At 42.6% G+C, this 72,089-nt stretch overlaps 1 protein-coding gene and 2 pseudogenes across 1 annotated transcript; all 3 read right to left on the bottom strand.

The window, feature by feature from the left end:
• Positions 1-11,011: 11,011 nt before the first annotated feature.
• On the bottom strand, positions 11,012-11,506 carry LOC143387788 (centromere protein K pseudogene; annotated as a pseudogene).
• Positions 11,507-36,889: 25,383 nt separating this feature from the next.
• LOC143640299 (ras-related protein Rab-12-like) lies at positions 36,890-38,179 on the bottom strand. Its single transcript, XM_077108147.1, has 2 exons — positions 37,857-38,179; positions 36,890-37,661 (listed from the first exon to the last, which is right to left on the bottom strand). Exons 1-2 carry the CDS (start codon positions 38,162-38,164, stop codon positions 37,235-37,237), a joined length of 735 nt encoding a protein of 244 aa, XP_076964262.1. The 5' UTR covers positions 38,165-38,179; the 3' UTR covers positions 36,890-37,234.
• Positions 38,180-67,095: 28,916 nt separating this feature from the next.
• On the bottom strand, positions 67,096-71,467 carry LOC143640296 (melanoma inhibitory activity protein 2-like; annotated as a pseudogene).
• Positions 71,468-72,089: the final 622 nt, after the last annotated feature.

Below are 72,089 nucleotides of genomic sequence, written 5' to 3'. Positions count from 1 at the left end.
ACACACACATTTGTAGATAATATTCATGGTTTTTTTGTTGTTGTTTTGGGTTTTTTGTTTGTTTTTTGTACTAGGGATTGAACTCAGGGGCACTCGACCACTGAGCTACATCCCTAGCCATATTTTCTATTTCATTAGACACAGGGTCTTGCTGCATTGCTTAGGACCTCACTTTTGCTGAGGCTGGCTTTGAACTCATTATCCTCCTGCCCCAACTTCCCGAGCCAATGGGATTACAGATATATGCCACTGTGCCCAGACAATTTATGTTTTTTTTTCAAAACAGTTTCACTACTTTTTTAAAGAAGAACTCATTAACTTCTGAACCTCAGCATACTTTAAGCATTTCTCTGTCATTAAATGCATATTTTTAGAAAATCTGATATTTTCAAATGATCTCAATTACACAACTTGTTTGTCTTCTGCTTTTGGTATGTTTTAATTATTGCTGTCTGGCAGATCTGCCACTAACCCTGTACTCATTACACTAAGGACCAATGTGACATCTCGTGGGCCCCCGCATAGGGTAAGACCTCAGATGCGATTGTGTTTGATATCTGCTTAGCACCCAAGACAGAGGTGGGTTAAGAAACTTCACAATAGCAGAGACTAGCCTTTACTGTGAGCAAGCCCAGGTCTCAGTGCTGTCCTCATCACAGGCAGATCTATGAACTCTAAATATTGCCAGTACAAGTAATATTCAAATTATTCTAAAATTAATTGAACCTTAAGCAAATACCCACTGTTACAAAGCTAACTGAGACAAGAAGACAGGCAGGAAGCTGGCTATCCTGATTTCAGGAGTCACTGTCCTTAATACCCCTTAACTTGTGTGTAGTCTCTGGCAGGGAGTCACCATGGAGACATGGTTAACCATGCATAGGGGCCCTTGATTTTTTCAGGGAAGCACCTGTGTGGCCATAGGTGCATAGAGTCACATTGGGTTCTATCTGGAAAATATGGAGACATGCCTGTAAACCATGAGGAGCACCACCAGCACCAGGGCACTCAATTCCCATCCCGACTCCCAAACCCGGACTGGAGCTCATATGGTTAAAGGCCACATAATCTTTCCTATCTTCTTGCAGGAGCCTGGTGCACACACATGTTCACATTTACTCCACAGTTTTTACAAGCAACATGTGGGCCGGGGCAGGGGAGAGCCCTCACCATGGAGCCCCGAAGACCCCATGTGTCCACACAATCATGCAGACAGAGCATAGCCCACAACCAAGCTATCTTGGCAGAAATGCTTCTGACCCTCCTGTTCAGTCCATCTCCTGAGTAGCTCCCAACTGCCCTGAAGGGAGATGTGCCCATGCTCTCCTGGCTTCTGTCAGGGAAGAGCATTCCAGGCCTAACCAACTCAGGATGAATGGAGGGGACTATACACCATTCAGTGACATTCACATCTGGCTCCTGGGCACTGTTGCATGCTGAGATTGGCATTGCATGTGCAGTGACGTTCTTTTGGAGAGTGGAATGAGACCATGGAAAGCAGGCTCCTGGGGCTGCTTTTTGTGATGTGAGAAGTGCACTGTCCACACCTAACAGAGCTACTGTGCATATTTGCCAGCTGTTCCAATCACGCCTGTCTTGTGTGTGCCAATGCCTTTGCTTTGGCATGTGTAGAACCAACACACTGAGCATAGAAGACATGGTGGATCTTCTGCTCAGCTGTTATGGGTGTGTGCATGATGTGTGCATGGGTAATTACAAATCATACTATAACTAGATTCTGTGCAATAGAAAACTTGATATGAAGACTTCTGAGAGCTGTCTGGAGCTGAGAGGAGGTAGGAGGTGGGGCAGTCAGCTTTATTCTTGCCGGGTGCTTCTCATGTAAGCCCCTCTCACACCAAGTGTGGGGAACCCCAATGCCCTTCTTCCCAGGACTTGCAGTGTGCAGCCCTCACTTTGTGGCTGGAGTGCCCATCACAGGAGAAGCAAGGCTCCCTGGAGATGCCCAAGGTCTGGATTGAGCAGCCCAGCTCCTCCAGGAGGTAATTGTTTGGGTCTGGAAAAGATTGCACTCCCTCATAAACTACACCACTGATCTGTGCAGAGCAGAGTTCACCTTCCCTCTCCCACAGGATGGCAGAAGAACCCATAGGGTTGAGGAGAGCCCAAGGGCATGAGTGAGATACTAATTGTTGGATAAGACAGGACAAAGTAAGCTCAGGGTGGCCCATGACTCCATCAACTTTTCTCTAAATGTGTTTGGACACCCCAGAGCTTGGTCTTCAGTAGAACAGCTGCTACAGGCTTATTGAGAAGAGTTTCAGATGCTACAATGCTAATGTATCATGACCTCTGAAGCCTTTCTCTAACCTGGGCCTTCTTGCTTTTAATCTTGAGTAGAAAGATTTAAAAAGGCCTTCCCCAGACCTTATTCCTGTTCCCAGTGGCTGCTTGAATGCATTTGATAAGACCAAAAATATTGAGGGGTACACAGCACAGGGAATGGGTACTCTTCAAATGTCTCATGTCACTTTCTAAATTTCGTGGTTTTCTTTGCAGTTGTTAAAGGTCATATGATTAGTCCTGACCAGTGAACTATCAATGCAAGAGATGTGTGTCACTTCTAGATTGGGGTGGCTAAGAGCTGCTTGCCTCCTCCTGATGTCCCCTGTCCCCTTCAATGATCCTGGAGGCCATAGACTGCAAATGGTGCCTCTATAAGATCCAAGGGAACATCATGCTTACCTAAATTAAAAAAAAAAGTTGAGGCTTTTGTATTTGTCTCTGTTATAAGGTATCCTAAAAAATATAGACTGCCCATCCCCAAGCCTGTCTCCAAACCTTTTCCAACCAGTGCAAGCAAGACAGTGTATTGGGAGAAGCATTCTAGGACAGAAGTTTTGTGCTCAGTGACATGGTACTGTGCTACAGGAGGACTGTAAGTTTCCCAACTCAGAATGGTTTCTGCACCTTAAGTAGCATTAGCCTCAGCTACAGAGAAAGTGGAACTCCCTGGGTTAGTGGTGATGATGAGATATAGAGGAAGACTCTTCCAACAGGGGATGGGCTTTGAATTGAGCTGGTCCCAGAAGTCTGATATTTCATGCAAAATGAGATACTAAGTCTGTTCATTTATAGAGTAAGTTAAGTCATATATTAAAACTGAAGGAGATTTCAGAAACAATCTGTTGAAACTGTTAAATCTAGTTCACACATGGAATGAGATCCACTGGAATCTCAGCCTCTGCAGTTCCCTGGCAATATAGAGATAGATGTGCCCCACCCATTACCACTGTATCCTTCCTGAGAGTTCTGGGATGGGGATCAGAAGTGGATCTGATTGTCCTGGTGGCTTGCAGGAGTGCATCTGGATTGATGGAAACCATAGCAGCATCTACCTCCATGGCTGTGCCTGATGCTCAGAGCTTCTGAGGCCAAACCTGCCCTTGGGGAGGATGCAGGAATGGGAGAGGTTCATTTTGAGGCTTGTGATGCTTAGGCTGGGGGCAGTCTTAGAAAGGAGACATGTTTTTTGTCATATAACCAGGTCTGCCTACATTAAGGTGAGAAATGCTATCTGTCCTCCTGGTTGAGGGCAGCTTGTTCTCTTTCCTGCTGTTCTTTCTCTTTCCACCCTTAAGGGCCCCCATCTTTCTTCTTTGGCTTCATTATTTGTCTTTCCTATTGAATGTTAATGCTATGTTTCTCACTGAATACAGAAAATTATAAAAACAAAGAAGGGACTGAAAGGCAGGTTGACCATGAAGGGCTTTTGTGGACACAGAAGGCCAGGTGGTCTTTCCATGGTAACATCTTCTTTAGGGGAGAGAAAGTTTTTGGTGTGGCTGAGTGAGTTAAATAAAGGAGGATAGTGTGCATTCAAAATTCAGTTTAGATTAGATTTGTCTTTCTCAATATGTGTTCCAGACTAGAATTGTTATTAGATGAGCCTTTCCAAGAAATTACTAATGAAATACTTTAGTTACAGACAATCTTTTGTAAATTATTGATTGGTTATAAAGGAGATTGCAGCCAGACCTGAATGTCCACTCTGAAGTTCACAGCTAGGCTCTGCCTTCAGTTGAGATTTGTAGCAGCACAGCACAGAAAAAATATATCCCAAGGTATGTGAACTGTGCTCAAGGTTAGAAGCATGCTCAGTCAGAACTTCCTCACAAATCTGTGGGATAAAGGCAAGCCATGGGTCTTATGAGTCATATAGCTATGTACCTATATAATCTTTATAGTTATATGATACAGTGCTAAAGAGCTACCTAGCCTTTGGGATGAAACTTTAATTTTTGGTCTGGTTTTGCCAATTTGTATTTTGGTGATCTGGGGAATATCTTAATGCCTCTCAGCCTCAGTCGGATCTTTACAAAATGGGGATGAAAAATGGGCCCTTGCCTTTGAGTTCTATGGGGAGTTAAATATGAAGTTTAAAGAGAAGAAAATATGCCCTCTGAGCAAGATCTGAGATGCTCCATTCAAAGAGCACATCCCTGTGGCAGGGACTCCTTGGATAGTGGCTCCTGAACATGTACCCCCTTTTCCCTGGACACAGAGCTTGGTGACATTACTCAGCCTCTGTGACAGTTGGAGGTGGCTATGTGTCTGAGTATTAGCTAATGAGATAAGAGTAGAATCAAGGTGAGCCACATCTATCCCTGTCCCTCAAAATCCCACCCAAAATCTGTTGCTTCTCTGAACTGTGTTTCTCGGCTGAGCAAGCAGGCATGTAGCTGCTTGAAGGTGGTGAGGCTGTGACCTGAAAGAAGACTGCATAAGTGATATGGAAGAGAGACCCAGTAAGACTAAAGCATCAATTCTAACTCTGCAAGAATGAGAACTACATCTTATCTTGCTTTAGCCAGGACACCTGTCTCCATGCATTTGGAACAACACCTCACTTTATAATACAGCACCTCATTGCTCTGACAAGGAGGGCAGGTGAATGATCTTTTCACTGCCAGGTGGGGACTTCCCCACATGACCAGTTGTGCCTGTTGATGATGAGGCCTGTGTTCTGTAAGTTTGCTGGCTCCAACTCAAAATGCAATATCAACACCTCAGGGCAAGTCTAAGCCACATCCCCAGTAGATGTTTAGAAGGCAAAGCACCAGCCATATGACTGAACTTTGAACAGAGACAGCGATGTGATCTACCTTAGATACACCTCTTGTAAATAATCATCACTGTGGTGAGCCACTTCTGCAGATTATGGTTGCCATTACAAGATGGTGCTGGCTCCGCTGTGGTCTGTGACAAACAACTCCTTACTTGGGAGGGTTGGCACATGGTTTTTCAAAACCCTATGAGAAAGTTCCACGTGGCAGCTTCGCATTGGGGCTTGAGATGCTTTATTAAGGCTGGGAGGGGCATCCGAGAGGAGAAGAAGAAAATATCAAGGGCCTGAATAAACTGCTGAAAGAAGATTCCTGAGTTGCGTCTTCCTTGCGGGCAAGGGGTCGTGATACATCACCATCATCATCACCATCATGTCATTGTCATGTCACATTCATCTTCCTCATAATCACCACCACCACCACCATCATCATCACCATCATTACCAGCAGCAGCAGCAGCAGCAGCAGCAGCAGCAGCAGCAGCAGCAGCATGATTAAATCTATACACCTGTGTGCTCACTCACTAAACAGATTTTGAACAGCTACCAGGCACAAGGACATGGTTTATGCTCTGGGGGAACCTATATTAGGGAAGGCAAATATCGATAAACAGATAATCCAGGGAAAGTGGGATGGAGGTTTTTGTTGTAATAAGTGCTATAAATAAATAAAGCAGAATAAGGATACTATGGAGGATCCTGTTATTTTAAATAGGGTGGTAGAAAAATATCTCTGAGAACAGACCTGGAGTTGAGGTGAAGTGCAGCTCTAGCATGATGCACAAGTATTTTGACATCTGTACTGTCAAGATGTGGGCCATATTCATCCCCAATACTGGCAGTGATCCTGTTTTGGGTTTTTTAAATGTATTATTTCTTTTTTTGTGGTTCTGGGGACTGAACCTGGGGTACTCTACCACTGAGCTATATCCCTAGTTTCTTTTTATTTTTGTTTGGAGACAGGGTCTCGCTATGTTGCTGTGGTTACAGTGAGGCTCCAGTTCTGATTGACAACGTTCACTTAGTAATATGCATTGAAGTTTTCCACATGTCTGTTCATGACTTGGTGACCCATTAACTCATATCTATTTTATATTGAATAACATTCTATTTTCTGGATACAACACCACTTATTTATCATCTACTGGAGGACATTTGGTTGCTTCTAAACCTTGGTAACTATGGATGATGTTTCTGCAAACAACTGTGTGTAGGTTTTGTGAAAACACAAGTGTTCAACCAATGTGCATAAATACCAATGAGCAAAACAGCTAGCTTTTGTGGTTAGAGCATAGTTATTTGCATAAAAAGTCATCAAACTGTCTTCCAAAGTGATTGCACATTTGGCTCTCCCACCAGGATTGGCTGAGCGCTCCCACCACTCCACCTTCTCACCAGCTTCTGCTCTTACTGGTGCTGTGAATCTAGGCTGTTCCAATTGGTGTGCAGTGCTTCTTGATGGTGCTGTGCCTTGAGATTCCCTGTTGCCATGGGACATGGAATATCCATTTACATGCTCATTGGCTATCTGCTACACTCTTCATTTTTAAAACAGGCTGTTTCTTTTCTTATTGTTGATTTTAAGAGTTCTTCTCATATTTTGATAACAGGTCTCTATGAAGTATATCTTTTGCAATTACTTCCACCCAGTCCATGGCCTGTATTCATATTTTATTGGCAATGTTTTCCAAAAGGCAGGTTAATTTTAATGAAATCCAACTCACCAGTTGTGTATTTTATTGGTCATTCTTGGGTGTTAAATCCAAAACATTATCACCACATCCAAAAGCCATCTAGAATTTTCTCCTATGTTATCTTCTAGGAGTTTCAAGTTCACATTTAGGTCTACATTGTCTTGATTTAATGTGCTTGAAGAGTGCAAAGTGTGTGTTTAGATTCTTTTCTATTTTTTATTTGTATGTGGAAGTCTAGATGTGCCCACACTATTTGGTGAAAAGATGAATCTCTTCTCCCCATTGCATTGCCTTTGCTTCCTTATCAAAGATCAATTGATCATATTTAAATGAGCCCCCCAAACTTTTTTTTCTTCATATGTAGTTGGCTTCAGGCATAATGTTATAGTTATGAAAAATGGACTAATGTACCCAGTTAATGAGTGGTAGTGGTAGAAGAAACATCTGGATGCGTGTGATATTTTATTCTCCACAGAAGCATTGAGCTTTCCTTGAAACTCATTCACACACTATTCCCACTCATAACTTCTGCTTAATGTTAACAGTTACCAATCACATCTGCTCCACATAATGTAGAAAGCCTTCCCAGCTTTGCTCATCCCACCCCACCCCACCCCAAAGAAGGGTGAGTTCTGACCATGATTTGTTGGTGATTTTCTCATTCTCTTAGTTCCTTTAGGGAAGGATCTAGTTGATTTGCCCCAGAGGTCAGCACAAGGCTCCACCCAGAGATGATGATGAGGAGGTAGCAAGTACTACCTCCTGAACTACCTACTGGAACATATCACCCATGGAGGGTGTTTTCATGGTTCAAGGTGGGAGGGCTCTGAAAGGGCTGGTGCTTGGTGCTGAGTCATGCCTCAGGTGGTCTGCATGTATGACCTTCAAAGGGCTTCAGGGGTACTGTGGTCTCTTTCAAGGAAATCTCAAGCACACAGGCTCTTCCTGTACTACATTTTTCTTGAGGAAATGGAGATGGAGCCTGTGAAGGCAGGCAATGGGGTACCTGAGTGGTGAGTGTGTTTGCATGGACATGGGGGAGAGTGCCCAAGAGCTTCTTAGACTTAAATACACTGAACTATAAAAGATGGCTGAGCAGGGAGAATAGTTAGAAGGGACAAAGTCAGTAGAAATTCAACGATTTTTGATTTACTAACACTCCCTTTTTATTTAAATTAACATCCATTCTAAATCCCCTCTATTTTTCTACTAAATTAAATAAAACCCAATCTGGACTCTAATATAGAAAGCACACCCTAAAGTAAGATCAGGAACACAGTTATCTGCCTCTGAAACCTTGTCTGCTTTCCATCCTGATGGCTAAGCAAGAAGGCTTTTCAAAGCCATGGAGATGGTGAGTCAATGGAGATGTTAGAATTTTCAGTTTGATGGATGTTTTCTCCAACTTCTATCAGGAAGCAGTGAAATCATCACTGACCCTAACCACCATATAGGAGACATTCCCACAATCCATGAGGAATTGGGGGTAAGCAAGTTAGGTTCCTCCGGAAGGGCTTGAGCTGGGAGAGCCTCCAGGTGATGTGAGATCAGGCACAGGTGAGGGGGGCAGAGACAGGAGTTGTGAGTTGACAGGATAGCCCCCCAGCCCACCTCTCCAAAGCCAGCACTCTCTCCACAACCCTGATGGGTTTCCTGCTGGGGCAGCTCACAGTGAGACACCAGAACACAGTCTGCCTTTAAATATGGGAATTATTTCTAAAGTGCCTTTTTGGGCAGCTAGTGAGGCACAAAATAAAAACAGGTCTATCTGCAAGGAAGCAGGAATTAGCATAATTGGTAGCTACAGCATCACCCATGAACACAGAATGCCAGAGAACCTCCTTCCTTCTGCAACTGAATCAGGGCTGGGACCTGCATGGCATGATGAGTTACTTGCCCCCGCTAGTGTCCGGCAGACCCCCCTAGCTTCTGGCATGTGCATCCTCCAAGGCCTTCCAATTAAAACAGAAAATAGCTCAAAGACATAATGCAGCATGACAGTGGTTAAAAAAATTTCCCTTGTGCAGAATAAATTTTTTAAAGTGTTTTTACTTTCCACTGTCAAAATTGTAACAAGTAATTTTTAGTCATCTATGAAAAAGGTTTGTTAACAATCTCCTCTATTTTGTCAATCAGGAGAAAAATGTAAGTACAAACAAAGGGGCACCTGGGAAACAAGAACTTAATATTTTCCTCTGGGGGAAGACCAGCCAGTGGGCCACACAGACCACATTTTTCAAGTCCGGGAAAGGTAGTCTTGGTGCCCAATATTAGAACAGGACATCACACTGGGTGACCATGAGAGTTTTCTGTGCAGTCCTAGCTTCTACCTCTTGGTGCTGGAGTAGCTAAAAATGAGATTATTTGTACATTCAAGACAAATACATACTCACCTCAGCAGAGGTGAGAGCAATGCTTAAAGCAGTTTTTATTGATCAAAAATCTGTGATAGCAAATGGTATATGAACGGCAGACAGCACTGTAAACAATCAGTGAGCTGTTTCTCTCTCTCTCTCTCTCTCTCTCTCTCTCTCTCTCTCTCTCTCTCTCTCTCTCCCCTGAACCCCCACCTCCTTCCCAAACTCCATTTCTTAACCTACAGACTGGTAAATATTTTTTGGCTGCAAATTTCTGAGTTTGGAAGATTGTCATGAAGATGCTTTATTCACAACAAATTTTTTGCAAAAAAATCCAATTACTGTATCAGATTCCATCAAAATAAAGGAGGTTTTTCTAAAAGTCTCTCTCAGCTCATTTTCACTGGAACAGTGCTCTGATCTCCCTGGTCATGTCCCACAGGCTGCTGCTGGGCTTCACCTTGCTGCACTTCACCAGCTTTCAGAATCACCAGGTGCCATCAGGTCACTGACCTCTCCTTGTGTTCTCCCTGAGTCAGCAAAGGAAGCCTGCCTCCGTCCATTCTTGCCTGCTTTAGGTATGGAAAGTAGATCAAATTTAAAAATAAACACAAGCAAGTTTCCCCAGTCCCAGGAAATGCTAGCTTTCCAGAGAAGGCCTGGTTGCAGCTCTGGAACAAAGGGCAGGCAAAGCCAATAGATGGTAATGTCACCTATGTGTCCAAAAAATGTACATAAGCCCAAGGTACTTTGGAAGGATATTCTAACAGGACAATAGAAAGGCCCTGACCCAGTAATTGTCTGGAGTTGGGGGTCTGTTTGTGTGTTTCCACAGGGAGAACAGCAGCCGATTTGGATTCCAGAGAGATTAACTAAGGTCCTGACCCAGTGATTGCCTGGATTCAGGGGTCTGTTTGTGTGTTTCCACAGGGAGAACAGCAGCCAATTTGGATTCCAGAAAGATTAACTAAAGTGATTTCTACAGACCAAAAAGAAGATGATTTGGCTCAAATCCATAACAGCTGATATCCAGAACTCCAGTTTGGCTACCCTTACATCTGTGACAGAACAAGGATGCTTTTTTCAATATCTATTTTATTATTGCCCTTTCCCATATCATGAAGGTCTGTTTTGTTTTTTGAGCTCATACAGATCTAGGTTAATGTTTTGCTGATCAGTTCTATTTTTTTGACTATAGAGTTTTTAAACATTGCAATGGAGATTTCACCTGTAAAAAGTTATAAGGCCTTTACTATTATGTTATGTGTTGTATTATATTACGTGTGCACACTTCTGTTTTGTGCCATATGTTTGAATGTACGTATGTCCACATATCATATATGATGAGCACTCATGAAAAAATGGATCCAAATTATTTTTTTTTTAGATTTGCTAGGTATTTTTAATTATGTCACTTTCTCCTTGGGATATTACTTCAATTTTATAAACATCAGCAAATTAAATGACCTTTCCATTATAATTCCTAAATATAATTCTTAAATACAAATGAAACTTGAAATGCATAAAATATACTGCCATAAAATGGAAAAGAAAATTATTATTACTACATTAGGAATATCCTAAATTAACAAAGAATTTTTCAAAGAACATCAAATGAGGCAAAGTACATTAATGCTTTATAAATCTACAATATTTTTTACTTGCTTTCTTTGTACAGTTTAAAATACCATAGCACTGAATGAATAAGAAAGGGCCATTTTTAAAATGAAGAAATGGCGATACATGTCACTGAAGGATAAAATAAAGATGGATTATTATTTCAATTTGCAAATAATTTTTTTTATTCAAATAGTCCTGTTTCCATTATCCTTAGATGACAAGATTCTTTCCTGTTATGAAAAAAGAACATCCTCTTATTGATGGAAGGCTTCTAATCTCAATCTGGTTGGATCTTCTGGATGTCTCAAAGCAATTCCATTATACAGCAGCAGCTCAATATAAGGTGGCCAAAAGGAATCACTGATTTTGACATATGGATCATGTGGAACATCAAATAATCTATTTATAAGAATCTCTAGTATTTCATGCGGTGTTATCAGCTGTTTGGTTGATTCTTGAAAGTTTTTCTTTTTCTTTTTAACATTCCCATCAGGCAGAGGAAAATGGTCTTCTAAAAACCCACCCAAGGTACTCAAGAGTTTCTCCTTGAATGCTTTTATATTGAGCATTTTAGTTTTCAGCTCACTAATGATTCTTGTTTCAGAAAATGTCACAAGCTGATTTTTCAATACACTGTAAAGTGCATTAAGAGATTCCATTATTTGTTGCTGTTCATCCAACTATTGTTGCTCCCTTTCTAAGTCTTCCTTTAATTTTTCATTCTTTGACTGAATAGTAGATAGTACCATTTCTTGAAGCAAAGCAGGTCATTTTTTCAGCATGAATTGGTGATCTTCTTCAAGGGTCTCAGGAATTTTCATTCTAGCAAGATGAGACAGTAAAAGAACTCTGGCCTTCAGGCTATATGGGAAGGTAAGTGGAGGCTCATTCTTCTTTAAATTAATTCTGCCAATCTCTCTGATCAGCTGTGGTATTAGAATATTATCTGTTGGTCTGCTTGTAGCATCTTTATTATACTGGGGATCAAATTCAGAAGCTCCAGCCAACCCACTGGCTTGATTTCCAAGGTTATAGCTCTTTACATATGCAAGAGGAAAGAAAAAAGCTTTGAAATTTTTTATTATTCTGTTTTCCAAGGGAAAATTTATCAGACCTTGCGCACATTCAGGGTTTCAGCCTTCACTAGTTTTTGGAGCTCAAATTATATAAACAGGATTCTGTCACCTGCTGGGGTCTTTTCCCCCTCCTTATTACACAAGTTAATTTCCCATAAAATATTTGGAAAATACTGACGTCTACAAAGAAGAGAGAAAATGGATACATCATTTTGATAGCCAGAAGAAACTGTGGTTAAAATTTTGGTGCATTTTTTTTTAGTCACTTGCTCTTAGCAAAAGAAAAATGCATTTAGCACTAATTGGCCTGCAAGAACCTTACTCCTTGGAAGATAAGCTCATTTGCTTGTGAGTGAAATCTACAGATATGTTTACCTATGTGACAAAGATAAAGGAATTTTACAGGCATAATTAAAATCTCTAATCAATTGACTTTGAGGCAATCAAATGAGAGGCATCCATGGTGTCCTGCCCTAGTCAGGTAAGCACTTACAACGAGACTAAGGACTTTCCTGTGCTCAGAGACTAGACACAGCAATGGACACTTCCTTGCTTGCCTTGAAGTAACAACTCAGCATGAGTTCTTCACCCACAAAAAGGGATTCCGCCTATAGACATGAAATTGGAAGAGCTCCAGTCTTAAATGAGACTCCAGACCTGGCTGACACCTATTGTCTTTGAGACCTTGAGCAGACAGCCCAGTTATCCTGTGCCTGTGTGAGAGAATGATCTTGTGTCACAGATGATCATTTGTGATGCAGCATAAAAATCTAATGCAGAGATATGCAGTGAAGGAATCACATTTGCAGTGACATGGGGCCCTCTTTTCACCTGGTTAATGGGTGACTAGCATTCCACTGCATGAGGTGCTGTTGTCTTTTAATCCCAGGGTCATTGTGTAAGTACTAATGGGATTCAGACAGGTAAAGTAAAATTATAAAAAATGGACATAGTGGAATGAATGATGGGGGCATCCCAGAGACCTGGAAAGTGGTGGCCAGTCTGACGGGGACAATATACCAGCTACAACTGGATTTATGGTTTTACTAATTATGATGACTATTTATTTTTGATGAATTTTTATTATTATTACTATTATTATTGTTTGATTCTGGAATAGAGAATTCCAGAAATTCCCTTTTCTTTGAAAAGAAACCCTCATTCTGAAATTTTATATGTGAAATATTTTTTGTAAGTATTGACACTGAAATTACAGTTTATTTACCTCACTGAGTGAGACCAGCAGAATCTATTGGCCCTTTTGTTTGGTTTTGTTTTTGTGGTGCTGGGGATTGGACCCAGGGCCTTGTGTATGCAAGGCACTCTACCAACTGAGCTACATACCCAGCCAACTGTTGGCTTTTTATATTTACCTCACAGGTTTCTCATTTACAAGTTACAATGAAACCAATCCTGTGTTATTATATTCAGTCTGCTCAGCATTTCATTATCTTAAACAGTGGATGAGTGAACATATTTGAACTAAAACATTTTTTGCAATTCATGATAAATTCTGCAGTGTACACATTAAGATGTGAGAAAGATGGGTCAAGGTTGAAATGCCGGTTTTAACATTCTTAACGCACAACACTGTGAATGTGGCCTTGCAAATGGCTCTGACACTTCCTGGAATCTAACACAGTTTTCTGTCTTCTCATAACTATTTCTATATTAGATAATATCATACATTAGCTGTACACCTACAGAAATACATGTTTAGACATTTTTGTCAGTGTAGTTGATATCTTGTTGTGTACACTTGGCCCTCTGTATCCATGAATTCTACATCTGAGAATTCAGATGACCTTAGTTTACAAGTATTTCTAAAAACTCCATCTGTGCTGAGCATGTACAGACCTTCATTTCTCTCACTGTTCCCTGAACAACAGCCATTTACACAGTATTTGCATTGTATCAGGCAATGATCTAGAGATGATTTAAGGAACAGTAGGACACACACAGGTTCTAGGCAAATGTCACACTTCTTTGTATATGGGACTTGAGCACCCTTGATTTTGGTGTCTGCAGGTCCCTGGGGAGACAGAGGGAGGACCACACTGTACATGCAATTTTTACTGGTGAAGTTGAGACATTTTTGCTCAATATTGCGTATTGGTACTTGTTCCTTGATGAATCATCTTTTCATAATCTTTGTTATTTTTTTTGTATGATTCTTAAGGCTCTTTATATGTAAGAAATCTCACATAGAGTCTCAGCTCTATATCTTTTGAAGATGTGGACATCTCAAATCTTGGAATAAAGTAATATCTCACCAAAGGGTATTATATATCTTAGGTGATGTTTTTAAATTGATATATTTACAAATTTAAAGCTCAGTATTTTGGGCTCAAGTGCCTACTTGGCAATTGTCATCTTTCTGGGGTCAGTCTCATGCTTATGTACAAGCCCAAGTCTTGCCATTAGAACCGGGTGACATATCTGGTTTCAGTGATAAGAGGAACCCAGAATAGAAAAATAGAAATGTGAAGAATTGGGGGAAAATGCTAAGAATGAGCCTTTCCCTCTACTTAGGATTTAGGCATGGGCTAAGAACACTTCACTTAATATCAGGAAAGGCCAGGTCATCTACAAAATCAGAAAAGTTTTAGTATCCATCAGAGAGCTGAGGTTTTGAAGCCACTAAGTAAACTGATTCCCAAGAAAGAATGGGAACCTTCACAGAGAGACAGGATAACCAGATGCTTTTACCTGTGTCAGAATGTGGGATAAAGAGGTGGCTGTCCTGCAGGTGGCCAGGGGTAGACAGTAAAGATGTTCAGGAGCAGCCAAGGACTATGTGTGAGTGGGCAGGCCAGTCTGGAGAAGCTGCAGGCCCCAGACACAGAGGGGACCAGATGCACATGGAAGTCCTTCACTGAACCTTGGACAGGTGCTTGGGGGAAAGACTGAAGCCAGAGAAGTTCTCACTAGGGTGGCCTGGCATACATATTGGGACCTGTGGTTTCTTGGGATGGGACACTATGCCTTCCCTGCTCCCCAGAAGTTCATCCAACTAAACCAAAGCATGACATTATCAGGGGAGCAGAAATAAGCCCTCCACCCTCAGGATATGGACAAGCCCATTGCTCCTGCAGGAGCAGTAGAAGCACAACCTTCTGATATTTTTAAGAGAGAGGGGGCGTCTCTTGGATTCCCAGGACACATGCAATGATTCTTTGCTGCTGGTTGGAGCACAGAATAAAAAATTTCCTCAGGAGATCTAGGAAATCACAGGGGTGAGACTCCACATAAAATTAGACAGAGTCTGGGCACCACCAGAAGAGAATGGAACTCTGTAGCTCCCTTCCTAGGTTCCCAGACCCTGCCTAGGGCTCAGGCTGAATTAGGACAACAGAGACACCCACATACCAGTAACAAGTCCATAATAAGTGACAACTTGTATACATAGATATTAAAAATGAAACAAACATATAACAGAATGATTTCACTCCACCACAGGAAGAGGCTAATAATAAATGTGGCAATAATCATTCCATGGACAGAAAGAAGTCAAACACAAAATAATCCATGTTCTACAATTCCATTTATTTTAATTTTCTTGAAATGGAAGACTGATGCATTGTGTCAGAAAGAATAATACTAGCAGCTCGGGGCCAGGAGCTGCTGGAGAGACAGGCAGAGAGTGACAGGAGGTTTGGGGGAGATGAAAGTGTTGTATATCTTAATTGTGGTAGTTTCACCTGCATCTATGTCAAAGCTCATGGGGTCTAAGGCTTTGCATAGATGTAGTTGGAGTGTTTTTTAAATACATAAATTATACCTTATTAGAATTGATCAAAACAATGAGTTGCCTCTCCTAAAACTGGATGGAGTATAGCATCAAATGCTCAGGCAGATAGTTCTAGTGATATAGAAAACTGCATTTGTTTCCAACTCCATCTCTGTCATTTTCTCCAAGGGTGCCATGTGCACTCCACATCCGTGCTCTGCCTCTGTTTCCATGGTTGCATGGTGGGAATTCAGGTAAAATCAAGGGCAAGCCATTAACCTAAAGGGCCAGTCTTTCTCCCCTTCATAGGTACCAGAGAGCAGTGTCAAATGGGACATACAGCCCTGCTTAGCAGGACCGTTTGGTCCAGCAATAAGACCAAGATGACAGCCCAGATAACAACCAGGAAATGCCCTGCTTGTGTGTTCTGTGAAGAAGGCAAAACTGAGCGGTTTCAGGGACTACAGCCAGGGTGCCACTGCAGACAGGTGTTTAGGAAAGACAGCTATGAACATGAGTTTTGAACAGAGACCTGAATGACAGGGAGAAACCAGACATGCAAAGAGCATAAATGGAGGTTCCCAGGCCAGGGAGAAAATTTCTGTAAGACCTAAGGCAGAAAAGAAGGAGATGCACTGTGGAAGGGGACAAGTTTTATGACAAACAAAGAGAAGGGGGAGGTTAGGCATGGAAGGCTGGTAAGGCCCAGGGACATGTGAGCACAGGGTACACTCAGTGATGCAGACAAGTTTGTTCCTACCATCATGCCAAAATATGGATGGCAAGCTGGTAGCCCTGACCAGAAGTCAAAGCCATCAGAGGCCATCACCAGTGCATTGCCCTCCTGCATCCTTGGTGATATGGTTTGGATATGAAGTGCCCCCCATGAGCTCACGTGTGAGAAAATGCAAGATGGTTCAAGGGGGAAATGACTTGGTTGTAAGAGTCTTAACCCAATCAGTGAATTAATCCCCTGATAGGAATTAATTGAGTGGCAACTGAAGTGGGGGGGTGTGGCTGGGGGAGGTGAGCATTAGGGTGTGACTTTGGATATATATTTGTATCTGGCAAGTGAAGTCTCTCTCTCTCTACTTCCTGGTTACCATGATGTGTCTTCTTCCCTTTGCTAGCCTCTCCTGCCATGATTTTCATCCTCACCTTGATCCTTAAGGAATGGAGCCAGCCTTCTCTGAACTAAGACCTCTGAAACTCTAAGCATCAGAAAACTAACTAAAACACTTGGCTCATCTCTTGTCTCCTTGGGCCAAGGTGCTTCCTTTTTATTGAGTTGCTCTCCCCTGTGGAAGTGTGCAGTAGCTGGGCCCTTCTGAAGATATTTACTGATGGTCATGGTCAAGGTCACTGTTTCCCACCCAGTATGCAGAAGGATGGGACATGGACCTGCATCCTGAGAAAACTCTGTTGTCTGGGTATTCTGAACTCCCACCAGAATTGCCCATCAAGCTCTGCAGACAACAGCCTGAGACTCCCCCAGTCTTTAGCTCCTGGCTCTCCAACTACTCCCACAAAACAACTCCAAAGGCTTCTGAACCACATGGTCAGGTTAGTCACCACAGCAAACCCATTTCTTGTATCAATTTCTATGTTAGTTAAGCTTTGATTTCTTTGACCAAAATCCCTGACCAGAACAACTCAGAGGAGAAATTTTTAATCTTGCATTTTCTTTTAAAGAGGTTCAGTCCACAGTTGAGTGGCTGCATTGCTCCAGGCCCCAGGTGGATGGAGCATCATGGCAGAGGGTTGGGCAGAGGAAAACTGATAAGTTCATGGCAGCCAGGAAAGAGAGAAAGGGAAAGAGAAGAGATACAATCTCCAGGGGCATGCCCCCAGTGACTCAATTTCTGTGGTCCCATGGTACCTGTCTACAGTTACAACCCAGTTAGTTCATTCAAATTATTAATCCCTCAAATGACTTTAATCCACTGATTAGTTTACAACTCTCAGAATTTAATTATTTCATTTCTTGCATTAACACAGAAACTTTTAGGGGACACCTTATATCCAAAACATGACAATGCTTATTTAAGCAGTGACTGTAGTTTAAATATGAGCCAGAACACTGGATGCTGTTTTTCAAGGACCTTTACACTCATCGCCTAGAGTTTTTGTTTGCTTAGCATTTATTCTACCTTCTCCTCCCTTTTTCTTTGAGGAAACCTCTATTTTATTATCTGTAGTTTTGGGGTTCACATTGATGTCAATCCACACCATCATATTGACCTTGATAAGCAAGTATCCTTTTCCTGATGGGTATGTGACCAAACACAAGTCATTGAAAGCTATCCCAGGATTTTGCTTGGAACCACTGGAAAATAGTGTTTCTTTTGAGTGTGCGCACTGTGAGGTCTGAGCAGATATTACCCACATGCTGCATGGTATGACTGGAGAAGCTGGGTGAACAAATTTCCCATGACATATGGAAAGTCCACCTATAAATTTATAAATCCAACACAGAAACAAGGACTTATATGGACTTAGATTGGATGCCTACAGCAAGTTATACCTGAAAACAATATTTAAATTTTTCCCTTTAGGATCCAATAAATTCCATTTCTTTCAGAGACTAAGTTGAATTTAAGACACTTGCAACTCTTCTTCCTTTCTTTGGTTAGCAAGCACCAAGTTCTCCAATGGAAGTTGGTCCCAGATTCTTCAGTTGTACCATGCAGCTTCTGGTAATTCTCTGGATGTTAGGAGGAGGCAGCTACCAGCTTCTGGGTTGAGCCATAATCAAGACAGTATCCCTCAAATTGCTATAATCTCATGGTTTGCTGCCAGCCTGTTTCTTTGCTTTGCTTGGCCTGCCTGCCCCCCTCCTCACTGCCTTGTTCCCTCCCTTCTTTTTCCCCTTTCTCTTCCCCTTTCTCTCTCCTCTCCCACCTCCATCTCTCTCTTGTTTCATCTCTCCTTTCTTGTCTCTCAATCCCTCTCTTACTCTTTATTGTCCTTTCAAAGACTGTGAAAGAGAAGATGGGAGGTTTGATTCTTAATGTGTTAAGTTCTCATTACAATGTTTTGCTTTTCCTTTTCCATCAACAAATATAAAAAAAATACAAAATTAGATATCCCCAAGAATTCTCCAGAAAGGAGGTGTTTTCTGGTGAATCTGAGGCCCTGGTTCTCCAGGGGAGCCCAGTCCTAGCACCTGCAAAAAGCTCAGATGCAAAACCTCATTTAGCTGATGAGTGATGGTCCTTCTCATCTCCTCTCCTTAAGTGCCTGCCCTTTCTCTCAGGGGACATTGATCTCTGCCACTTTTCTGAAGCTTCTTCTTCATAGGGGATCATCTGACAGTGTCGGAATAAGTGGATCATTTAAATTTATCTTCAGTACTTTGGCCAGCCTTTGGTCACCTAGAAGTACTTAGGGGTCCAGCTGATGTTTTTATGTACTTTAGAAAATGTCTTTTGATTCTATAAGTGGTAAAGTCTTCCTCTAGAATCTCTTTGAAGTTTTTTTTTATTTTTATTTTTTACATTTTCCTATTGGATTTCAGATGGTATTTTGAATTCTTCTGAAGTTTTCAAATTTCATTTTCTTATTGTACATTTTCTGATGGCATAGATGTGGGCTCAATTTGAAAATTTTAATTTGATCTCACATTGCTTTGATGATGTGTTTCTCTTCAGATGTTTTCTTGTGCATCTTCTTTCCTTCTTATTATGGGGTATTTACAGAAGTGGGCAGGTTAGCAGCAGCAATCAGTGAATACAAAATGCCTTACATCATTGGTTGGGTGTCTCTACATTGCAACTTGCTCTGTACCTATTTTCCAGTCACCATCCCACCCTCTGGAAGGACAGTGTGACACATGCTATTTTCTGCTTGTTTCCATCAGAGGATTAAATAAACTCACCTTTATCATTTGGGACTTGGACTGTGCCTTTGTTGGAGACACCAAGGATGGTTTTGCTGTTCATTCATGTCCCTTTCTCTTTCCTTCCACCCTTCAGCTTCTCAGGAGAGCAGAATATTGTCAGACCTTCCCTGGTTATGAGCATTTTCATCCATATTATGCATTAGCTTTGCTAAGTTGCTCTTTCCTCTTCTGAAGAGGAATTTAAGCATTTTTGTTTAAGCACTTGATGTCTGAGGGCTTTGAACTTGTCTTCTGGTTTTGACATTCATCTTTAAAGGTGAACCTATACCATGTTCCAAAAGAAAGCTCAGGCCCCTCTTTCTGGTTGTTCTTTGAGATGGCCTCTTCTAGCCTCACATAAAGAGAGGGGCCTAGCCAGATGTTAAGTCCTGCTGCTGAACTTACAGCATAGAACACATTCAAAGAGCTGGCTTCTGTGGAAGGTGGCCTGTGAGGCCTGTGGACTTTGGGAATCAGGCTGAGCTTGTCATGAGTTTGATCATTTTCTTTCACTCAAGTAGAAAATCTCTGGCCAGTGCTCTTCCTGGCCTCTGCTGGGTGGACCATGTACTGACCAAGTCATTGCTTGCCTTCCTCCCCCAGGACAAAAACAGTGGCCTGGGCATTTGCTGCTGTCTTCAGGAAAGGTCACCAAAGACCTGCTCAGTTTCTCAAGACAGGTTGGAAGGGGTGAGATTGGAGGTCAGCATTTAGGGGCCCTGCAGCTTGGCCTCTGGATGCTGGGTCATAGCTAACCTAGCAGAGGGTTCTGCCTGGGACCAAAGAAGGACTTGACAGCCAGGGATGGCTGTCGCTGGAGGTGGAGGAACCCTGGCCAGAAGAACAAGTTCTGCCTGGTCTTCTGTGGTCAAGGTATATGTAGATGGTGGGGACATACAGCATGTAGACAGGAATGGATGAGGACACTGAAGTGAGGGGTGGCCCAGCCAGGAGTCCAGCTGACCCAGTTTTCCCCTGGGAAGTTGAGAGGACCCAAGCCATTCCTTCCCTGCTGCCCGTTCTCAGCTCTCACCTGTGCCAAGCCCAATTGGGTGCTCTCCAACAGGGGGCACATGCCCACATCAGGGGAACTTTGTTCTCCTCTCCTGGCCCACATTCTCATTCCTACAGCCCTGAGGCCCTCCTCTGCCTGCAAAGGCTGTGTAAGTAACTGTTCCTCCCCCAAGAGCTTCCCCTGTATTTATTAGGGAGGAAGGGCAGGAGGGAAGTCTGGTCACAGTCAAGGATTTTTACCAAGGGTGTTTATTGTTTGTTTGTTTGTATTTTTGTTGATGACTGTTTTCCCACTCAACCTACACCCATGTACCCCACGATCTACACCCAGGCACCCAATATCCTGATCGAGATGGTGAACATTTCTGGAAGTGCATCCCCTAGCAAGGCACTCATGTGCTGGGTGTGGGCCTGTGCCTTCACCTCTGGCTTTGGTGGCTCAGCAAACTGAACCCTCTTGGGACAACAGTAGAAACAACTCTAGGGCCACAGAGGTGTGGATACAAATTGGTGAAAACTGAATGAATTCCAAGTCTCTTGAAGAAATTATTAGAAAAATGTTTTATATTTTGACTTTATAGATGGGAAGGTAGAGATGATAAAGGCCTGGGCCATGGTGGGAGCTATATTTGCCAAGGGCAGAGACACAGATGATGTCAATGGCTCACTTGGGCCCCTGAATTGCAGATATATATTTTTTTGCATCTAATTATATTGAGCTGAGTTTGGATGAATCTGGTTTGTGTGGGTTCTCTGGTACCTGCAAGTGGCAGAACTGTTGGAATGAAGGTTCTAAAAGAGGCCACCATCATTGAGAGCATTAGAAGACAGTAGACCTTCAAGGAGATGAGCCTGCATCTCTGGGGAGCCTGTGGATGGGGAGCAGCCATGGTCATCTCTGACATAAAACAGGGGCCAGTGGAGTGTGCATAGTCTTTTCCTGGACAGGGCAGCCTGAGGCCGAAATGAGGAGGGCCATGAGTCTGTTAAATATGGAGACACAGTCAGGAATGCAGATACAGAAGCTGGAGTTTTCTGCAGCAGAACTCCACAAGCATGTGTAGAACATGGCACAGGCAACAAGCTCCTCCCAGGATCATCTGGAACCTGGGATTCTTTTCTATCTCCCAGATACTGGGCTCCTGGACAATTATCCCAGCCATCACTTACCAAGGGAGTTGAGGATCAAGAAAATTCAAGAGATCCATAGGTACTTAGCATCAACCTTGAGGGAAGTGTAAGGGCTGCACATGGTCATATATGGTCCTACTACTTGCTTTTTCAAGATTGTGTGGCATTGTACATGGGCATGCACACAATGTAGCTTATAGAAATTCATCTGATGAATTGTGAAGGATCCAGCTTTGATAGATGGAGGGAAGCATCTTTCATTGACAAAAAATCAACAACATCAACAACAAAAACAGACATCAATTTCAGACAGCCACCTCCTCAGTGTCCACATATGAGGCTGTCCTGGTGGACAGGGTGAGGGCATAATCATTATTCTTGCTGAAGCAGCTTTCCAGATAAGCCATAAATACTGTCTTTGGCTGTCCTCATATCAGAGAAACTGAACAATCTAATTTCAGGGACTCAGGAGGAGGAGACAGTCACTGGTATCATGCCAGATGTCCACGCCTGTGATTCCCCACTTTAAGTCAAGTGGAAGGGAAAGGCTGTGCTGGCTAAAAAGGACAGACATGGCTGACCCTCCTTCCCAGGAGCATTGCTGCCATTGGGTGTGTCCTCTCCACACTCTGCAGGTGTTATCATGGCTTGCAGGTGAACAGAATCTGAGCCCTCTGAAAAAAAGCCAGGTACCCTGACTCCAGGCTGCCCATCTGGAAGGAATATGAATCTGATGCTGAGCCTTGCCTCATGGCCAAATGGTTCTGAAGTCACTCAGACAACTTCCCCCCATGTTTGCACCTTTTATTCTAGAGAAGTAACTACTAGAAGAAATATTTAGGTAAGCTATATTTAGCAGAGTTTATTTGAGCAAGGGTGGTCAGGCTGCTAATGCTCTTTCTCATTCTGACCAGCAGCTCCTGGAACACACCAGCTCCTGCTGTTGCAATTGGGTGAGATGCCAGAGTTTGAAGAGTAAAGCTCTAGGGAAGCTTCAGCTGGTTGTCCTGCCAAGTCAGGTTGCAGTTTTTCTTTAAAGACTTGAGTGTGAAAGCATCCTCAGGCCAAATTTAGTTTAATACACAGAAAACAGAGTCTTAAAACTGAGTCAGTTCTCTGCCTTACATCATGCCCTGACCTGTCACAATGGTGGTGAGGATACAGTCATTTATTAATGACTCCATAGAGATTTTGCAGATCAAAGCAAGCATCACAGGGGGCCCACACCAGAGTCGTGCAGCTGATGAGGTCAAAATCAGACCCTTTTTAGAGAAATGAGGTGTTTTTTTGTTGTTGTTTCTTCTTGGTGCTGGGACTGAACCCAGGACCTTGCACATGATAGGCAAGTGCTCAGTCACAGAGGCACATCCCTAGCTCCCTTTATACTATAATAATATTGTTCATATTAATATATATATATATATATATATAACATTTACAAATGTATTTCACAAAATAATGTAAAAACCACACTACATTATAACACACACATCCATAGTACCCATGCTCACAAATGTGGCACAGAATAGCAAGTGTTGTGTGGTAAGCTTCTGGCCTCCAGCTGGAGTTTCCTCCTTCTGGCCAAGGGTGCCCTCACCTATTTTATTATCATTATCATTTCTTTTTCTGCCCTTCCATCCCTGGTGCAGAGCTCCCTGGTAATTACTAACCTGTCTGTCATATTTTTCTCTCCATACAAATGCGAACCTCATCCAATTGCTTTGATGTTCAATTTTAATTTAGATGCGAACTACTCCCACAGTATCCATGATGTAAATGAAACCTGGGCAGGCTGTAACTAGAGAGGGCTGGGGTTTTCCATCCGATTAGAATGTCATTGTCTTTCCTCCTACAGACAGCACATGGAGCCCCATGGACGCTGACATTTCCATCTCTTCCTCCTTTTTGGCTGTGAAGACACTTGTAAATCACATAGGATTCCTCACATTTCTTTGTGTTTGTTTTATATTTAAATATTGGTGAGCAACAATGCCCAAACAAAGCCAATGCATTTAAAGACATAAAATAAATAGATATGCATATGTGTTTATGCATATCTATAATTGTGTGTGTGTGAGTGTGTGTGTGTGTGTCTGTGTGTGTGTGTGTATGTGTATGTGTTTAAATCCCAAGACAACCTACTCTTTCATAAGGGACTTGGTGACTGGAACTTTCTCAGTTCTGTAGAAATCTAGGTGGGCAGTGCTGGGCTTGCCATTGATGCTGACACAAACAGGTATTTAATTTAATTGAAAAGGATTTGGAACAGACTTGCTCAAGCAGGAATTAACACTTTTTCTTTTTTGTGTGTGAGTCAAGTGGGTAGTTCTTCTTGGAGTATTCATTGTAGCCAAGAACTTGTCTCAGGGCAGAATTTTTTATGCAGGCCAACACTGCCAAGGGCCTCTCCAAGGCCCCTACCCTGAGACCCCTGGCCACTGGGGAGAGACCCTTCCCTTTTGAAGCTCAGAGTTTTTAGTTTATGTATGATGGATTTAATGACTGTAATTGAGATCTGGGCTCAGAAAAAATGTCAAGGGACCCGAAGGCAATACCCCAGAACCCAAGCTGGGTCAGAGTCCAGGATTCCATATATTGACTAGGAAAACAATTTTCAAATACTAATATACATTTTAAAAAATTACCAAATGTGTAAAAAGGGGGGTCTTCTGACACTGCCTGAGATTCCTATTGGATGGGTGTGGTGGGCACATAATGATTATCCAGGTGGTTCTAAATTCTGTAACCTGCAAGTGCATTATATTGTATGGCAGGTGACTTCAAGATGCCAATGAAGATCTCGAGATGGAGTTATTGTATCAAGGGTCTGGATAGGCCCAAGGCACTGCAGGATCCTTGGAAGGGTAGGAGGCTTGCCTCACTAGTAGGACACTTGACATCAGGAGTGGAAGGTAGCAGCCACACAGGAGCCAAGCAACAGCTTTTCAGGGTTGCAGTGGACTCATCCATTGCTGAAAGGAAGAACACTGTGTTTGATTCTCAGACCAGTAGGGCCAGCGATGCACAGTGCTCAGAGCGGGCCTTGCTCTCCACACATGCCCAGGGAACGCGCTTGTTAAAATCCACATGTGCATTAAAACAGTGCTCTCTGGCAGGGCCTGAGGCCTGGTCACCTGTGGGTGCTTCTCACTGAGACCAATGGCCCGGAATCACCTGGATTACACATGGGATGTCCAGCAAACACAGGGATGAGCCACAAACCACAGGAATACTTCATTCTAATGGAAATTCAAGATTTGAGGAAAAAATGATCTCCTGGGCTGAAAATCAAGTTGAGAGCCAACAAGTGTTAACCTCTTTTTCAGAGCCCTTGGGAGAGGGTGGTTAGCAGAGCCATGTGACATAGATGATTTCTGTCTTAGGGGCTTGTTTCAAGTGGATTCCCTTGAGACACAGGTGCCCAAGGATTCCTTTAGGTTCTGAGCTGTTCCTTTGTTTCTGGCCCTTGCATCTGAGACGTCCTGAGACATGGCACAGGATTCCATCAACACCTCAGTGATGGCAGTTTTCAGGGCAGCATCAAAACCAGATTTGACAAAGAGGATGGGCAGAAGCCTTTGAGCCCTGGCTCCTCCTGAAGAGTTCCTGCCTCCCCAGCGGTTTTCTGACCCCTCCTAGGACATGCACTGGGGGAAGCCCTCAACAGCTAATGACAGACAGAAAGGACATTCAGGGGCTTTCCTCCAGCCCCACATGGCTTCCAAGCCAGATGCTTTAAGAAAACACTAAAGGGAGCTGGATATTGGAGCTGGGGAAGAGTTGCAAGGAGTGCACAGCTGGCATTCCCATGCAACCCACAAATCTCCAGGAAAGGGTTCCCCATGTTCAGCCTCCAGGAGAAGATTTGTATTCAAAGGAAAAAAATCAAAAATAATAAGTGAGAGCATTTGGGCACTACTTTGCACTGTAAAATAAGGGTGTGAGTCAGCAGAGACTCTATTTCCTCCATGGAGCCGAATCAGCTCTCACTCAGATAGAAAGCCCTTCTAAAAGGAGGAAGTATGAGTAAAAAACACGTGGAATGGACTCCATGAGAACATCTGGGGAATGCAGTCAGAATGCACTCAGGGGGTGCCCTGCCGTCTCCTATGTGCTGCAACTTTACTAGCTCAGTACTTGCCACCCCATGATTGCTGAAACAAAGCCTAACCAGGTCCTGCCAAAATTAAAACACCCTGTTGGTCCAGGCTGTGAGACTTGTATACACAGGAGCATTAACTCTGACCTTTGGCTTCTCTCTCTGCACTTCCCCAGCTCTGGGCTTCCCAGATGGGGCTGCCAGGGCAGTGGGAATGAATGACAGGTCAGGGTGTGGTCACTGCCCTCCACTCAGGTTGGCTTCCCTTCCTGGATGAGTTTCCTTCCTTTGCCTATGGGCCCTGCCCGGTTTCCAGCTCCCATTTCTCCCATTTCTCCAGCATGCTGGAAAATTGACTAATGAGACCTGCTCAGACCAATGAGTTTACCTTGGGATCTGACTTGGGACTAGGAGGAAACAAAGGCCTGTGTGTAGGGAGGTCCCAAGACTCTGTGAGTGCAGAGGGCTGGATGTTTGCAACCCTGGGTTTCCATGTTGAAGGCCCCACCCCAGGGATGGAGCCTTTGTGGAGGTGCCAGAACCACAGAAGTGGGATGGGTACCCTTCTGAAAGGGTCCTCAGAGAACTCTCTCACCTTCTTCCTACAGTGTGGGGACTCAGAAGAGGGCCCTCATCAGACCCCAACCATGCTGGCACCTGACCTCAGACCTTCAGCCTCCAGGATTGTGAGAGATAAACTAATGTCTTTTGTTTTTTAAGACACATAGTCTACCAAACTTTGTCCTGGCCACCCAAATGACCATGATAGTGAGTTTCCTGAATATTCGGGGCTTATGTCCATATCTAATTTAATAATATTGCCACCGTGCCCTAGCTTGAGACTACTCTATATATTTTCTTCATAGAATCACATGAATTCTTAATCTTCATTTACTGGCTTATGTAAAGAGAATAATGATAGTAAAACATGTCTTTGGATTTCAGTTTCAAGTAGGCTCCCTTTCTAGCCAATGGATGTTGGATGGGACCAGGGTGTTTCACAATTCTATTAAAGTCTTTTCACACATGTTTTCATGCAAGTCATGAGTGTGGGGATGAGCTGGCAGGTTTCTTTCTTTGTTTCTGAGAAAATAGACTCACTGGCTGTGAGTGAGAGTCTGGAGAACAGGAAGGGTGTCCTGGAATCCTTTCTGTGGAGACCAGATGTCACACTCCACTATGTCAGCTGGCACACTTGGATTCATTGAGGCTCCACCTATATCGGTGCCTGCTGTGATGGCTTCTGAAGGGCAGTGGAGATGATCTATGAAACCAGGAGACTTGGATAAAGCCTGCCCACCCACCTCATCTCCGAGCTTCCTGTACTCCCTGCTCACTCCTGTGTGTCTCCTGCCACTCATCCCTTCTCTCTAGAGGAAATGTGGGTGGCATTTTAAAGCATAAGTCTTATCCTAAGAGGTCCCCACCAAGCTGCTCATCCCCAGTCCCTGCATGATGGCATGAACTCACTCAGGAAGTGTGCAGGTCTCAGAGGGGCCTGGCTGCCTGCCCTGGTGGCAGAGCTGATGGGGTCCTCTATGAGCCAGGTCCAAAATGCCCATTGTGTATAGAAGATAAGGCAGCTTTGTGTCCCTGTGACCAGGTGTGGGCAGACTCAGGGCAACCAGGTAGCTTACTTTTCAACAGGGACACTTTCATGGTGTCCCTGTTGAATTGATAGGTCAAGACTGCCCTGGGCAGATGGGCATATGACCAACCTTCCCACATAGGACATAGCACCAGCCTGAGCCTTTGTGAGGACAGTACAGAGGAGCACCTGAAGCACAACAGGATCCCAACAGTAAAAGTCTATCAGGGGTGGCTGACAGATGCAAGGAAATGGACAGGGCTTCAGAGGGGGGCAGAAGTGAAATAAACTTCTTCAGATCTGTGCAGGTCTTGTTAACTTTAATGTGGTAGCTTTTGAAGATTTTTGGTGATAAAAACATGAGCCCTTAGCCTTTATGTGTAGGTCAAGGGGGGTGGAGGGAGGGAGAAAAGAGGGGGAGGGAAAGAGAGAGATAGGGAGAGGGAGACAGGGAGAGAGGGAGGGAGAGAGAGAGAGAGAGAGAGAGAGAGAGAGAGAGAGAGAGAGAGAGAGAGAGAGAGACTGCAACCCTACATCTATTCTGGTGTTAAACCTGCCTGGCATTTCATGTTACAATCTCCTGCTAGTATTTCATTAGAGGTGTTCTTCTAGGTGTACCTTGTCACCTACATAAATAGTTCAAATGCAGCCTGCATAATATGCATAATTTTGAAAGAGGCTCAGTGTCAAGCCCTGCAGCTGGCTGTGTTCGCTGTGGAATGATGTGAGCTCAAGGCTTACCTACAGGAATTGCCGGGACTTGCTGTCCAATAAAATACCTAAGCAGTCTTCTAAATTAACCTCGTGGACAAATCCCCTAGAGCCTAAGATGTTTCTTAATGGAGGAAATGAGGTTATTGGATGGGAGGGATTACCTGGGTTAGCTGGCAGCTCAGAGGATCTGGAGGCCCATCTCTTGCATCAAAGCAGGTACCAGGTGGGCATCTGAAGATAAAGAGGGCTGGGATCTGACTTGGAGATGGTCTACAGCAGATGGATTAATGAGGATCTTAGTTGAGATCTGTGTGGCTGATTCAATGCCTCTTACTAGAAGGGCCCTATTGATTGCTGACCTTTCATTTTTCCTGTGTGATAACAATGTCACATGGCTAAGCATTGTGTATGGATATAAATTGTGTGTGATATATTTCCTGCAATGACTTTGTGACCTCAGATGACAACTGTTATAAATTTTAGCCTGTTTTTACTCACTACTATTCACTATTGCTCTTTCAGTTTAGAGTAAAACTTAAAGTAAATCAAAGCTCTCATCTAGCAGTCATTTAATTTCTTCACAGACCCAAATCCCAAGCATTCCAATTGGAAAGGTAAATCTCACACAAGCACCTTTGCTCATTAGCTTATTCTTTCATTGTGGTGAGATGACTTCACCCCTGATCTACCCATCTAACACCACTTTAAGGGCACCACACATATCACTAACTGCAGTCATAGTGTCAAACTTGTCCCCAGCTTGCTCATCTTGTGTAACTGAAACTTTACACCTGCTGGACAGCAACTGTCTGTCCACCCCACCCCAGTCCTGTTGATTTGGGAATGGCACAAAGCCTCTCCACCCTCATTTTCCCAGCCACACAGTGGGAGCACTGCAGGCTGTCCCTGTCAGGTGGTGACTGACATCTGTTTCTGGCAGGCCAGAGGAGACATTCTCCCTCCCAAACTGAAGTGGAGGCCACTGGCACCATTGGTTATACCTTACTTATCTAGGAACCTGACCACTTGAGATGTCCCATGTGAGAGGACAGTATTAGCCCCCTCTGTGACTGGCTTATCAGCATAGTGACCTCTAGATACATTCATGGTGTTGCCTATGGAGGGATTTCTTTCTTTCTTAGGTTGAATAACATTCAATTGTATATATTAGAATTTTTTCAGGGTGGAAAATGTCATTATCATAAGAGACAATCTTTCCTTCAACATGTTTTCATTTTTAATTGACCCACAATAATTGCATATACTGTGAGGCTCATGTACCTATACCATATGCCCAGTTTATAATGGTCAGATCAGGGTTTTCAGCATATCCATCTCCTCAAAATTTATCATTTCTTTCTGTTGGCAAGCTTTGACCTCTCCCTCTCTATTCCTCTACCCTCTAGTACTGGCCTCCACATTGTCCCTTGCAGAGCATGGTAACATTTCTCAGCCTTGGCAAGAAGCCCATACATCTTTCTGCATTTACTTAGAAAATTCTGTTGGCAGTCTTTACTCAATAATTTCAAATATCTGCAGAAATCCTGCTCTATCTGATATTTTATCTACTTAACTTCCTCATGTTCAAGGCCTAAAAACCTAGGACACAGGAAAGACTTGGAAAGATGGAATAGCAGAGTTCACAGAGGGGCTTCTGCCCACTCCTTCCTCTCCTGGGAGCAGCTTGGGGAACTTCCCTCTCAAATCTGCACAATGTTTGAAGGTGTCAGTCATTGTGGATCCAGAAAACCAAGACAGTAAACTCTCAACTGAAATATCAAATGCTTTACTTAGTCAAAGAACAAGATAGAACATCCCAGAAGATGTGGCATCTGGGGTCATTTTAGTCTCCCTTCCCCATACTGGATAAAAATGTTAGTTTTCATAGACTGAGGGAGGGAGTGGGGCCATTACAGAGAGCATGAGCTTTTATTTTGGGGAGTGCTCCAAGCTCTGTCCAGATGGGGACCACCCACCATTAGATGGAGAAAAAGCTGGAACTTACTTGGCACCTGACAGCCATTTTTCATTCCAGGAGCACCATGGATCACCTGCACCAGTGTCTGCCCTCACCTGTGTGTCCTCCTGCCACCCAGGAGGACTGTTTATCACAGAATGCTACACAGACCTCAGTAATTCTCAAATACAGAGGGCTCTGCATCCCAGGGAGTACTTGTAAATGTGTGGGGACACTTCTAATTGTCACAACAAATAGAAGGTGTCCTGACATTCAGTTTCTGGGAACCAAGAGATGTTGAAGAGCCTGGGAGAGGTTGGGCATTTCCATAAATTAGAGATCCTTCCCTCCACCACATCAGGGGTGCCCAGGGTAAGCCCATAGACCTGAGCCTCTCTGTGTCCCAGGATTGATCCCACCAACATCTGACAGTCACTTGCAGATCATGCACTCATCATGGCCCCGCATGTGAAGCCTTTTTTTGTTTTGTTTTGCCATGGAGAGCAAAGGCTTGCTCAGGGCATTTGAGTGACCAATCAAGGCTGCACAATGGCATGATTCTATATCTTTCAGGCTCAACCTTTTCCTGTCACTCATTTTACTTCCATAATTCAGAGCTTATTTTCTTCAGTGGCCAATTCTGTGCTTTTCACCAAATGCATTTAATTAGCGTGCTGCCTTGGGTATGGAACTTGAATTAGATTAACACAATGATCAGTTTAATTTTGCTCATTTTACTTTGGCTAGTTGTGATGCATGTGACTGAGAATGTCTCTTCTTATCCCCTGCAAGGGATCTGAAGGGCTTCTCCTGTCTTGTGCTGTACCACATGGGATCCAATAGCAGTCAGGTAAGCCTGGCATGCAGCTGCCACAGGGCTGTTGTGGGGACATTTATAATCAATATCAGTCAGCCTCATTATTGCTGTTAGTTCTATCCAGTAATTACTCCTCATTATTTCTGTGGTTGGTGGATAAAGCCTTGGTTGGAAGTGAAGAGACCTGGCAGAATGTCACCCTCTAAAACTGTGCTGACTTGGGAATGGCACAAAACCTCTCTGCCCTCATTTTTCCCAGCCACACAGTGGGAGCACTACAGCTTGTCCCAGCCAGGTGGTGACTGATATCCATTTCTCGGAGGCCAGAGGGGACATACTCCCTCCCAAACTGAAGTGGAGGCCACTGGCATCCTCTTGATCACTCCCTGAAATAGCAATGGGGTCTCCTGGGGAGCCCTGACCTAGCATCTTCAGAACCTTGCCTGGATGGCTGGGACTCCTCTGATTTCCAGATTATGAAGTGGACAGGATGGTGCAAATGCCAGATCCCTGGGACCTGAGCTGCAAGTTGCCCACCCCTCAGGGAGTAGGGCTCATGCAGTCTTCTGATGCCAGCAGAATTGGCTCCCATGCTTGGGTGTCCAGCAGGTGAAGGTCAAGGCCGGGATGGCAGTCATGTTTCAGTGTTTCAGTATGGCAAAGATATAAACTCTTTATGTATTTATTTATTTGGTATAGGGGGTTCAACTCAGGGACACATGGCCACTGAGCCACATCCCCACGCCTATTTTGTAGTTTTTAGAGACAGGGTATCACTGAGTTGCTTAACACCTCTCTGTTGCTGAGGCTGGCTTTAAGCTTGAGATCCTCCTGTCTCAGCCTTCTGAGCCACTGGGATTACAAGTGTGAGCCACTGCATTCAGTCTTCATGTTTGAAGATAGCAAGACTCTTTGTTCCCAAAGCTGTGGCCACCCTTGCTACAGCACAGTCTTCTGATAGGGCTGGATTTCACTGTAACACTGTTGGCTTTTAATACCTTAGTGAATGAGACTTGAAATAGGATAGCCATCACACACTGTAATAGGCTACTATCCTTAAAGAGTGACACCAAAGGCTTCTAGACACATACATCAGCCCTGAGTGAGGAGACTGGTTCTTATTTCATCACTAGCCTGAAAGTGCTACAATTAAAGTGAGTGCACTACTCTTATCCACTGCCCAACCCACTTGTTTTCTGATCTCACAAATGTTCCTGGAAATGATCTACTGGAGGTGGTGAGATCTTCACATGAGATCAATGCAGCTCCTGAAAAACACATAGCAACATTTTATCTCTGCTGGGTTTCTACTGCATATATATATTAATGTATCAAGACAGGAAATTCAGAGGTCCTTTTTTTTCACTTGGAAATTTTCTGATTATTGGAGAGAAATTTAGACAATGTACTTTGTTTTATTTTGGAGGGACCAGTTCAAGTCATCTCTAATTTTTTCCACCAGTGCTTTTCTATGTGGTAAGGAGGTGTTGGTGTTTATATATATATTTTTAATTTTTTTGCTGTGTACAAACTGTGTTGACATAATCTGGGTTCTAGACAAGTTCAGGTGTATAGATGTTTTCAGTGACTTTCTAGATTCCTGGGGTTGCATGCAGCGAAAGCCAGCTGGACCTGTGGAGGAGGGAGGACCTGGTGCTGGAGCCCCAGGATGTGGCTTGAAGAACCCACTGTCATTTGTAGACAAGATAAAGAGCTTCAGGGCTCAAACTCTCTTGCAAAACATTGTGCAGAGTGAGTAACAAGCCCACGGTGCCCTTCCAGTCTCCCTTGGTTCCTGCCGGGTCTTTCCGGTGTATAAAAGCATGGTCTCATGCTTGTTCTAGTCCAAAAACTGCCTGATTGCCTTCCTCCCAGGGTACCCCTCCATCACCCTGGGGCTCTAAGTAGGAGGCTCAGTTATTATGCCACTTACAGGGGAGAGAACTGAGGCAGAAGCAGAGCCACTGGCCTCCAAGCCCTTGCAGTTAGCGGGAGGCAGAGATGGGTGCTAACTTGGATAGGGCGCCTGGTGTCATGGATGATACCACCTCTGGTGCAGCCTCTGAATATAGCTGCCAGATCCCAGAACAGATTTGTGTGGCCCCATGGAGTCACAGGCTCTGGCTTAAAGCTCCATCAGGAAATCTCTGACTGTGCCCATTGGGTAGGTTTATGTCCCAAGGGAGGGACATGCAAGAGTTTTCAGTGACTTTCTAAATTCCTGGGGTTGCATGCAGGCAGAGCCAGAGCTCCCACTGGGAGGACCCATGATCTCCAGGGGTTAGTTTGCAAAGTATTCAACCTGGCCACAGACAGCTCCCTGAACTCACTGAATTTTGCTTCTTCCAAAAGTTGGAAAATGATAACAGTAATAGATACATCATAGAAAATAGATACAATGTTCCAGACATACTTGTACAGCGCGCGCACACACACACACACACACACACACACACACACACACACTAAAAAACTTAGATGTATTTCCCATGTAACATGAATGTAGTGTACTCCCATACAAATGAAATATGTGTAATTCATATCTTGCAGACATCTAGAGACCCGTGCAGACATGAAGAGACCTTCGTGCATCCCTGTGTGTGTTGCTCTCATCCCCCTCTCAGAGGTCACTTAGACACAGAGGGTGGAACAACTTGCAGGTCACAAGTAATTTTTGCAGGTGGAGGCAAATTAAAATCCAGGACCTCCAGCTACAGAGCTGGGCTCATGTGTGACTACCTGCAGCACTGCCTCCCTTTCCAGGCTCTGAACTTCTTTGTCATTCAGAGGTGCTCAGAGAGTAAAATCTCACCATTAGCCTCTTGGATACGCTGCCTCCCATGTCATCCCCCCCTACTTTTTAAAATTTCTGGTGAGTACATTCAAAAATATCCTTTAAATTACTCTGCCAGTGAGAATTAATATTCTCCATTTTGCAGCACCCACTCTGTTCCAGGGACTAAATAATGTCTCAGGAGAACAGTGCATGAGGTTGACATAGTTAGTACCCTTGTTCTCTCAGTAGCTCTGAGTAAATAAGCACAGAGAGGTTAAGTAACTTTCCCAGGTTCTCACAGCATGTAAGGGGCAAATTAAAACTGGGAGACCAAGGCCTGCATCCCTAACTTTCCCAACCTTGCTGCCACCTCTGGGATGGTTACCATATGTATACCTGTGCCTTGGATGTGGCCCCTGACAGTACTATTCCTTCATGATACTTCAGCTTCTGGTGGAAGCCCATGCAGGTGCATCAATATAGAGCTAGGTAGAATGAAAGGAGTAACCTTGAGGCCCCAAACATGCAGCCTCAGAGGCTGGGTTTTATCCACTGTACCATAGAGAGGCTCCCCACTTCCCCATGACCTTCCCTTGCCTTGAGGGAAACCCCTGGCCCCTTCCATATACAAACCAAAAGGGCAATTTTTTATTTAAGCTTTATATTTGCTGTTTACAGGAGTTTTCTTTGATTTACTGTGTCAAGATATTATTAACATCATCAATTGAAGATGGGGAGGCATCATGTCCCTAGCCAGAAAGAATCACATCATTGCCATTAAAAATTCCCTAATGAAGTTTATCAGTACTTTTACATATTCATACCCAGTATAAAAATGCATCATAAATTCAACAAAAGTGGTGAGGAATAGATTACATTAACAGGAAAAGTCAGATTAAACTGAAGGCTAGGAAGTAAATGGGCTTAGAGCATCAGCTAAACCAAAACCCATGTTGTAAGGGGTGTTTGGCATAAGCCTTCATGTGGATTCAGGGCCCCTGGATCCTCTCATTCCCTGCACTTCCCATGGCCATAGATCATCAGATTCTGTGCTCTTCCCTGTGGCTACACACTTCCACTTTGTAGCTGTCTTGGAGTTGTCCATCTTCTGTCCCCCATAACCTGTGACAATGTGGGAGCTCACAGGTGATAGCAAGTGAAGGGCTGTGATATGGAAGAGATGGCCCCAGAGTTTACAGGTAGGAACATAACCACAGAGAGACTCCTGTCAAGAGAGATCAGGTGAGAGAACACTGGGATAACCCAGAAAGAGGTTGACTGATTTGCCCATCAGCCAAGGGATGAAGCTACACCCAAAACCTGCACAAAGCAAGGGAGTTAATTCTCACTCCAGAGGGAAATAGCCTGTCTACACCCTGATCTGTTTCAATGCTGACTCCCAGAGCTAAATAATAAATCCATGTTGTAAGCCATTGCACTTCCATTAATTTGTTATAGCACCTACGAAACACTCATACATTCCTCTTGATTCTAAGTTCCCTAAGGCCTGGCTTGGGCCTTTATCATTAATTTCTGCAAACTGATGGCCACAGACAGTGTTTGGACCCACATAGGCATCATACATATGAATTGAATGAATGAACAAAGGACAAAATGAATCCATTTTGGCTGAAAATGTGTTAAGAAGCCATAACTCTAGGTCTTATTAACCAAACAACAAAAAAGACCTGTTCCTGCTATGTAACACTGATGCTGAGAGCAGAGACTGCATCCAACCAGCTCTGGGGGTGCTTCCCTCTGCCTATAGTTCTGGAAGATTCCCCTGTGGTTTTCCACTAAAGCAGAGAGCATGCATGATTGGCCACATATAACATGTACATGGAGACTATAAAGTTTCAGAATTTACCCTGTGCAGATAAATCAATTGACCAGAATCTATATGGCAGCTAGAGATGATTTGCCTATGGTCTAGAGCATGAGAGGCATAACTGAATCACTGGAAAGGTGAGCATTAGGCATCTAAGGAGAAGAGAAAAGGCCCTCAAGCCTTGATACATGCTGTAGATGTCAGCAGGTGAGGAATTTCCACAATGGCAGTTCTTATGCATCCAAACAACTTGGCATGTATAGATGGAACCACATCCCTCAAGTCTAATGTGTGAGTGGCAGAAGATGCCCATAGATATCCATCACAGGTTTCCCTCACCCCACAGAGCAAAGTACCTTTTCTTATCCCCCTAGATTACTACTGTATTAATTCAGACAGAAACCAATTCAGAAAATAAGCATCCCCTTTACATTAAAAATTAGAATGATGTACTTGTAGAGTAAGCCAGGCATTGAAATGTAGCATGTTGATCAAGGCAATCAAAAATGCAAAATAGGAAATAAATATGTAGGAGGAGCTGTGAGGAGCACAAATTCCCAGGCAGTAGAGGTCATAAGGCAGCTGAAACCAGGAGACCCTGAACAGAGTGCATCAAGCTCAAGGCAGACAATGGCCCAGCAGACAATGGCCCAGCAGGTGAGGCACACCCGCTTTGCCTGGGATAATTCTGCCGAATCAACTTTTGGAAAAAGTACCTTTATAAATCATCCTCAAAGCAGAAGCTTCTTTTTTTTTACATAAATACAAAATTTTATTTGCACTTCATTAGTGTAGAAAGACCACAATGCTTCTCATACCACAATACTCAGGACACGCCAAGTTATTCAAATACATACTTACTTATTTACCTTGACTAAACACAACAGTGCAGTTTAATAAAAGATATACCAAAGATAGAGTTCACAAATTCATTATCAGACAAAGAAAAAAAAACAAAAAACAAACAAACAACAACAAAAAAACAAAAACAAATATTGAACACAGTCTATGCTTAATAGGAATAGGCTTCACCATAAAGGGGAAAAGTTTTATCATCACAAAGATACAGGATGTTTAGCCTAATACATGTATGTTCTTTGATATAATAAAATGAATCTCTTTAAAATTCCTTTAAACAGGATTTGTTTAGGACAGCAACGTTGTTTTAAAATCTTTTTTTTCTATAGTTTCAAAACACTTCTTTATTGAATTTTTGTCTTTCTTAAAAGCATAGGATACATCTATCAGGAAACCATGAGAGATTCTGTGGCCTCAGGACCAAGTCAAATCCAACCCTCTAGCTAGGAATATCCTATCATTAGAGAACACTAATAAATAACCTTCAACAGCTATGAGTGGAGCTTTGCTTTGTGGCAGAAACACTCCAAAGATGCTACAGCTGGGGAAACGTCTTGTAAATAAAGAAAAAAGCACTTAACATAGCTTTTTTTTTTTCCACAAAAGTCTTTAGTTTTACAAATTTTCTTTAAAACAGTAAGCAAAGCACCACATTCTCTCTTCTTATCAGAATATCTTCTGTCCTCATAGTATAATTAACAAGGACAATTATATTATTTAAGAAACATTATACTTTTCTTCTCTCCCATTCTTCATATTAGAAGTACTATGTTTCCCAGTGTATGTACACTAGACACTGGGGCTATGAATGAAATATAATTTGGAGGGAAATATGTAATTTATAACCCAAACTTACCCAGGATTGCATATTTGCATATTTACAAGTTAGTGTATAGCTCTGACTTGGATTACAAAGTGCGAAAGGAAATTGTCAAAATGATTGTAGTGCAGAATAGAATGTTTTTTCCCCTTTTCAGGAATCATTTCCACCTTGTTTCAAAGTAGCAAATCAACAACATCGGACATGCGGTCTTGGTGGAGGCAATTCTGGCGGGATTTCAGGTTCTGGTTGTAATGAGAGAATGCTATTGGACAACTCATTCCTTAAAATATCCAGAGGCATCTTTTTCAGAATATTGTCAACAAGTTTCAGAAATATCTCGTCCACATTGAAGTTGTCCTTGGCACTTGCTTCACAGAACCGCATCCCAGTTATCTGCTGTCTGGTGATTTCTCTGTCCGATTCACAGTCCATCTTATTTCCAACTAAGAGAAGTTCAGCATCTTCTGAAGCATACTTATCAATCATCTTCATCCATTTTGGCAAATCATTAAACGTCTCCTTCTTAGTGATATCATATACTAATATGATCCCCTTGGCACTTCTGTAATAAGCTGAGGTAATGTTGTTGAATCTCTCCTGACCTGCTGTGTCCCTCAGATACTTGGAAGGCGACCAGTGCTGGCTCAGCTCCAGCAGTGCCCCAGACAGGGACATGGATGAAGGATGGAGACATGGCACTAACATTCAAGCGTTAGATGACCGGCGATGCCACAGATGAAGCAGCGATTAACGAAGATGAAAGCAAACACACACAGATGGTGGACAGACAGTCAGAGCTGAGGGTAACCAGATTTGCAATAGAATTTTCTTTCCTCTTAGTTCTACAGTTTTGATTTTAAAGTCAACACCCACGGTGGACTTGCAGGCCTCGCAGAAGGTGTCGTCGGTGAAACGCTCCATCAGGCTGGTCTTTCCCACCCCGTGGGAGCCGATGATGATGACCTGCAGCTTGAAGTCCGCGGGCCTGGGGGCCTGTTTCCTCCGACGCGCTTGGCCGCTGGTCAGCACCGCGAAGTCCGCGCCCAGGCCGCCACTGCCACCGCCGCCGCGCCCCCCCCACCCCGCCCGCTTCTGCAGCGCGGCATCCAGATCCATGCAAGCATACGGCTCCCGCTCGGCCAGCCGCCCGCCCGCCTCGCAGCCGCGGGCCCCAAGCCCCGGTGCCCCCTCGGCCTCCGCCGCGCGGGGCCTCGGCCCCGAATTCGGCGTCCGCCCACTCGAGCGGCCCCGGCGGCCCGCGGTTCCCCGCTGTAGCTGCGCCGCCCGCCGGATTCCCGTGCCCCGCTACCCGCCGCCGCCACCGCTGCTGCCGCCGGGAGAGGAGGAAGGCAAAGCAGAAGCTTCTTAGGAATACATCTGGTAAGACTAAGTGTCTTGTTTGTCATTTTCTTTTTATTTTTTTTCTAAAAACTAAATAAAGTTTAGTTTTTAGTTTTTAGTTTCTAAAACTAAATGAAGACAGCAGAATTCTGGCCTGATCAAGGGTAAGAGCCTTTGATCCTCAAAGTTCTTTAGAAGGAAACGGACCTTGAGTGTGACCTGCAATCCTGAGCCCACTCTGAGCCACAGGAGGGAGAGGCAGGGTGTGGACTCCTCAGGCTGAGTCCAGCAAGCCAAGCTCAGGAAAGCCATGACCTTGACTGTAGATTAAACCCCTGCTCCCACAATATGCTAAACTTTATTGATTTTCCCATTGTTTGTGCAGTTAATCTTTTGTTTGTAACCAGGGTTTCAGCTGAGGACAAACAGATGGATTGAAACCCAATCTTCAGGAGCTAATGACCCCTTCTTTCATTTCAGTGGTCCCTGCTGGAACACAAAGGATCGAATCCCAGTTCAATCATGTTTATCTCTGCCTGGTCCTGAGCCCATGGTAGCCTTCAAGTTAGTTTACTATTCACTTTTCTGTTTTCTTTTTTGAGAATTCAGTGATATCAAAAATAGTAGTTTAAGTTTATTTTCTTATATTCTTCCTTAAAATATGGATTTTGCTCTGGGGATAGATGATCATCTTGTAACCACTCACCAACGTTGTATTACAGTGAACTTCAGGAAGAAAGGCCCCTGCTGGGTGAAACATGGAGAATTTGCTCCTGTGTTCTGTCTGGCTCAGGGTGTCCCAGGGACCTCATCACCCACCATTAACACCAGGTCTCCAGGCTTCAGCTGGGGGTGAGGCCCACTTCTGGTGAGTGCCCACAGGGGGCAGGGAGGCTCCTTCTCTAAGTTCATCCTGATTTGGGGATTTCAGCCTGTGGATTTTCAGTTGCTGTTCAGCTACAAGCAGGAGGCACCTGGGGAGGGAAACTTCTGTTGGGGCTGTTCTGGGCCAAGAGGAGGAGCTGACCAATAAATGCTCCTGGAGAGGAAACCCTACAGCCACCGGCGAGGAAAATGGTAAATATCCACCAGAAATTATATGCATTGGGCAAAGTTTTGAGCCAGAAATTCTGCTTCTAGGGAATTATCCTGAACAATAATTAGAAAAGTCATCAATCTTCATATCCCAAAGGAGGCTTATCCCAGTAGTATGGACAGGAATGCAGATGAGAGAGCTGAATGTCTAGCGACAGGGTAGCAGAGAAGTCAGTGTACCAGTATAGGGGAAAAAAGAGAGTATTTTAAGGAATAACACAGAAATGTGTGTAGTTACATGGGAAAATGACAGTTGCAGAGCTAATATTAAGGCATGCTGCACAGTGTGCCTTAAAAATCTACAGCCACATTCATGTTTCTGAGTAATATAGAGATGGCCCTTCAAACACCACATTCTTACCTTGATCTTAAGGTTCTACTTGAGCAGCATGATGGTTTTAGAAAAAGTGATTCCTAAAAGCAGGTGCTGTGTCTTAGCAGAGCAAGGGTACTTTCTTTTAAAAATATATTTTAAAGTCATTATAGGTGCATTAAAAATTGCAAAGAAGCATGGAGGGGGTCCATAATTCTTCAGTCCATTTGTCCTGATAAGTAGACCTTGCATAACTCAAGAGAGCATCAAAATCAGGAAAATGACACTGTGCATCTTATATGCATGTTGTGCCATGTCCCATGTGTGTCTCTGTGTGTTTGCAGGTGTCTGCACACTTATCATGTGTGTTCTTTGGAGTAGCCACAGGCACAGTCCAGGCAGGAAACTGTACCTAGCCCAAATCTCCTCACCCTCTCTTCCTCTCTCCATTCATGACCTCTTCCAGCTATAGTTGCCATCTTCATCTTTATTACCTTTCCATATCTTTGCAATGTTACCTCACAAATGCTGTATCATATGCAGTCTGGAACATCTGTAGATTGGCTTTTCTACTCAGGATAATTTTTTTGATAGTTAAATAACTGTTGAATGTGTTAAGAATTTATTTCTCTTTATGACTGACTAGTATTCTAGCCTGTGGCTACAAAACAGTTTAACTATTCACCCAATAAAATTTGTGTGGGTAGTTTTCAGCTTAGGGCCATTAGGACTAAAGCTGCCAACATTAATGGACAAGGTTTTTCAGATAAATCAGCTTGCATTTATATGGAATTAATGCCCAAGAATGCAATGGCTATGTTGTATGATAAGTTTATTTTTAGTTTTTAAAGGAACTACCTAACATTTTTCCAGAGTGGTTGTACCATTTGAAGTTGCCATGTTTGAATGATCCAGGTTCTTAGCACCTTCATCAGCATTTGCATTCAGTGATAGGGTGAGGGAGAGAAAGAGAGAAGCTAGAACAACATACATTGAAATATGCAGTCTTGAACAATAATATCCATGCTGATAACATCACAATACCTGATCTCAAATTTTATTACAGAGCTACAGAAACAAGGCCTGCATACTGGGCATCAAAACAGACAAAAGACACATGGAATAGCAGAGAAGACACAGAGGCAAACCCATACGGAGTCTTCTTATCATTGACAAAAATGCCAAAAACATACACTGGATGGGGAAAAATAGCCTTTTAACAAATGGTGCTGGAAAAACTGAGTATCCATTTGTAGAAGAAAGAAACTAGTTCTTTATCTCTCACCCTGCCCAAAAGTCAATTCAGATTGCATCAAAGACCAGGGAATTAGGCTGGAAACTTTACAACTTCTAGAAACTCAACACTCCAACATCTTGAGGCAGACACTGGCTTCCTTCATAAGACTCCTAAAACTCAAGAGAAAAAAACAATAATAAATAAGCAGGACAGCATCAAATTAAAGAGCTTCTGCACATCAAAGCAAACAAAAATGTGAAGAGAGAGCCTACAGAATGGGAGATCTCTGCCACCTGCTCCTCTGACAGGGGATTAATATCCAGACTATATAAAGAACTCAAACTTAACACCAGAGGGGAAAAAACAAGGAACCCAATGAATAAGTAGGCAAATGAGATAAACAGACATTTCTCAAAAGAAGAAATGCAAATGGCCTATAGATACACAAAGAAAATATTCAATGTCCTTTGCAATCAAGGACAATCAAATCAAAATTGCATTGAGATTTCATCTCACTCTACTTAGATTGCCAGCATTGAGAATACAAACAGCATTAAGTGTTGGAGAGGATGTAGGAATAAAGGTGCACTCATCCATTGTGGCTGGGACTGCAAATTAATAACCTCTCTGGAAAGCAATATGGAGATTGCTCAATGATCTAGGAATGGAACCACCATATGACCCAGCTATCCCACTCCTCCTTATTAATCTAAAGAACTAAAATCACTATACTGTAGTGATACAGCTACACCAATGTTTATAGCAGTGCAATTCACAATAGCCAAGTGATGGAACTAGCCCAGATATTTGTCAACAGATGAATGGATAAAGAAAATGCGGTAGATATACACAACAGAGTTTTACTCAGCCATAAAGAAGAATGAAATTGTGTCATTTGATCGGAAATGCATGAAACTGGAGAACATTTTCTTAACATTTTCAAGCCAGACCCAGAAAATCAAGGATTGAGTGATTTATCTTATATGCAAAAGCTAAAGACAAAAATGAATTAATATAAAAAAGATCTCATGAAAATAGAAGGGAGAACAATGGAGCGAAAATGGAGGGAATTGGAAGAAAGGAGGAATGGGAAAGAGGAGGAACTGCAGAATGAGACTGTCTGATTATGCTATGTTCATGAGCAGATATATCACAATAAATTCTACTTTTATGTATAGCTATAGTTCACAATTAGAAACAATGAGTAAAGAGAAGGAAGACCAGTAGGTTAGAGGAAGGAGGTCTGGAGAAGAAGGAGGGGAGGGAAGAAAAAGTCCTGGGGAAATAGAGTGAATTATGCACTAATAAAAACACATTAATCGATCAATAAATCTTTCTTAGAAATGGTTACCCACATTTTTACCATGCACATCAGAGCACTAATCTCCAGAATATATAAAGAGCTCATAAAGCTAAACACTCAAAAAACAAATAACCCAATCAATAAATGGGCTAAAGAAGTGAACAGACACTTCAAAGAATAAGAAATATAATCATGAAATACAATAACTATACTATAGTGCTACAGCTACATCAATGTTTATAGCATAAATATATGAAAAAAGTTTTCATTTCTAGCAATTAGAGAAATGAGAATCAAAACTACTCTAAGATTTCATTTCACTCTTGTCAGAATGACAGCTATTAAGAATAAAAGCAACAATAAATGTTGGCGAGAATGTAGGGGAAAATGCACACCCTTACATTGCTATTGAAATTGCAAATTGGTGCAACCACTCTGGAAATCAGTATGGACACTCCTTAGAAAACTTGGAATGGAACCATTATTTGATCCAGTTATCGTACTCCTCAGTCTATACCCAAAGGACTTAAAAACAGCATACTATGGGGACATAGCCACATCATTATTTATAGCAGCACAATTCACAATAGCTAAATTGTGGAACCAACCTAGATGTCTTTCAAAAGATAAACGGATAAAGAAATTGTGGTATATATACATGATGGAATATTACTCAGCATTAAAAGGTAAAAAAATCATGGCATTTGCAGGTAAATGGACGGAGTTGGAGAAAATCATGATAAGTGAAGTAAACCAACCCCCAAAACCAAAGGCTAAATGTTTTCTCTGATAAGGGGATGCTTATCCATAATGGAGGGAGGCATGAGAGAAATGGAGGAACTATGGATAGGGAAAATTGAGGACAGGACATGGGGTAGAAAAAATGGTGGAATGAAATGGAATCCTTACCCTAGGTACATGAATGAAGACATGAATTGTGTGACTCTACTTTGTGTACAAACAGAGAAATAGAAAATTGTGCTCCATTTGTGTACTATGAATCCAAATCCATTCTGCTCTCATGGATAGTGAATTAATACAAATAAATAAATATATAAATAAATAAACAGGAAAAAATCATTTGCCACAGTTGGTGGTAGGGTGACTGAAAATAATTTTTCTATTTCCCCTTCCTCTACTGTAAATATATACTGCTTTTATTTGGGCAAAACATTAAAAAGTATGCTATTATTTAAGAAAGTATTGGCCTTGGCAATGAAAGAGCTTTATGGATTGAAACAAGATGATTCTATGGGTTTATGCAGCAGGAATTCTTCCCCACTTCATCTACTTGAAAAAATAATCTTCAGTTTGTTTTCTACTATTTTATATCCACATTGTGGAGGACAAAAGAGATGCTAACTTCACTAGTATTTAAGTTAAACACAGTACAGTTTACCTACTGGCATTCCTCAGCAGGTAAAATTAAGTAAAATTAAGAGGTGCTTTGAAAACCACAATTTTTGGCTGGTAGATGAAGGAAAAGTCATTAGTTGGTCACATTTCTTCCTTAGGAATATCCTCATTTTCATCCTGGCATTCAGGGACTTATCTGGATGGATTGTTCCTTCTGAAAGGGACAGGTACAGAGAGTAGGTTTGTTGTTGTTTGGCTAGGCAAGCCTGGGGATGAATCTGCTTTATCCAGAAACAAGGGCTACAAATGGCAGATTATTCTGTTTTATTGCACCCCACAGAAGTCTTTTGAAATGAAGTCATTTACTTCTTGTTTTTTAGGCTAAAATTCATTGGAGTGGTAGATAGATTGTATTGTTAATGTTTGTTTCTGGAACCCTTGAGAAGCTCATTGTTACTGGATATGGCTTTAAACAGCCAACTCCACTGTGAGCACATTTCTGGGGCCCTTGTCCATTGTCTGCAAAGGAAAGGGTCTAGCATCAGCATTGCTTGTGAGTTTTGGGTTTTCCTCCCCTTTTTTTCTGAGTCACTTTCCTTATTTTGGAATCTCAGAGAAACCGCCTGGACCAGGTGCTTCAGGCTGGACCTTCTGACTGGCACAGCAGGGCTGGTGCAAGATGAATGAGCAGGAAACCCCCATTTCCCACCTCTGTCATCAGAAGGTGGTGGCAGGGGGTGGGGGAAGTGCCAAGCATCGAATTGCACTTTGAAATTTTCTTCCCAAAGTTCAGCTGGTCTGTCCTCTCTCTGCAGAGCAATTTGAATGAAAGATGCATGAACATTTCAGCCACTTTGGATTTCTCTGCAAAAGATCATGCCATCCGTGGGAGCCAGGGAGAGAGACAGGCAATCCCTCTGCTCCTGGTGCTGATTAAGACTGAATCACCTTTTTTCCATTGTGAAATTCAAGCCCCAGAACACCAAAGAGAAAATGTATCCCTACAGCTGTGGATGATTCTCCCTCCTTTGGCCTCCAACCTGTTTTGCTGCATGGATAGAAATAGAATGGTGAATGGCTATTTGTTCTAAGAAAAGCTAAGCCCTTGACTGGTCAAAGAGTCAGCAATAGAGGTATCTGGAATGTTCTTTTGTTGAGTCAGGGAAAAATCCCATGAGAAGAGTGGGGCCAGGGCTTCCTGGGTCACAACCTACCATGAATCTGGCTGGCTTTCCTCAAACATAACAGGAATAAATCTAAAGAGGGTGAAGATGCACACAAAGAGGCCTTCTTTCCTCTTTGTTTCCAGCAAAAACAGTCAATTATGTGTATTTCCCATTGTTAATCAAGAATATTGAGGAACCCAAGGCCTTGTCTCCAGTGTCTTGGGATGTGGGAGGATGCCTGTGCCTGGGGCTGAGGGCAGGGACTGATCTCAGGGCACTTCATCTCTGAACCTGCTCCTGTCTTTGCCTGTGGAAAGGTGATGGTTTCAGTAGCCACTGCACCAGCTCAGGGAGGATTAAAGAAAATAATACATGCAATGTTCAGCACGGGGGTGGGGATCCATGAGAGAGCACTAGTAGTACTCTCAAATACTTACCAGGTAGTGCCATTGTAAGTAAATCCTAGACTTCAATGTCATTCTTGTGGCAACACCTCTCTCTAATACAGTAGAAATGGAAATAATTCACTTTTATTTTCACTTGTTTACACTTACCTTCTGTGTTAAAGACATGTCAGTATATGCTCCCATGGGTGCAGGATGTCACTGTTGAATACTTCTAGTGCAGTCTAATCTCCTAGGAAACCTCCAGAGGAGCCCCTGTGCCCCCCAGGACAGTGGATACCCAGGCACATGGTGGCCTCTCAACCAGTGCTTGTGGATGATTGAATAAGTCTTCAATATGCATCTGCTTTCCCCCTCCTGTCAACCTACCAAAATCTTCCAGGCAACAGAGACATTACAAAAAAACTGCCTGTAGTTTTACATTTTGAAGATGAAGAACAGGGCCATTGAATATTAAAAAGAATAAGAAATTTTAGAGAATGGGATCAATCCAGAAAGGGAGGTTCACACTGACTTATGATGACCTTTCTCATAAACAGAGCTACCTGAAACATCAGTGGATCCTGTATAATCTTTATATCCTTTGAATCATGTGTGAGCTGTTTGTGGAAGCTATAGTGTATTAGTGTTCAGGTGTGTGTTTGTGTGTTGTTGGGCTGGGGAAAGGAGTACAGAGCAGAGAAGGCAGAGGACTTTATATGAGCTCACTATGGTCATAGTGCACTCTTTCCTGTGACCTGTCCCAGTCCCTGAGAAGTTCCCTATCTTCCAGCAGTAGCTGCTGGTTGTGAGACCCTGAGAGCGAGCACCTGCTGCTTCCAGTCACCACTGAGTCCACAGTTCCCAGAATAGCACCAGGATGCATTATGTGCCAAATAAACATTTGTGGATCTAATATTTGTTGATTTGTTGAAGAAACAGACCCATTACTTCAACTATTTTCTCAATTCCTTCATATTGATGAATTCCACATTGAACTTTATTATGTATGCCCATCAATTTCACATGACTGTGGCCCTATCTTTCATGGTCAATCCTACTCTACAGCAGCTGCTATGGACTTAGAGAGGTGCTGAAGTGGTGTGTCTGGGTCAGGGAGCAATACTTGCATTGTGAAAGGCAGGCCAGCCCTAGAACACTTAATAGGTACTGTGCAGGGATGGTGGAGGGGCACCACAGAGAAATGTCTCCTGAGAAGTCTATGAAGAGGTGAGAGGCTTCCCAGGCCTGCAGTGAGCCCAGATACTATCTTGAGAATAACAAGAGTGAATAGCAAGTTCTTTCTTGAAAAATACACTTAAGATTTTTTTTTCTTTAGAGCGTAAAATTTGAATACAAGAGGTAGGGATTATCTACTCCCACTTACTAGTGTATGGTGGATTAAAGTTCCTAAGGATCTAAAGTTAATATTCTTTTCCTTCCTCTTTAATCTCCAGCTTATTTCCCTTGGCATTTCTAATATGATGGAAAAGGGCCACACACTTTGGTGTTGATGGGCGTGAGCTGAAAGAATGTAGAGACTATGGTTGCAATACTAATTGTGTGTGCTTAGGTTCAGTGATACTCAAATGGCTGGTGTAACACTCTCCCTGGTGGGTATCTGATGAGACCAGCATTTGACCATAGGCCACATAAAAATGTTTTTGCTTTATTGATTTCCCCAATACAGTGAAAAGGAGACAGAAGGGTAAATTCTCTTCCTTTCTCCATTTCTCTCTGTCCACCCGCCTTCTTGAGCTGGGATGTGCATAGTATCCTGCCCTTGTACATTGGAGCTCCTAGTTTTTGGATCTTTGAACTCCAGGACTAACATGGGTGACCCTTTCATCTGCCCCTAGAATCTGCCCAGCTCCAACCCTGTTCTCAGAATTTTGGACTCAGACTGAATTACACCACAGGCCTCCTTGGTTATGTAGCTTGTAGATGGCATCCTGTGGGACTTCTTAGCCACCATGTGAGCCAATTCCCATAATAAATACCTTACCTATCTTCTTATTTATCTCCTCTTGGTTCTGTTTCTCTGGAGAACCTTGACTAATATGCTATTGAGATAGAATGGACACTGCTCTGAGTGTTGCCATTGTAAACATTTATGGAGTCTACTTTGCCATAATATTTTTTCCATAGTATGAGGATTATGCCAGCTCACATTTTATCCTAATAGGCTATATGGTGTTTATGCTGCATAATCTATAGCAAATATTAATTTTGGCATCGTGCTATGGCTTTTTTTATACATCCTTAGCACAGATTTTCATTGGCAGTTTGAAGAGCAACAAAGAAACAGGTAGGAGTTATTTCATCCATTTGCAAATAACACTTGTGTTAAGAGAGAATCTGAATGAAGTGCACTTTTATAGACTAACAGGCTTGCTTTATGCAGGGGGTGGAATGCAGGAGAGATTACTCATGTGGACTTTGCAGCCAGAAAGATCTGCATTCAAATCCCACCACTGCTACTGGACATTTGAGTGACCACGGACAACTTGGGTAACCCCTTCAGACCCCAGTTTTGCCATATGTGAGTGGGAAAATGTCTGTATAAGCCATTTTTTAAGGTTCCTCAAGGGCTTTGAAAGCTCATAGCAATGATGACTGGCCTATTTTTATACACACTATTGATAATGTTAATTATTGCATTTGTTGGTACCAAGGGCTCTGGTGTAGGGATACTTTGCTTGTGTTTTGAGGCAGATGGCACTTCCATATGAAGAAGTTATCCATGAGAGTTTCCATCAAGAATACTTTCTGAGGGGCTGGAGTTGTGGCTCAGTGGTAGAATGCTTGCCTAGCACATTTGAGGCATTGAGTTTGATCCTCAGCACCACATTAAAAAAATAAATAAAATAAAGGTATTATGTCCATCTATAACTGAAAGAGTAAAGTCTCATACTTGCATCAAAAATAGGCTACTACATGCTAGTACTTGTTAACAATATTTGCTAATTTGGTGAAGTCCATAATGAGTTTCTAATCACACTTCCATCTTGGTGGTTGAATTTACAATGTACAATTGAGTGATTGAGTTTCATTTTGGTGCATGTTTTCAATGAGGCTTCTGTGGGAGTGTTGCATTTGAAGTTCTTTGGAAGTGAAAATCTCTGCAACACACGAGGGGATTCTCAAAAAACATATATAGTAAATGTCTTGCTTTTATAAAAAGATGGAGTTACAGAGGTCAGTTTTAGCCTCCTTCCTGAAACAATAATAATGACAAAAACATCCTGAAGTAAATGAAAATATATAAAATGACCACTTGTAAGACACACACACACACACATACTCACAAAATCAACAAAGGATGAAAAGGTAGGATAATGAGGGTAGCCCTACACCCACTCTGGCTCACTACCTGAAGATTCCCAACTGTATAGTCTAGCAGGGGCCTGGTGGATGCCTGCATTGGGGAGACAGAGCTGAGAGTGAAAAAGATCAGAGCAATGGAAGTGTGGGGGTCCAAGGATCAGTCAGAGAGAGCTGTGCCGACAGAGCTCCAGGGTTGGTCAAGGATACTCAGTGTTCAGCTGAGTATCCATTAATTCACACTGTGAGAAAACTACCCAGACCTGGAGAAGAACCCCACAAAGCATGAAGCAGGACAGCTAGGTGCACACACAGACTGGTAATAGCGCCTGCTTCTGTCATCCGCATCTGCTACCGTGAGAGGCGTGGGGCACCAGGCAAGATCCTCAGAAATGCCGCTCCTTGTCAGCAGGGAATAATGAATTCTAATCTGAGTGCTGTTCCTGTGCAGCCTAACAAATCTTAAAAGCATCATTTCAAAGGGTCCAATTGCAGCCAGGCAGAGTGGCACACACCTGGAATCCCAGCAGCTCTGGAGGCTGAGGCAGTAGGATCTAGGGTTCAAATCTGGTCTCAGCAAGTTATCAAGGCCCTAAGCAACTCAGTGAGACCCTGTCTGTAAGATATATACATATATATAAAAGTGCTGAGGATGCGGCTCAGTGGCTACATGCCCCTGGGTTCAATTCCTGGTACCAAAAATAAAACCACAAAGAGCAACCCAAAATACAGGGATCCAACTGCATCTAAGCAACTTAATTGAATCCAGTAACAAAGCTTGAGTATTTTTACAATACACAAAGTTCTACGAGTTAACAAGGTGAAATTCACAGTGCCTCACATCCAATTAGGAACGATTAGCTATGCAAAAAAAAACAGGTCTCCTGAGACTTGCATGAAACAATTAATCATCCATCAATTAAATCAAACAAGAATAGACATAGCTATTGTCATTAGCAAATTAAGACAGTAGGAGTTAATATAATTGTAATTTCTGTGCTAAAAGATAAAGTAATTTTTATTTTATTTTTGCAACCAACATTAATTAGGACTTTGAACCCATCCATTTAAAAATATTACTTTTCAGAAATCCTGGGAGGTTTGTGTTGTGTGGTGTGGCTTTAGGGATTAAGCTGAGCTATTAAGCTATGGCTCTGAGGTGCTCTGTACCACTGCTCCTGCCCCACAGCCCAGGAGGATGGTGTTCACTTCTTCCTAGGTATTTTGACATTTCTTAAATTGCAGCTCTCCAAAATGCTGTCCTGCTAATATGAAGTCAGCATCCTGCTCCAGAGAAATTACATTTCACTGGAAATCACACCTGAAACTATTGCTTTCAATCACTGCATCATATGAAACTCAAAGGAGATCCAGGATAGAAGCAACCAGCAGAGAAAAAGTATTTGTATTTTAAAATCACAGGGCAGTTAATTACCCAGGTATTCCTGAGGGTCAAAACCAGGAGCAAATAGTGTCAGACAGCAGAGAATGCAAGAGAAAATATTTCTGTGATTTCTGTCACATTCCACAGGACACCGTGATGAGTGTTTACCTAGGTCCAGTCTCTGACCAGAATGAATGTGCTCTGTTACCTATTACCTTGCTGGTTTGTTTAGTAATCTTTATTGATTTTCTTTATTGATAATATTATTGTTGATATTTCAGGACTGCATTGAATTAAATTAAGAGAAATCATAAAATGTAAAACTTGACTAATATTTTATTATAATGTTAAGACTTATACTACACCACCATAGGATAGATGCATAGTACTTATTGTTTTGGGTACATGTGTTTGCATTCAACAAAAGAGAGTGTTAAATCAAATATAATTATTTGGAGGTAATCTCTATTTCAAACTACAATAAAAATTCTCTGAAAACAAGAAATAGGGTATGGTTTAATTTACATTCTCTTTTCTCTTTGAACGTTAAGCCCTGGCCTAATCCCTGATAATTCCTTAATTTAATTGATTCAATATATTTGTCTTGGAAATGGACACAGAGAAGTGAAAGTGGCAACATGACTCATCAATTTATTTCAACAATAGAGAGTGTAGCTGTCCTATTTGGGGATATTAACAGCACAAACATGAGATTCTGCATTTGTCCACAATAAATTGACCCTTGGCTGATAAATATGAGAACAAACATGAAGAAATGTTTTAGAAACATTTTTAGAAGAAAGGTTTTAGAGATCAATAGGTCAGTATTACATGTAGTTGGTTCTTATGCCTATTTCCTACTCATAGCATTTTAGATATTCACCATGGGCTGATAGATTCCCAAAGAAAATTCATGGCATGTTAAAAACTGTCCTATTTTATTGTGGATGAAACAAGCAAATATATCAAGGAAGTGAGCAGGACTTGAGAAATGAATTACATTTCATTCTGTGTTTTCAGAAAATTTCAGACGGCTTTCTCACTCCATCTAAATGTGGTTACCTGCATCCTCCAAGGATGCTCATTTACCAAGGGCCTGACATGTTTGGGATTTGTTGTGGTGGTAATTTAAAATTATACCCTGTGACTTTCTCCTCCTCTTTGAGTGAAGCCAGCTGGGCTGACACCACCTTTCTGTCTTCCCTTTGTTTGTCTTTCCGCACTTTCCAGGTCCTGAGTCACTAGGAATGGAAGGAAAAGAGCATTTCCTTCCCCAGCAAAAGTTACACAGTGCCAGAGGACGGCTGTTGAGGTCAATGTCAGCTAAATAGAGCACACAGACTCTGTGAGGGAAGGCTTTAGCCTACAGCTCCTCATTGCTAACTTAGGGCTCACACAAGAACCCCCAAGCACCTTCCACATGCCATTTTGGAAGAGCTGATCCCAACTGTCCTGAAACCCAAATTCACAGTGCTGCTTAGTGGCATCACTGGAAACCTTCCTGGGTGATGCTCATTTGCTAAAGGAACCAACTTTCATCTCCATGGAAGAAACTGCAAATCTTTCAGGTACTCTGTTCAGGGTGTTCGGGGAGCTTTGTGAGAACACTGTTTGCTCCTGCCCCTTGTCATGACCCCTGGATGGAGAAATGTTTTAGTTCATAGTGAACTAAAAAATGATTGATCTTAAAAATGTGTTTATTTTTTTTACAGTAGTTTTGAATTTACCGAAAAGTTGCTGAGGTGATTCAGAATTTTCCTGGACCCCAGACTTCATCTCCTTTTATCCACAGCTACTATTTCTATGGTACATTGTTCTCACTAATGAATTATTGCTAATATTTAAGGACTGTATTGAATTAAATTCAGAGAAATCATCAAATGCAAAACTTGACTAATGTTTTACTATAATATTAAGACTTATTCTACACCACCACAAGATAGATGTGTAGTACTTACTGTTGTCCATACTTTGCTCAGACTTCCTTGGCTTTATCCAAGGTCCCTTTTCTGTCCAGAGGCTCAGGAAACCACACTGCATGTGTTTGACCTGTCTCTTGACACACTTCTTACCTGGGACTGACTCTCAAGTTTTCTATCAAGCTATATCCATTATTGAACTCCTGATTCTGACAGTTCTGAGGAATACTAGTCAGATATTTTACAGAATCCTCTCTGATTTGGGTCTGTTTGTTGTTGTTTTTTAGGGCTAGCCAGGAATAATTTTCTCTGTGTGTATATATGTGTGTGTGTGTCACAGTGTTCTCATCCAGGTAGGCTCCTGGTGCCATGTCAAGCTCCATGTGTGTTGTTTGTCTGTTTACCACCCATCTTCGACCATCCCCATTGTTCTTGCCTTCCCCAGTTTCTCTCAGCCATTCATTGTCTAATTTAAGTAAAGAAACATTATATATATATATATATATCACAAAATAAATATATGGTTACTTGTGTATGGAGATTTTACTCCATATAATTTCTTGGAGATTCCAAGCTGTATGCATCAACATTCCAGGTCTTTTTAATTTCCAGGTGCATTACATGGTATGAAAATATTACCATCTGTTTAACCATCCACCTGTTGGAAGATACTCAGACAAGTTTCCGTTTGGGACAAATAAGTTGCTATGACCATGAATTTATAATTTGTGAGTTTTTCTTGGGTGATTTTTTTCTTTAAAAAGTTCCAAATTGAACAAAACTCCTTTCTATGATGGATTCTTGTCTTTTCTATTTTCAGGAAATGAATAATTTTATGATGAACATCATCTTCATTAAAAGCTTATGTCTCCTTCAAATCTTTCCATAGACACAGTTTGTTAGATATGTTAAATAACTGGGTTTTGGGGATTTGGAATTTAACACCTACTTCCATTTTTTTTTCCCTGAGACCTGCTTATTATTTACTACATCACAAGCACAGTACTGTGAAAGATGAGGATCCTGTTCCTCACAAAGCTGTGGAGAGCTCAGAGAGGAAGAAAGGGGTTTGATATACATGGCTCCCAACCTTTGATCTCTGTGATAGGGCTGCTGGGCCCATCAATCTCATCTGCTGATGGGAAGTGGATCCTAAGTGTGGGGGCAGAGAGAATGCTTGAGAGGGTGCCTGGCTGCCTTCACAGCTGGGTAACGGAGACTGCATGCTTCCAGTTTCAGGGCCTAGGGCAGTTCAAAGCTTTAATCTCACATTTGTTTTTCTGAGTATTGAATTGATTTTAAAATGTCTTAATTTTCATTGAAACAACACTCTGTTCCCTTTCCCAACTTTTGGCCTCCTGGAGCTAAACATTCCCCACCCTGCCATGCAGCTTGAAGTTGGCACATGGTTAGGGGTGTTCAGGGAGCCCCTTTCCTGTATACAAAGCTTAAAGAGCCCAGTGGGTACCTGCGACTCTGTCTTGCCCCACACTCTCAACCTGTAGCTGAGAAGCGAGTTACTCCCCCGGTTTCATTGTTAAGTCTAACAGACCAGCCTTGGGGACAACCTAAAGAACTGAAATTAGGAGCAGCATGGGGGACAACAGATCTATACTAGCACAGGAACAAATAATGTGTCCAGGTTGGTGGGGCACCCAGGAGTGACAGCCATAATGAGCATGTCTGACCCACACTCTGTGGCTTCACCATGTACACAGCTCTGGGGCAGGTGTGTTGGATATCAGGAAAGCAATCTTGGAAAATCCACTAATGGCCCTCTGGAGAATCTGCAGGTTGGTTGAGAAGATAAAACTTCACTTGCAGAAGGTGCAGACAGGACACAAGGCATGCCATCCACTGTGCGGTCATCCACTGTGCCAGTGTAGCTTCGAGCCAGTGGGTGCACAGGCATGGTGGAATCTGCTGGCCCTATGGAAAAGGGCACTGCAGGTGGAAGGACATCAGGATGAGGAGTTGCCTGCACAGGGTGATGGTGGAGGGGCAGTGGAGGAGGCACCTCTGACTTGGCAGTGAGTTACAGATGGAGTGTGTTACAGATGCTCTGACAGGCACATCTCTGTGGAGAGAGAGACGCACAGACAGCTGGAGTGGCAGGTATGGGCAGAGACAGGGAGACGTGAGCCAATGGCTGGCCTCTGGGAATGCACAGCTTCACCCTTATAGACTGATCTGGATGCCCACAAGTTGTCTTACTTAATGTAGGAGCACCACGATGTCCAGAATAAAGTTTGACTCCCCCAGTCACCTGGGAACTAGACAACAATCAGGACCCTGAGCAGAGCTCAGGATGAGCTCAGCTCCACAGCCAGAGATCGGGTCTGAGCCCCGAGTGCTGGCCCTCACTAGAATGGGGTGTCAGCAGCCCCCAGCCCTCTGTGCCTCAGTTTTCTGCTCTGTGAAAGAGGGTGGTGTTAGCTCCTAAAGTAGTGAGTTTTCTATAGAAAACCTTAAATTTTGCCCTTAAAATAATTGCAAACTTCTGAATGAAGTGTGTTACAGATACTCACAGATACTAATTAGCTGTTTTTTCTGCAGAGATATTTAATAATTACCACAGATGATGCCTAGTAAGGCCATCATACACACACACACACACACACAAACACACACACACACACAGCCTTTTATCTCTGGCTTTTCAGGTAATGTGATTTCCACTGTCTGTCCTTGGTTAATGTCTCCTATTAAGTTGGGTGGGACATTCTCAGAATGAGGTTTGAATCTTTCTGTGGCTGCAGGTGTGCCTGATTAAATAAAGCTCCTGTCAGGCCCACAAACCTCGGAGATGCTGCTTCCATGAAGAAAACACACAAGGGAAATCCCAAGTGGTTTCATCATTGGGCACAAACAGAGTGCCAATGTGCACTCGGGTTTAAGAGACTCTTGTATTCCCTGAAGGGGAAACTCAGCCCCTGATATTCATGTAATGATCATATGCTGGGGATTAATCAGTGTGATCAGTGCAAAGTTTATTAATTCATGCATTAGCATCTGTGCTGGGTGGAGGCTCGTGTAGAGTGGGGCAGTGCTCATCTCAACCTGGCCTCAAACAGTGAGTCAAGGCCAGAACAAGCAAGCTTTTGGGGCTGGGATAATCTTACACGTGTAAGACTGCTACAAAGCATCTGTGACCTTGTTTATCAGACCAGGATTGATCCCTGGCAACAGAGGCCCTGGGTTCCCAGGAGACTCGGCATCTCGGGTCCTGTGGTCAGTCATATCCACCCAAGGTGGCTGAAGGTGGCTGCTTTTGCTGCAGCACCAGCCTAGATCCTGCAGGTGCAGAGGAGCCCAGGAGGAGAGATGGTGTACCAGGTGCTATCACACCAGTGTCACAGGACCTCCAGATAAATTAGTGGCCACAGGCACATCTCTGCATCCAGTGAAATCCAGCCCTCTTTCTGGTCCTGTCCCGGCTCTGGGTCAGCTCTGCCAGGACAGGGAGCTAGATTCAGGGCTGAGTGCTGGGCATACCACCTCCTTACAGCAGGGGCAGGTTACGAGTTCTGTCTCCAGACATGGTACAGAGGATGTGTCTGTGTGTACCTGGGGAGAATGACACCTGTGCCCCATGCAGTGATGTGAGTGGCCCTTGGTGACAGTGAGATGAAGTACGGTGAAGGTAATAGATGGAGTAATGAGATGGAGAGATGTGGTGGGTGACAGGGCTGCCTGAGACAGTAGGGGCAGGGCAGGCTCCCCTGGGACAGCGTGGGCACACTTTCCTCTGAGGAGTAAAGTTGCCTGGGAGCCCAGCCAGGCAGATGCCAAGAGGGGGCCCTGAGTCAGGACTGAGTGTGGCTGGCTTCAGGAATAGAGGCACCCAGGGTCACCAACAGAGTGCTGACCAGCTTGTCGTGTGCCAGCAGGACCCCATGATGTGGCTTTGCAGCAACTATCTAAACCAGCTGAGTGGCAGCAATGTAATTTGTACTCATTTATGATAAGTCACTCATTGTGGCTCCAGTTTTCATCTCCTTTATTAGCAAGCTCATCTGCTTCTATGATAGAGGCCCCCTTTGTGTGCGTGTGTCTATTTGCCTGTGGAGATGACCAGGAGTGTGACTGGTGATGAAAAGTGGTTTTGATGGGGGGCAGACAGCAGGGCATGAGGCTGAGTGGTACCCCAGGATATTGACACACCAGCCAGAGAAGTAGGTGTGAATTGTGTGAAGTCTTCCAAATCTTTGATTTGAACATGTGCATTTTGTCTGCTTGGAAGGCAGGGAATTCTTATATTAGAGGCCTCAGGAAGCTAAGACACCCAGCATAATGGAATTCCTTGATCTGTGGTTTTGTTGGGAGAATTAGATGAGCAGTAAATGTAATGCTCAGTGGTGGGCACAGGGTGAGGAGTGAATGGAGTGCCTCACCTGTGGATAAATCTTCCTTCATGGAGAAGGTATGTTTGCCAAGGACTGTTGGGTATGAGCAAACAAGGAGAGAGAGATAGATAGATAGATAGATAGAGAGAGAGAGAGAGAGAGAGAGAGAGCAGACTGAGGTGGGGTGGGTGGGTGGGGATAAAATGCATGACTTTTTTGCTACTTGTTCAGGAATGTTGTGCATATTCCCACCCTCCTGCTGCCAGGTTCCTACCTCCTTGTCAATCACACTGGAGCCATTGACCCTGGACAACCCTTTTACCTGCACTGCTATTAAACGTGCTGGCTAAAGATGGGTCTTCTGAAAGTCCACTGTGGAATTCAGGGCCGATGAGCATCGGTTCCTCACCATGTGGCATTGGGTCTCTCACAAACAAGAGGCTGCATCCTTCACTGTCCTGCATTTTGCTTGATGGTGTTTTCTTTATGGCTGGATTTGCCAGTCCTCAAACCAGTCCAGGTAACAAGCTTCCTGGAATCTTGGTGGTTGTTACACAGTGCTAACTAATTAGCCTGCACTAAATGGCAAAAACAACAAAACAATAGCCAAGTTCATTGCTTGTGCTAAATAAAATACTGTATTAAGTGACAATATAGACAAAGCTTAAAGATAACAGAAATATAGTGAATAAACATAGATTTTTTTTTCCTGGGATGTGGAAATAATACCAGTGTTATTCCTCACTGCTGAGTGGGATTTTCCTAAGACCTGTGTTGGGAAAAAAAGCTTTGAGCCCAGTTCCTCGTGCCAATGGAGGGTTTAGTAGTGATTGATAGAAGGCACCATTACCTGTAGTGCAGTTTTCCCATCTTGATTCTGGAGGTTGGTTAATAACATAGCTCCCAGAATCCTGTGGGGTCTTTCAGGTTGGTCTCTTGTGCTCTACATATGGCAGTGTGGAGGACTCCTGCTACAATGTCCAGGGACTGGGAAGCTCCCACGGCTGGCAAGTGTCTGGGAGCTTCCCCTCCTGCTGGCCCTGTGGGCAGAGGGGGAACATGGGCCTACTACAACTTCACCCCACAAAACTTAGACTGTAAGAAAAGGGACTAGATCTCCCTGATAAGTCTGCTCAGCTCTATCAGTTCAAACACAGAGAACTAATTTTTGAAATGTAGCTTCTAATTGGGCCAGCCCATGCAGAATGGTTATTATTAGATTTTGACATAAAAGCCATATTTCACAAAAGGTCTAAACATGTCTTTTAAGAGCTTTAGATTTAGATGACCTTGATTATAACCTGATTTTGAATGCTGTACCATTATTAAATGACTATATTAAGGTTCAGATTTTCTGTTTGTGAAACTGGGTGGTCTTTTCCAACTCATATGGCTGCATTCCTGGTACAAGTCCAATCCCCAGCACTGCACTCACCTGCCACACCCAGGAGCTTGAAACCAACAGCTCTGATTCTCCTGTTCCACAGCATCAGCCAGAGCTTGCCTTCCAGCTCCAGAGATTACAGGGCCTTCTGGGAGACAGAAGCAGCATGATGGCCCCCCTTCAAACCCTGATTCTCATTATCAAGTCAGAAAGATTGCAGATATGTTTCTCAGAGTAAAACTCAAGAGTTCATTAGATGGAACAGGAAAAGGAAAAAAGGGACACTCTCAAGGGGGACAATGAGTCCCCTCCAAGAGAAGAGGGACATCATGCTTCTCCTGCCCTCTATCTTTACTGGGGGCCAGGGAAATTTGCAGAGGGTCTTACTCAGGTTTAGCTCTTGACTTTTGACTGACAGCAGGATGACATTCGATTTTCAAGTCTCCACTGCTATAACAGGAAATTATCCTTATCTTCCCGAGTTCCAGGATCTGAGTGGTATAAGGGTCCCAAAAGTTGCTGCCTTTCAGGGTAACTAGTATTCTCCATATTAGCATTTCAGAGCCTACATTTATTCTGCAGATAACAGGTAGTTTGCTGAGGAATGGGACACAGTCTGTGGACTAAGGCAGGCAGGTAAATTGCTTTTCAACAGTGAAAGCATGTGGAGGTCAGCAGGGTGGGCCAGGTGGGTTAAATAATTTCCCATTTTAATGTTTCCACCACCCATGTGTCTTTCCTCTATCCCAGGGATGGCCTTGTTTATCTGAGATAGCACTGCCAATACATCTACTCTTGGTGAACATGATCTCATTCTTTGCTCAGAAGTGTAACCTCCAGCATTAAGTAGTCACAAATCCAACTGGTCTGGGTTTTCATGTATGTGTGATCAACATTGCTTCTCCATTCCCTGAAGGAAGGTGTTTCCTACAGGTTTACAGGGATCTCCTTGTTTGTAACTCAAATTGAAATTACTACTGTGGTCTGTGGACTCGTGGCCTCTGTTTCTGCTAAGGGGCAAGAGACACTCCTAGTTTGCTTCTCTAAACTGAGGGCTGGGACTCTGTCCTCTGCTCTTTCTCCATTAATCTTGCTGATTGGAGCCAAGATATCAGTCAGGCCTCTTCAGTGCCGAAGAGGATGAGGGGTAATTCTTTATATATATTTGTCAGTAGATGCATAATACTCATTTTCTTTTTCTGTTTAAAAATGCTTCCTGCAAATGATTTTTGCAATGGCTTCTATCTAAAGCCCTCTTATTTTTATAATGGTGTTATCAAGGTACATTTATGTAGATATCTTGTCCTTGGTTCTTCAGAGTGACCTTGGGGTGACATTGGGCTTGCACCTGAAATGCTTATTCTTCAGCCTGAGGCTAGGGTTGTGCATATGGCCCCTTTGCACTAATGACTTTCTCACACTCTTGGGAAAATTCTAAAAGGCCACAATGACCTCCCCCATGTGATCTGTACTCTTCATCATGTAGATATGGCTAGAAACTACACTATTTTTTTCCTTTTCAAAATATAAATTACCTTCATCAATATAAAATGATACTAATCATAGGAACTTTACCCAAAGTGAAGAAAACAACATACAGCAAAATAAAGGAAAATATCCAAATAAAAGTGAAGCTTATGAATATGTGAGACTAGTTTTTTTCTCTTTTTTTCTGTACATTCTTATATTTTCTCTTGAATATATTTTATGTACAATTTTGTATTCTGTTTTTTCACCCAACTATAAACATAAATATTTAACATATTAGTCCAAATTCTTCTTAAACATCATCTAATGCCTGCAAAATATTTACTTTTTATGTGTGGCTTTGATTTAATTAATGCCCTATTTTGCAAATTCGCAAAGCACTGAATGTGCTTTTTGTAGTATTTATAGCAGAACTAGCTGTGATGGCTAGCCTGATGGAGCAATCACCTGGGCCAGAGCTGGGCTAAGTGTGGTACAGTCTTTATTTCTAGAAACCTCACAAGTATGGGAGGGAGGGTCTATCATGGTCACCCCCAGACTCAGAAGCTCACAGAGACTAACCAGACTTAGTCCTGCTGGAGCGCATTTCAGGGCCACTGTGACCATGGAAGGGAGTCCAGGATGTGCTCTGTGTTTGGATTCACCCCTGGAGGAAAAAAGTAGCATCCCCTTGTGCTCCAGTGCCACCATCAGGAACCCCTCTGGGTAGTGCACACTGGTGACTGCAGCTCAATGATGGCCCACTAGCCTCTGAGGACAAGGGCCCAAGCCCCCCTGACTTCTCTGCTGCCACCTGTGGTCCTGTGGTGCTTCATTATTACCTTCCCTGAGTGCTTCCACTTTGTCCTTTACCTCTGGGAACCCTGGGGCCACTGGTTGCTCTGCATCTATTCTTAGACCTTTCAGAATCTGTTGAAGGGAGGTCTTTGGCTCATGGTGGAGTTTGGTTTAACTCTCTGGATTTCTTGATTTTGGCACAACAATTCTGGGAGTAGCTCTGTCTTATTAATCCTTTGTCACCCACCACTCACTCTGTGACTCACATCATATCAGAGTCCTCCTTGGCCCCACAACATCAAGGCCTCCATGCTCCCCTGATCCTCTGGGGAAAGTGAGGCTTGCAGATGTTAAGTAAGAAGCTGTTGGTTACACAACCAGCAAGGGGCAGAGCTGGGTTCAAGCCCAGATCCATCTGAACCCACAGCCAGGACTCTGGATCCTTTGTTATGTTGTTTGTTTATCTACTTCCTTGTTCACTTGGCTATTTCTGGGGCAGTTTGAAGTTCTGAATTCTTAGTATTTAAGCTATTATGCATGTTACTGTGGGGTAAATAGCTCCATTTTAAATTCATTTTTCAGTTGAAACTGACTTTGCAATGTGAGCTTTCATAAGAAACACAATAGTACGAAAGAAAAGGGTGTGCAGAGTGCATGTTCTAGGAAAGCAGAGAAAAGCACAGGTTTGGGTATTGGATGGCTGCTGATGCCCCTCTCAGTGCTACCTCTTTCTGGTTTGTTACCACTGGTAATTTATTAAGATCCATAAGCTCTTGCTCTTTGTCTAATAGGGACAATCTATTCACAAGATGGACATGGAAAGTATAGAAAACAATGGATGCAGACCCTGAGCCCCATGTTGGTGTGGGTGAGTGGCTGGGCACACAAATGTATGGTGATAGTTGCAGAACATCCCTTTTCAACCCAGGGATATTTCTTCTATGTGGGATCTAGTGGGTTTCCCAAAAGTGATGGTCAGGACATACAAATGAATGAAAAGTGCATCACTGACAACTCAGGAGTGAGAACAAATGACAGCTTTGGGAACACAAGTCAGGAGGGGAAACAAGGGAGGACACACAAACACATCATCTGCACAAAGTCATTCACTGCATGAGCAAAGATGCCAGAACCAGTGGGTGGGTGGCCCAGGATGTCTCACTCTGAAATGTGTAATATTGTAGGGAAGCTTGTCTTGGAGGTTTCATGGACTCACCAACGCAGGGAGATGATAGTATGTCCTACTGACCTGATCTAAGGACCTAGATTCAAGCTCCAGAATTTCTACAGAATTCCAGCCAATGATTCTCTTTTATAGCTTTAAAAAGAGATAAACTTAAAACTTTAAACTCCTCACACTGACACAAGACCCACAGGGAAAGACTGTCATACCTCCAACATATACCCAGCATTTGAAAAAAGCCTACTACATGGTCAACACCCAAGAATATGTATCAAGTAGACTGCTGGGAAGTAGGAGACTGAGCTTAGTCTGAGTTCTCTGAGAATATGGGAGAGTTGGGCTGAGGATAAATAAACACCAAGTCCTGACTTTGACAAAGCTGCAAACATTTATGAACCCAATAATTTAAATTTTCTTTAAAGAGCACAAATTTGTGATTTCTCTGACTCTCCTCCTCCAGTGTCCCTTTTCTCTTGTCTTCCTTAGAGTCGTGTTCAGCAATCATCACCTCCTGGCCACACTGAATCTAGAACTCCAGTGTTCTCAGAATGTGGCTGTCTTAGTGGGGCTCCCTAGAAGCAGGGCATGGACTGGGGTGCACATGTTAATCTGGTTGAAGGATAGACCCATCAGAGAGCAGACTCATGGAACAAGAAGAGAAAGGGAGGCAGACAAACCACTGACCATCTCAGACCTGGGGCTTAGACCCACTGTAAATCAGACATGAGGAAGCTGAGCCCACAGTCCACAAGTCTGGAAGCCATGGACTGTGACTCCCTTTCATCAATCCCCTAGCATTTGATCCCCAACATGCCCTGCCAGACAGACAGACAGAGCAATGTAAGTGGGCAGCTCTCAGGTGAAGTGTAGAGGCGGCAGGTGCTGGGGGTTACCAGGACCCTGAGAGGGTGGACATGGGGCAGCAGAGCAGGGTTGACAGCACTGTCCATGGAACTGGCACTTTGAAATTGGGTTTTGGTTCCTGGTTCAGAGCAGAATGGTCAACAGTGCTCCCTTTCTTTCACAGAGCAAAGCTCTCAAACATACCCCAGAGATCTGGGGCAGGTCAAGTCACCCTGGAATTCTCTAAAGGACACCTTCTGTAATCTGACCCAAGATAACCACAACCCAATGAAAATGGCTTTACTCACAATTCATGAGGACATGTTATACATCTCATTCTTCATAGAATGAGAAACCAAGGTCCAGACTAATCAAAGATAGTACTAATTTTACTAGCAATAGACAGAGAAAGTTGTGTTATATCCATCAGGACACATGAGAAAGTAATTAAATTATGGCCATAGAGCTGTCCTGATTGCATAATAACTCATTATATCAATTAATAATCACATAAAGTATTGTAGTGATGTGTTCAGTTCCCATTTTCCCTAGCTCTCCATCTCTCTCTTTGACCTTCTCTCTTTCTCTGTGTTCCTCTTTCCACCTAAATTGTACACCATCTCCTGCTGTTGATCTGGCTTGCAGCACATGGTCCAGGATACACGGCTGGTGGTGGACTTTTGAGCTGTTGATTCCTGTCCCTTAGGAATGGGATCCATTTTGTTAATTGGTGTGTCTTTGAGCATCTAGGTTCTCCTGCTGTGGTGCACACTGTTGTTGTTTGTTCAGATACAATGGTAAATAGTAGGTGCCCTTAGATTGCTGGACCCCCTTGTTTATATATCCTAGTAAAGCAACGTGTTCCTGATCCTGAGAAGTGCACTATGCTTAGCAACTCTGGGAGGAAAAAGAGCAGCTTGTGAACCCAAAATACCCAGCCCCTTCAATTGCCAAATATACATCCTTTCTGTTGCTGCTGTGACCCATTCTGGCAAGTTCTCAGAGCCTACAAAATTGTGGAGCCCTGCTATATAAATCCTTTGGATTGCTACATGTTACAGCTGGGATAAGTCACCAGGGGTCTCTGTAATTCCATTATTTCTGCCAACTACCCAGACCTCCAACTAATCTAGTGCACTGAGCATGGAATAAACATAACAGACAGGAGAACTTGAGCTCTAATCTGTTGCAGAAAACTGTCTCATGTTCTGGCTATGCTGGCTGGAAAATGAGAAGAAGCATTTTCCCATTTATGTGGCTAGAGGCATAAAGTGAGAAGTGAGGGAGAGTCTCAGAGAGTTGGGGCCAGCTCCCTACATCACTTTGTTCAACCCAATTACTTCTATTACATCAGCTCAGGATGTCTACTTTCCTTGATAGCCATGGATTTTAGAAGTTGATGTAACGGGGTGAATTAAGCCACTACAGTGCTTGGGGCATGGTGACAGAAGACTCCAGGTGGCCCACACTCCAGGTGCAGCTCAATGTGACTTCCAGAGTTACTTATAGACATTTACACACCTCCTGTGCCCAGACAAGAACCTTGAGCCATGCCCATGTCTGTAATGTGTGGCCCATTGTTAAAGCTGCAAGAGGGAATGAGAATGCTAATATGCTGATGGTTAAATATCATGCCCTTCAAGCTTAACCACCGAGGGCTTGTGGACCATGTTCTCAAAGGCAGAAGATAGCATTTTAACCAGTAGCTCAATTGTTCCATTGAATGAAGACTCTCAAATCTCCATCCCCAAATGGGAAGACCCCTTTGTAATTCCATTTGCAATCACTTTCTTCCTTCTTTTCCTTCCTTCTTTCCTTCCTTTGTTTTTGCTGAGGTCTATTATTTACAACTTCTCCCTTTCTCTAATTTATAAATTAGAGGTTTGAGTTATAATTAAAATTATTTTAGTCACTTATAACTATAAAGAGTGAGTACATTAAAAGGAGATAGACAACTTCCACTTGAGAGTGATAGAATAGATGTACTTCCTTATTGCTCTTACTTAAACATACTGGAAAGTTAGAAAAGTGAATGTAGAAAAACACAAAGAGAAGAAAACAGAAGATAAGGGAGACAAGCTAAGGATTGGGAGACCAAGGAATAGCATGAGGTGAGTTTCTGGGTTTTCTCTTTGCCTTCTGTATGTTTAATTGCGTGCTGGAGAAACTAGCAGCATGGAAATACTAACAGACATAAAGAAAGAAAACTCCCTATAGCCCACTCCATCCCACCAAAGAACAGGAAGAGGAGGCTTAACAAGACAAAACTTTTCAACTCTGGTCACTATAAAGTAAACTGTGGCCCTACCAGAAAAATATGAGCAGGGAGCCTAGACTTCTGCTCTCATGATTCCATGGTGAAGTAGCCCAATTGTGTTGTCCATGGCTAAGTCATAGAAGACCAGCAGGGAAACTAGGGCTTTCATCCTATTTAGTGGTAACAAGACCCTGAAATCCCAGTGCCAACAGAGACCACCTGGGTGTCTGGACTTTCCCCCTGTCTGGAGGTAACAAAGCACTTTTCCCTTTCCAGTGAGTTGCTGCCAGACACAGCTAGTGGGGCAGGAACAATATATCCCCACTCAGAAATAACAATACCATCCCACTGCACAGCACCACTGGGGACGTGTGAAGCTAAAATGAGGCACTTCGGCCCCTCAGTTGAGGGTGTTTCTAGTGGAAATGCAGTGTGCAGCTTGAATTCCACCCAAGTTTATCAGTGATGAGCTTGCAATGAGAGAGCTAGACTTCCTCCTCCATTGGGTGAAAATGGAATGTGCCTCTCATCTCCCAAAGGAGTGATACCAATGCAACCAATGGAAATAGAGGAAGTTGGTGCCTGCATCTTCATGATGGAGTGTTAACCCTCTGTTTTCTTCTAGAAGTTGCAAGGTTTCTATTCTAATTCCCAAGTTTTGGTTTATTTAGACTTGACTTTTCTCCAGGGTGAGAGACAGGGGCCTAGTTTCATTCTTCTACATATGCACATCCAGTTTTCCCAGCACCATTTATTCACGTGGACACAGAGGAATGGGCATGAGGGCTCACTGAAAGTGGAGTCCTCAGGGAATGAGGCCCAGAGACAGCCCAGCCTCTGGAAGCACAGGCTGTACCTATAGCTTCAGGTGGGCACTGTACAGTGAGCCAGGAAGGATGGAAAGAGCAAACCTGTCACTGAGGGGCTTTCATGGATCCTTATCCTGAAGAGCAAATCATGTATGAAATTTTGCAGAAAACCCTTATGTATATGGTCAATATTATTATGTGCTGAGGCATGGCCAAGAATGAATGGGCATGTGAGAACAGAAAAGAATGGAGTCAGACTGCCTACATCACTTCATATGCACACACACACACACACACACACACACACATACATACACACACACACACACACACACATACACCTTCAAAATATTTCACAGAACTCAATACAAAATTAAAGTTACAGACTCCTAAAAAAAATAGGAATACATTAGTTTGGCCTTACATTTAGAAGTGGTTACTTATTTAAGGCACCAGCTAAGCAACAAAAGAAGTAATAAGTAAATTAAATTTATTGAAAATAATAACTTTTGAGCAACAAAGAATGCACTAAAAAATGAATTGACATCTCACAGAATGGAAGAAAATATTTGCAAATCATAGATTATAACTCAGAAGTGATTGTTATCCCAAATATAGAAAGAACTGTTAAAACTAAACAACAAAGAAAATCCAATAAAAAAGTATCCAAAATCTTGAATATGCACTTCTGTAAAGATCATTATGTTTGAAAAGCAGTCATCATTTATCATTTATCATTAAGGAATTGCAAATCAAAGTCAAAACAAGAGACCACTTTATGAGTAGAAGGATGGCTACAATCAATGACATGGACAATAGCATACGTTCTCAGGGACAAGGATACACTGTGACCTGGTGAAGAAATGTAAAGGATGTGCCTGCTTTCTAGCACAGTCTGGCAACTCATCCCATGTTAGACACAGACTTACTAAATGACCCAGCAATACCACTCCTAGATGTACATCCAAGAGAAACAAAGTTATATGAGTGTTCACAGCAGCATTATTCAAATAGCCAAAAAGTACAAGTGACTAAGTCAACTAACAAAATAGTTTAATAAATAAGACATATTCATATAATGGAATGTTGTTCTGCAATAGAAAGGAATGGAGTACTGATGACATACTATGACATGAATGAACCTTGAAAATATTATGCCAACTCAAAGAAGCCAGTCACAAAAGACAGGGTCTCACTAAGTTGCTTAAGGCACTGATTTTATCCTTGATGAAGGAAGGGTCACTTGGCACTGTGTCTCCCATGCAGACAGCCACACACCTCTTCTGGCACAGTTAGAAACTTGCTTACTGAAATGTTCCTAGGAGAAGCCAGGTTTCACAGCATGCTTTGCATGGATTCTGTCCCAAGTTCCTTGATGCCACAATTTCTTTTAACACTTGTTTATCTACTAGGACCTCCAGACAGAAGGCAGCATCTCCTGGAATATTCCTTATCATGCTATGCCATTACCCTGCCAAGACTTCTCCATTCCTGCCTTCCTCTTGACCTCACCAGAGAGCCACTTTCAAGGTTCCTCAGGGCAGAGTGCACTACTCTCAGGGAGCATGCCCTGCAGCCTCAGAAGATGCTCTCCCTAGAGGCATGGAAGAAAGGGGACAGGAAAAAGTGCATCATGTAATTTATATAACAGAATTTTCCTATGGATATGTATATTATATTCATATTTTGAACAGAGGTTCACATGTTCCAAAGGAAATTGTCATTTCTTATTTCCAGGAATCTGTCACTTTAAAACTCTAACAATAAGAGGCCACGTTTGTCATATTTTTGACCTTCATAAAGTTGTATGTTGAAAAAAAAAGTTGTATGTTGTCCTTTGACCCAATATTAATATACCAGTGCAATAATGACCCATTCAACCAAAAATTCAGGCAAGGATTTATGAACAGCATTCCATCACCAACCAAGCCTTCCCAAATGAATCCTCAAATGGACACCTCACCAGGCTGGATATCCACGGATGTGTAACCATATAAAACACCTAGTTTCATTCCCTTGCACTATATTTTTCCACATAAGTCATATAAAAAGACTATTTCTTTAATTATGACAGCTCAAATATCAAGAAGAGGATTCTTCTTAGTTGTGGGAATTTTGATTTTTATAATAACAGCCCAATTATTTAGGTAAAGTACATATAAGTAGGTATTGTATATATTTTTGAGATGCTCCATAAGTGTTTCCTGGAGGACGTGGAGGAAGAAAAGGTCCTCTTCTCATGAACGGACTTCGTGGATCCACAGAAAACAATGGACCTCTGATTGAAGGGTAAGAAAAGCCAGAGCCAGTTGTTTGGTTTTCAGCAGGGAGAGATGAATCAGGTACATTGGAATCACGTTGATCAATTTTGGTATCATTTCTACTAGATTCCATTTCTGAATATGTAGGCCCATCCATTTTATCTAAAGACAGCATAGTTAAATTTCTGAGTACTGCTGATCCAGACAATCTACCATATTTAGAATTACATCCATCTTGCCTTTGTAGAGGAAGATGTGGATCTGAATATGGTTGGCCTGGTGAAGGGATCATTATCCTATGGGCCTGTTCCCATGGATGTTCCAGGTGCCCTATGTCAGGAGGTGCTCTCTGTGGATAAGTTGACCTATCACATTTTGATTCTCTTCTTTCATTGCTAGTTGGATGGTCCAGAGGATTCTCTGGGCCCCTTAAACCTCTTTCTCCTCCTACTTGCACCAAAGATGAGAGTATAAATGTACCCTTTTTCCAAATGAGAAGGTCTTATTCCACATGAAGGTTGACCCAATGGTGAGGGACCATTTGGAGAATTCTCTTTGCCAAAGACTGTATTTGAAGCATCAAGCACAGAAGGATCTTTTTCTACAAGCTTAAATTGTGACTCTATTTCAGTTAATTTTTGTCTAGTGTGAGCATTTTTTTCCTTAAATTATTGAGGTATCTTTCAGCACTCCAAACTGCCAATTCATTACCATGAGCTTTTTTCTCATAGTAAATAATGTGCCCCTGATAAAAAAACAAATGGTTCTCTCCAATTCTTCTTCATGATCTTTGGCTCAGGGGCTGGGGATGTGGCTCAAGCAGTAGCGTGCTCGCTTGGCATGCGTGCGACCCGGGTTCGATCCTCAGCACCACATACAAGCAAGGATGTTTTATCCATCGATAACTAAAAAATAAATATTAAAAATTCTCTCTCTCTCTCTCTCTCTCTCTCTCTCTCTCTCTCTCTCTCTCTCTCCCCTCCCCTCTCACTCTCTCTTTTAAAAAAAAAAAATCTTTGGCTCACTTTCTTTTGGTCTCCAGCAGTTTAGTTGTACAGCTGATCTTTTCTTCCTCTTTGTAAAGTTTTTCTTATTGCTCTACCTGGTAATTTTCCTCTCCTATTAATTTTCTTTGGAGTTTCATTACATTTTCTTGATATAATTCCATCATAAATTTAAGTTTCTGCTGAAGATTCTGATTCTTACTTTCAAACTGTGTAGTTTCTGCTTGCAAAGATGCTTGTTTTGTCTTAAGATTTTAATATGTTCTATCAGGTCTTCCTTTGTTTCAATTACTTCAGATAATAAAGTATAAATTTGATTTTTATCTCTTTCTAAGATTTTTAAAGAGGCCTTTAACTTAGTATCATAAACCAGTTTCTTCCAAGACCCTTTTGGCTGATATTCTCAGTGAGCACCAATTTCTGATTCACTTTTCAATTCCAATTCCAAGTAACCACCATCTCTTAGGACTTTTTCAAGCACAGGAGCCCAATCTTTTATTGGCAGTAAGTGTTCAGTCAGAGACATAATGAGATTTTTTTGTCTCTTAGAACTTGTTCTGCATGTACTTTGGAGTGTTCAAATGTAATTTTCTGTTTAGTAAGGCCATTCACTTTTTCTTTCCATACTTCAACTTCTTGTAAAAGCTTTTTATGACTTTCCTGAAGTCATTCAAAGCCTCTTTTATTGCTACTGTAATTCTTTCTTTATTCATTTGAAATATTCTCAAGGTTGTTTTAGCTTCAGGTATTTGTGATTTAAGGGATTTTGATTCATCTTCTAGGGACTTAATCCTTTTTGATATACCCACCATCAATTCATCCTGTTGAGGATATTTAGTTTTTCCTTCTTTTAGCTTTTTTTCTAGAAAGAGTATTTCATCCTCAAGTTTAGATATGAACCTCTCCAGGATTTCATATATTGCCTCCAAGTTTTCTGCTTTTCCTTACTCTTTCACCAAAATGACATCCTTTAAAGGTGACTCTAAGCCTTCATACTCTTTTTGAACAAAACTAACATTTTCAAGTAGTTGACATTTTTCTTGAATTAGTCCAAAAAAGTTTAGAGCAAGTTTTTTTTCTCTCTTCTCAGGTAATGCCTGCTTCTCACAGACTGATAACTTCTCCACAAAAATAAGAGAACAAAAATCTAATAGCTGTACATAACACCAATTCCCATGGACATCCATAAGGACTAGGGTGTGTTTCCACGTCTTCAGGCAAGGTAGACCACAACCCTACTTACTTCTTCCAGGACCACCCCCAAGTATGTCTGAGATACAGCTCTTGCCCCTCCATCATGCTAAGGCTACTTTGGCTATTCCCTCCACAACCATACCATGCCCAGCCATGAAAAAACAGGGTGTGAACACTCAGGCCTTTGGTCAGAAAAAAACCTGCACCAGGCAATGGAGCAGACCATTTTGAACCAGTGAGTGGTGGAGAGGAGCTGTGGGAATGGGCATGGGCAGCCCTGGTTGTGGTATCTCAGGGGCCTAGCACACTACACTGCCTGCCAGGGAAGTCTTGGTCCCTTCACTATGCTATAAATTCTGAACCAGGAAAGGTTCAAGATTGTCTCAATCAAACCAGAGAGAAATCCTCTCCAGGTCATCCACCAATTGATTTGGTTTAGGCCAGGCTAAGGCAGAACTTATTATGTGCCATTCTATACAGTCATAATATCACCCAGTTAGATGTAACTAAAATTCTACAGCTCGGTAAATTTTCAAAGAGCTAGTACACCATATATTTATATTTGTACCACTTGCCCTTTTGTTTTAATGACTCATTCCTTTCTCTCCCCTTCTCTCCCCTCTCTTTTTCTTTCCTTCCTTTCTTCTTTCTCCTTTTCCTTTTCTTTCAGTGTTGGGGGTTAAACTTCAGAGCCTTGTACATGCTGGGCAAGCTCTCTACCACTGAGCTACATCTTCAGCCAGGTTGACACTTTCTATAGAAGTCATCTGAATTATTTCCATAGAAAACCTCTTGTGTTAGACATTTGAAAAATAATTTGAGAAGAGTTGCGAACATGGGCATAAATCAGTTTTGATAAGTTATTTTTAAATAGCATACAATATGTAATGTTTCTAAAAAGAAGTTGAGTTGGTTTTCATGTCAGTTTTTGTAGACAACTATTTATTTAAGAGTTCTTTGAAATCTTTTTGCAGATATTCTTTTCACTTCTCATAGGATATAAACACTTCTAAGCAAGCTGGTCATTAAAAATATATAGCAAAGAGAAGGATAAGATAAGAGAAGGATAAGATAAGAGAAGGAAAAAACAAAATTAAATGTTGCATGGGATTCTCACACAGACAGGAAACACCAGGGTATTTAACAGGAAGCAGTGTTTATTTGTGTGCATCTAGCCTCAGTGCATTCTTATCTGAAGGCTGAACATTTAGTGTAGAAAGTGATCTCTTATATATTCTAGTTAGTTTCCTTTTACATACTAGTCTTTTTCTTCATATGAGGTAATACACATTCCTGATGGACATTCTATTTCTATACTACAAAGTAGCAAGAATGTTCAAGATTGATTTCTGGAGGGCTCACAATGATACAGATGGCATCGTGTTCTTTTTCTTCTGAGATATCTCTACCATAAAATGTAGCTCAGTGGTAAAGAATCCCTGGCTTCTATTCCCAGTACCAAACCAAAGCAAACCAAATAAATGGCAGATGCACTTCATTTAGGGCAGAGAATTTAGCATTATAGTGAGTTATAGTGAGCAAAGTTTACCCTAGGACACTTAGAAGAGCAGCTGTGTATCTTTGACTGGTTTAAGGCCTTTTCTAAAGACCAGTTTCTGAAACAAAGAAATAACTTCAAGTAAAGTTAGCCGTGAGCAACTCTCTGCCTGCAATCACAAGTGTTCCTAAGTTCCTGCCTGGCAGCTGAACACTTTGTAGGCCATTTCCTAGTGGGGAGAAAAGTCTGAAGGGGGAGAAAACTTGAATTCTTGGGTGATTCCTTTCTTCTTTGGCTATTCTAATCAACTTTCTGTCAGTATCTCCAGTATCTAAGATGCATAGAAGTTGAATGGCCTCCAAATCTGGATCTTTGAGACCTGATCCTGACCCTCACCTCACTCCACATTCCTTGGTTGATTTCTCAAACACCTCAATGCCCGGGTTTTGGAGGATTTCACTTCCTTCCACCTCTATTGCCTCCAGTTCACTGAGGGCTTTGATTTCAGTACATGAAATTGGGAAGGAGTTTCTCCAGGCAGGAGATTCAGCCATCCTAGCAGGCTGTCTTGACCTTGAACCTACATAAGGCAGTCCCCTTAGGGCTACCCAGTAGACCACATTTGGGCTATTACTTATGGGGTTGAGTGTTAGCAATTGTTGCCAGAAAGGCATTTCTCCCTTGTTCCCAGGATCTCCCTCCCTGAGATAGTACTTACTCTTTGATGGAGGATGAAGGCTATCTAGGTGCCAGACACTCACTTTTCTCACCTCCTTTGCCCACTGGTATCAGAATCAGCTTTCTCTCACACAGCCCATTGCCCAAGGCCCAGAAGACCCAGGAGGCTTTAAAGGCTAGTTCTGTAGGAGTGGGTGAAGCCACTCTGCATTCTGTAAAGAGACACCTTTGTTCTGAGAGGCTGTAGTGATAGGAATCACCTGCATGTTTTCTTCTAGAACACCTTGACAGTGGGGTTGTGATGGATGCAGTCAGGTCTCCTTTAAAGCAGCAGTTATTTATGGCTAGAGACATACCCAGAAGTCTGTAGTCCTGGACTAGAGAGGAGAAAGCATATTGGTTTCTTCTATACAATTTCAGTACAAATTTTCATTTCTCTGGTTGTACCTGATGTAACAATACACTATATGTGAATTCATATATGTACCTAGGTTAATG

Source organism: Callospermophilus lateralis, unplaced genomic scaffold, assembly GCF_048772815.1.
Source record: "Callospermophilus lateralis isolate mCalLat2 unplaced genomic scaffold, mCalLat2.hap1 Scaffold_169, whole genome shotgun sequence".
NCBI lineage: Eukaryota > Metazoa > Chordata > Mammalia > Rodentia > Sciuridae > Callospermophilus > Callospermophilus lateralis.
This window is presented reverse-complemented; position numbering and strand designations above follow the sequence as displayed.

Bases quoted from the DNA above. Each gene is read 5' to 3' on its own strand.
- LOC143640299 (XM_077108147.1), bottom strand. From the start codon at position 38,164: ATGGATCTGGATGCCGCGCTGCAGAAGCGGGCGGGGTGGGGGGGGCGC. The intron at 37,662-37,856 runs GTTACCCTCAGC...CAAGTATCTGAG, and splicing joins AAAATTCTATTGCAAATCTG to GGACACAGCAGGTCAGGAGA.